This window comes from Heteronotia binoei, chromosome 15 (assembly GCF_032191835.1).
Source record: "Heteronotia binoei isolate CCM8104 ecotype False Entrance Well chromosome 15, APGP_CSIRO_Hbin_v1, whole genome shotgun sequence".
Classification (NCBI taxonomy): Eukaryota; Metazoa; Chordata; class Lepidosauria; order Squamata; family Gekkonidae; genus Heteronotia; species Heteronotia binoei.
Window position 1 is genome coordinate 6,628,063 of NC_083237.1, and position 60,948 is coordinate 6,689,010.

The 60,948-nt window shown below is 50.3% G+C and overlaps 2 protein-coding genes across 2 annotated transcripts in view; both read left to right on the forward strand.

The window, feature by feature from the left end:
• The window catches only part of LOC132583743 (dehydrogenase/reductase SDR family member 4-like), a 206,255-nt gene extending 181,521 nt beyond the window's left edge, over positions 1–24,734 (forward strand). Inside the window, exons 4-9 of the mRNA XM_060255394.1 lie at positions 3,233–3,334; positions 4,355–4,425; positions 6,796–6,847; positions 14,666–14,800; positions 14,880–14,935; positions 24,019–24,734. Of these exons, the coding sequence (XP_060111377.1) occupies positions 3,233–3,334; positions 4,355–4,425; positions 6,796–6,847; positions 14,666–14,800; positions 14,880–14,935; positions 24,019–24,133 (531 nt within the window). The 3' untranslated portion in view covers positions 24,134–24,734. The remainder of the gene's footprint in view (positions 1–3,232; positions 3,335–4,354; positions 4,426–6,795; positions 6,848–14,665; positions 14,801–14,879; positions 14,936–24,018) is intronic.
• A 3,069-nt stretch (positions 24,735–27,803) lies between these two features.
• Positions 27,804–57,874, forward strand: JPH4 (junctophilin 4). Its single transcript, XM_060255356.1, has 5 exons — positions 27,804–28,684; positions 31,192–31,978; positions 41,148–41,266; positions 50,280–50,893; positions 57,749–57,874. Exons 1-5 carry the CDS (start codon positions 28,306–28,308, stop codon positions 57,827–57,829), a joined length of 1,980 nt encoding a protein of 659 aa, XP_060111339.1. The 5' UTR covers positions 27,804–28,305; the 3' UTR covers positions 57,830–57,874.
• Positions 57,875–60,948: the final 3,074 nt, after the last annotated feature.

Below are 60,948 nucleotides of genomic sequence, written 5' to 3' on the forward strand. Positions count from 1 at the left end.
CTAAGCTCTGCTCACGACCTGCGTTCGATCTCCGGCGTAAGCTGGGTTTTCAGGTAGCTGGCTCGAGGTTGACTCAGCCTTCCATCCTTTTGAGGTCGGTCAAATGAGTACCCAGCTTGCTGGGGGGAAAGTGTAGATGACTGGGGAAGGCAATGACAAACCACCCCTTAAAAGGTCTGCTGTGAAAACGTGAAAGCAACGTCACCCTAGAGTTGGAAACGACTGGTGCTTGCACAGGGGACCTTTCCTTTCCTTTTCCCACCCTTCCAATTGTAACCCCAGCAGATACATCCTACAAAAAAGGAAACGCCAGGTTAAAGGAGGGTCTCAGTGGTAGATCACCTTCTTGACATGCGGAAGGTTCTGGGTTCAATCTGGGTTCAACCTCCCGATAAAAAGAGGACCAGGCTGTAGGTGATGGGAAAGACCTCTGCCCGAGACCCTGGAGAACACCTGCCAGTCTCAGTAGACAATACGGACGTTGATGGACCAAAGGTCCGATGCAGAAGTGTTCTGGAGAAGGGCCGTAGCTCAGTGGTAGAGCCCCTGCTCAGCGTGCAGAAGGTCCCAGGTTCAATCCCCGGCATCTCCAGATAAAAAAAAGGATTAGGCAATAGGGGATGGGAAAGATTTCTACCTGAGACCCCCGAGAGCCGCTGCCAGTGTGAGTAGATAGTACTGAACCCCAGAGGTGTAAGACATGCATCCTGGATGCAAATCAGGCTCCCGGAAGGCTCCTATCAGACCCTTGAGGAACTGGCTGCTTCCTTCTCCCTCTCTTGGTTCCTTCTGCATAACAGCTTGCTTGGCCAGGCTTGCTCAATCACACAGGAGCTACAGAGCAAAGCCTCTATTTTTCTCCTGAGGAAGGGAGCGGGGGAGCCTGCTTTGCCAGGCTCTCTCAATCACACAGCAGAGCTACTGAGCCAAGCCTCTCTTCCTTCTATTGACTGAGGTTCCAGGTCCCCTGGGAAAGGAAGGAACGAGTTTCTTTTGCCTAGTTTCCTGGATCCCATGGGAGAGCTACAAAGAAAGCACCTTTAAGACCGACTAGTGCTAACGTTTTAAGCATGCTTTATTTGGATTAAAAAAAAAAAAAACTTTAATTGTGTTTGTCCATGTCCTTTATAAAGTTTATATCTCTGCAACCTGCCTTTACCGTATATGCCCCAGCGAGCATTTCGGTCCGGGTCTCAAAACCTGTTGACAGTCCCCAGCGTCAAGGAAGTTAAGCTTCAGTCAACTAGAGCCGGGGCCTTTTCCGCGGCTGCCCCCAGCTGGTGGAATGAGTTGCAAGAGGATGTTAGAGCCCTGCGAGAGCTCTCACAGTTCCGCAGGGCCTGTAAAATGGCACTCTTCCACCTTGCTTTTCCACAAGGTCAACTTACAGCAATGGACTAGGCCTATAAACTGGAATTTAACATCATTCTGGACTTCCTACCACGCTATGGCAATTTGGGGTCTCCTGGAACATCTAACATTGACTATCCAGGCTTACTGCTACCATCGAAACTCAATTGCATCATGAATTATTGTCATATTGTTTTAACTGATACTTTAATGTTGTTTTTATGTTTTATGTATTATCAGTGTTTTTATCTCGTTTGGTCGTTTTTGACCCTAACCTGTGAGCCACCCTGAGCCTGCCTTCGGTGGGGAGGATGGGATATAACTATTTATTTATTTATTTATTGATTGATTGATTGATTGATTGATTGATATCCCGCCCTTCCCACCAAGTGGCTCAGGGCAGCTTACAGCATAAAATCCAACATAAAATTAAGTTTAGGCATTTAATATGGTTAAAACATTTAAAACATTAAAAGCAACAGAAGTCTAATAGAACCACATTTAGTTTCTTGTGCCGGTAAGTTATAAGCCAGCCGGAAGAGGGTTGTCTTACAGGCCCTGTGAAACTGAGCAAGGTCCCGCAGGGCCCTCACCTCTTCCGGCTGCTGGTTCCACCAGGAAGGGGCCATAAAAGAGAAGGCCCTGTCCCTGGTAGATTTTAAGCGGGCTTCCTTTGGCCCGGGGATAACGAGGAGGTTTTGAGTTCCGATCTCAGTACTCTCTGGGGAACATGTGGGGAGAGACGGTCCTTCAGGTAGGCAGGTCCTAGGCTATATAGGGCTTTAAAGGTAATAACCAGCACCTTGTACCGGACTCGGTATGTTATTGGCAGCCGGTGCAGATCCCGGAGCCCCGGCCGGATGTGCTCCCTTCTTGGGAGCCCCAATAGCAGCTGGGCCGCGGCATTCTGCACTAGCTGCAACTTCCAAGTTTGGCACAAAGGCAGCCCCATGTAGAGAGCATTGCAGTAGTCCAACCTCGAGGTGACCGTAGCATGGATCACTGTTGCTAGATCGTCGCGCTCCAGGAAGGGGGCAAGTTGCCTTGCCCGCCTGAGATGAAAAAAGCACTAAAATAACATAAATAAATAACATTTTTATTACACACGTGGCCCAGCCCAAAAGGCCTCATTTATGTCAGATCCATTCTTCATAACAAAGGAGTTTGACACCCCTGTGATAGACCGATAGTATGATTCACTATATAGCAAATTTATATTATTCACATCCTATTCTATGCATGCCATATGCTGGTCTACTCTTTGTCATTCCCCTGTTTGGTGTAGTGGTGAAGTGTGCGGACTCTTATCTGGGAGAACCGGGTTTGATTCCCCACTCCTCCACTCGCGGCTGCTGGAATGGCCTTGGGTCAGCCAGAACTATCGCAGGAGTTGTCCTTGAAAGGGCAGCTGCTGTGAGAGCCCTCTCAGCCCCAGCCTCCTCACAGGGTGTCTGTTGTGGGGGGAGGAAGATAGAGGAGATTGTAAGCCGCTCTGAGTCTCTGATTCAGAGAAAAGGGCGGGGTATAAATCTGCAGTCGTCTTCTTCTTTTGTTCAGGAATTCCTGTCGCCTTACGTATCCTCTCATCCCCCTGAAGAGTCTTTGGTTTCATAACTGGGAGTGTGTGAGGAAAGGTGGCATTTAGCAGGTGGAGCTCAATTTCCCCAAAGGCCTCAATCCAAGGAGCTTCCACCAAACCCATTTCTAGCTTTCACCTGGGATGTTTCCAGGATGTGAGATTTATCTCCTGGCAGGGGTGGAGCAGCTCTGCTCCAAAATTAAAACGAGACTAATACGGGCAGGTGTATTCTGTGTCAGGCTGGCTTTTTCCACAGAAATGTATATGGCTGCATCATTGTAAAGTTCTGCTCTCCCAATTTAGGCCCTCGAGCGCCACGGAGGCATCGACATATTGGTTTCCAACGCGGCCGTGAATCCGTTTTTTGGCAGCACCCTCGATGCCACCGAAGATGTGTGGGACAAGGTGTGAGAATTTGGCGGGAAATCAGGAAGAGCCCCTGTTTGTGTCAGGATGAATTCTGTGAGGGCAGAGAGGGGAAGGTTAAGAGTTGCCCGCTGACCAGGACAAAAGCCCTGGCCTGTTTTTCTGTCTTTTACAGCAAGGTGACGCACCACAATAGGCAAGGGAAGCTTTTCATAGCCCAGAGAGAAGCCTTCACTTTGTCTGTTCGAGGCTCAGGGGCTAATAAAGAAGTAGGCAACTACAGGGAAGGAAGCTTAAAAGCTGAGTTGCAGGAGAGAGGGCTTGAGGGGTGTTGTGGAAACACCCATCACTGCTTCCTGGCACTGCTCTGCTTGTGAAGCCCAGACAAAGCGGACAGGTTAGCGCGCAGCAAAGCCTTGTGGGAAATATCGCCCACCTCAGGATGGTTGCCATGGCTGCCGACAGAAAGTGGGTCATGATGACCAGTGTTCCCTCTAAGCTGGGTTAGTGTGAGCTAGCTCACAGCTTTTTAGCCTCTGGCTCACATATTTTTGTCTTCGTTCAGGAAAAACGGCCCCGAAGCAAACTGATTTATGCAGGAGCTCACAACTTTTATGCCAGTAACTCACAAAATAGAATTTTTGTTCACCACACTCCACAGCTGAGAGGTCATGACTAGGGGGCTGGAGAAAGTGTCTCAGCACCCCCCGTAATTCCTACCTCACATTATCTGTTTCTGTCATTCTGGGCATTAGCTACCGTCATTTCAGTTTTGGCGGGACTTCAAGGGGTTCCAGGCCTACTCTCTCAGTGGCCTTCTCTGTAAGGTTACCACCTTTAGGTTGAAAAATTCCTGGAGATTTTGAGGATGGAACCCGGGTAGGGTGTGGTTTGGAGAGGGGAAGGAACTTCGCAGAATATAATGCCAGAGAGTTCACGATCCATAGCCATTTTCTTCAGGAAAACTGGCCTCTGAAGACTGGAGATCAGTTGTCATTCCAGAAGATTCCCTGGAGGCTGACAATCCTACTTCTTTGCCTTCTTTTTTTTCTTTCTCAGATCCTGGATATCAACGTCAAGGCCACCGCTCTCCTGGTCAAGTTGGTTGTGCCTCACATGGAGAAGAGGGGGTGAGGCCCAGCAGGCAGGCCCGAAAGAGACAGCCAGGGCAAGGGAAGCCAGACTCTGGCCTGCCTACCAAATCCTCTGGCCCCTGGGCAACCTTGCATCCCACCTGACAGATCTGTTCTGACACAGGAACCGTTGAGGCAGCCTCTTCTACCCCCCCTCCCCAGCCTTCTTTCCCTTTCGCTGCTGCCATACTTGCCCATCCAAGTTTCTAGCCCTCAGCACTGACCCTTGCAGGGTCTGGGACCTTGCCATGCAATCATAAATGGAGTGGCCCCCTACTAAGTCAGTTTGCTTCAGCGGGTGTAGGACTCCACTTGTTCGTGTTGTTCTGTTTGTGTTCTCCTGCGAGCCCCCTTTTTTTCACACTCTCTGCTCCACACAAACTTAGCCCTCAAATGTAAGAACATAAGAGAAGCCATGTTGGATCAGGCCAGTGGCCCATCCAGTCCAACACTCTGTGTCACATAAGAGAAGCCATGTTGGATCAGGCCAATGGGCCATCCAATCCAACACTCTGTGTCACCTAAGAACATAAGAGAAGCCCTGTTAGATCAGGCCAGTGGCCGCTTCAGTCCAACACTCTGTGTCACATAAGAACATAAGAGAAGCCATATTGGATCAGGCCAATGGCCCATCCAGTCCAACACTCTGTATCACATAAGTACATAAGAGAAGCCAGGTTGGATCAGGCAAGTGGTCCATCCAGTCCAACACTCTGTGTCACTTAAGAACATAAGAGAAGCCCTGTTGGATCAGGCCAATGGCCCATCCAGTCCAACACTCTGTGTCACCTAAGAACATAAGAGAAGCCATATTGGATCAGGCCAATGGCCCATCCTGTCCAACACTCTGTATCACATAAGTACATAAGAGAAGCCAGGTTGGATCAGGCAAATGGCCCATCCAGTCCAACATTCTGTGTCACATAAGAACATAAGAGAAGCCATGTTGGATCAGGCCAGTGGCCCATCCAGTCCAACACTCTGTGTCACATAAGAACATAAGAGAAGCTTCCAAAGCTTTAGTTGTTTAAAAATGTCCAAGAAGGTTAGGATCCTGACGAGCTTATGTCAAATCAATGACTCTGAAAAGTCTTGCAGACGATGACTATGCAAACTTCCCGAGACTCCTCAAAGCCTCAAAGAAACCCCCTTCAGGGCTTCTTTTCGGCCAAGGTAAATCTTTTTTCAAAGTTTCTGCGCAAGTCTTGGACCTTTCTCTCACTGAGAAAGGTAGGCAGTGGGCTTTGATTTGCCCTCCACTACCCCGAACAAAACTTTCAGCCTGCTCCCGTTCCGAGAGACAGCTCAACTCGGCATTTTCCTTCCTCTTGTGTTCTTATGTGACTCAGAGTGTTGGACTGGAGAGGCCATTGGCCTAATCCAACATGGCTTCTCTTATGTTCTTCTTGCTTTGGGGCTACTTCCTATTCCCATCGTGACAAGTTGATCCAACATGGCTTCTCTTATGTTCTTATGTGACACAGAGTGTTGGACTGGATGGGCCATTGGCCTGATCCAACATGGCTTCTTTGATGTTCTTATGTGACACAGAGTGTTGGACTGGAAGGGCCATTGGCCTGATCCAACATGGCTCCTCTTATGTTCTTATGTGACTCAGAGTGTTGGACTGGAGGGGCCACTGGCCTGATCCAACATGGCTTCTCTTATGTTCTTATGATCAGTTGCAATCCCAGGAGATCTCCGACTAGATTGTCATCCCTTAACTACAAACGATCTCTTGTTTACAGAAAACGGTTCCCTTGGAGAAAATTTGGAGGGTGGACTCTATGGTATTTTGCCCTGCGGAACTCCCTCACCTCCCGAAACCCTGTCACCCCCAAGTTCTGTACCCCAAACAGGCAGGATTTCCCAACTTGGCTGTTGTTCGCAGTTGTCACAGTTAAATATCCTAGCTAGCTTCTTCTCGAAGATGCTGTCTTCTTGGCCTGCTGTGAATGTGGGAGGCAGTCACAGCCCTTCATCTTCCGAGGTGGACTCGGAGGCTCCCCAGATCAGACTCGGAATTGATCCCTTTCCTTCGTCTCTCTTTGGTAGAGTTTCCCCCCCCCTCTGATCTGCCTTCACTTTGCCTTGCCTGTTCCCCAACTCCTGAGTGGCTCCACCTCACATCTACCCCTGTTAAATCCTCCGTTCTTTCTACCTGTCTCCAACCTTCTGCGTGTCTTCCACCTGAGAAAACTCCAGGGGACAGAGACTGGGTGGTTTCTGTAGCTGGCTCACTGGGACCAAAAATAAAATGGTAGTCGTGGGGAAAGAGGGGGATGAGAGGAAGGATGGTGAAAATAAAGGGTAAAGGAAGAGAGTGCCAAGAGCAGACCCTTTCTCCTTTCCTCCCTTCCCTTTCAGGGGTGGCTCCATCGTCATCGTCTCCTCGATCGCTGCATATTCTCCATTCCCGGTGAGTCAGCCGTAGTCTTGCGCTGCTGGGCTGTTCTTTGGGGCCTAGAATTTCTTCTGCTCTTCTGTTGCAACCAGGGGTCGTTTTGTAGAAAAAATAGGTGGTGGAGCTCATTAGCAGAACTCGCTAGTATATGCTGCCCCCCCCCCCCCTCCAGCCATAAGCAACCCAATGCAAGAAAGGCGAGCCCGGGCCAGCTAAGCCTGCTTGGGCTAACTAGAGATCCAACCAGCCCAGCAGGCCTCACTCTTCTGAGCTCCCCCCCTCCCACAGTCAAAAGGCCAGCAAGACCCCTGCCACCCAAAATCACGTCAGAAGTGGAGAAAGGGTGGGGCGGGCTTCTCCAGGGGTTAATGAGGGCTATTGGGGGTGTGGCAAAGTTCCTGGTGGTTGGCTGGCTGCCCACTCTCCTAATCCAGGGATTGTTATGCAGCTGCACCTACTGTTCAGTGGACAAGGTAGGTGGGGAGGAGAAGGGGGGCTGTCAGAAAGGTTCAGGAGCTATGCTCCTGCTGAATCTGAGACCTGGTTGCAACTGAGCATCAAAAGATGAGCCCTGACACAGGTTTCAGGCTCTAAGAAGGCTGAAGATACCTGAGCTGCTTCTTCAATTTAACGAGTTTATTAAATCTGTGTACAATGGGAAGGGAGCGGGGGCGAAATGGGAGGCCAAAACACCCCCGGAAGCAGCCTTCCCCCAGGGGTCAGTCACCAGAGGTCACCATGACATCCATGTGCACACACACACTCACACATGCACATATAAGTACAAAAAGAAAAAAAGAAAGAAACAGCCTTCCTCCTGAAATAAACCGGGGTTTGAAGGCTGCCAATACTGTTGTGGTTGCCTAACAATCCCTACAATGGCCACTGAGATCTCAGAGGGCTTTCATTTCTTAAAGGTACAGGAGCCATTGGCATTGTTTGGGGGGATTTTAGCCCCTGACAGTGTTTTGTTTGTTTTTCAGATTTTTCTGAAAACCTGGAACTTTTCTCAAGTTTGGAGAAAGTTCTGTTGTGTCTGGTCATGTCTGCAATCTCCTGATTTAAATATCCACAGATGAGGCCATGTGGATAATTAGACATATTAATATGGCATGCATTTGGATATATAGACCCCACTCTTCTTCCCCCTAGTAACTCACAGTGGCTTACAATATTATTGTCCCCTCCTCCATTTTATCCTTACAACCAGGGCTTTTTCTGTAGCAGAAGCTTCTTTGCATATTAGGCCACACACCCCTGATGTAGCCAATCCTCCTGGAGCTTGGAATTCTAGCAGGGGCTCCTTTGCATATTAGGCCACGCCCCCCTGATGTAGCCAATCCTCCTGGAGCTTACAGCAGGCCGTGTAAGTAAGAGCCCTGTAAGCTCTTGGAGGATTGGCTACATCGGGGCAGGGGGTGGCCTAATACGCAAAGGAGTTCCTGCTACAAAAAAACCCCTACCTGCAGGGTAGGTTAGGATAAGCGTGTGTCATTGGCCAAAGGTCTCCCAGAGACACTCCATGGCAGAGCAGAAACTCAAAACTTAAGTCTCCTGGATTTTAACCTGACATCAACCAATCCAGAGAAGGGAAACCAAAGGACCCCATTGGTGGGAATCTAAAAGCAGTGTAGGGGAGCAAAGGATACCAGGGCAGATATAATCAATATTTTAATAATAAAAAAACCAGTGTAATCCCATATGTAAAAAAGTCATAGTCCCAACACTATAGCTTCTTCAGGGTTATTTATAATACATCACAGTAAGCTGTCAATTTTGTCCTAGAATCATAGAGTTGGAAGGGACCTCTAGGGTCAGGGAGAGCCAGTTTGGTGTAGTGGTTAAGTGTGCGGACTCTGATCTGGGAGAACCAGGCTTGATTCCCCACTCCTCCACTTGCACCCGCTAGCATGGCCTTGGGTCAGCCAGAGCTCTGGCAGAGGTTGTCCTTGAAAAGGGCAGCTGCTGTGAGAGCCCTCTCCAGCCCCACCCACCTCACAGGGTGTCTTTTGTGGGGGAGGGAGGTAAAGGAGATTGTGAGCCGCTCTGAGACTCTTCGGAGTGGAGGGCGGAATATAAATCCAATATCTTCATCTACCTCACAGGGTGTCTGTTGTGGGGGAGGAAGGGAAAGAAGATTGTGAGCCGCTCTGAGGCTCTTTGGAGTGGAGGGCGGGATATAAATCCAATATCTTCATCTACCTCACAGGGTGTCTGTTGTGGGGGAGGAAGGGAAAGGAGATTGTGAGCCGCTCTGAAACTCTTCGGAGTGGAGGGCGGGATATAAATCCGATATCATCTTCATCATCATCTAGTCCAACCCCCTGCACAATGCAGGAAACTCGCAAACACCTCCCCCTAAATTCACAGGATGGGCCTGGCTAGCCAAAACTTGTCAGATCTCAAAAGCAAAGCTGAGTCACCTTGGTTTACTGTTTGGATGGGAGACCTCCAAAGAAGTCCAGGGCAGCTGTGCAGAGGCAGGCAACGGCAAGCTATCTCTGCTCATCTCTTGCCTTGAAAACCTCATGTTTGGTTGCCATGCGTTAGCTGTGACTTACAGTACTTCCCACCACCTAGCTCAGGGGTGTCAAACACGTGGACCGGGGGCCGAATCAGGCCCCCAGAGGGCTGCTATCAGGCCCTCCAGCAACCGGCTCTTGTCTTCTTCCTTCTCCCTCTCTTGCTTCCTTCTGCATCTCAACTTGCTTTGCAAGGCTTGCTCAATCACACAGAAGCTACAGAGCAAAACCTTGATTTTCTCTATTGGCTGAGGCTCCTCCCCCTCTTGGTCCCCTGGGGAAGGAGGGAAAGAGCCAGAGCTTCCTTTGCCCAGTTCCCTGGATCACACAGGAGACATACAAAGAGAGCACCTTTAAGACCAACAAGCGCTAATGTTTTAAGCAAGTTTTATTTTAAGTTTTTTTAAAAAAATCTTTAGTGGTGTGTGTCTGTGTCCTTTATAAAGCTTATACCTCTGCTACCTAATCTTAAATAGGTACACATACGGCCCGGCTCCACAAGGTCTCATTTATGTCAGAGCTGGTTCAACACCCGTGACCTAGCTAGTATTAATAAAAAACTAACTCCAAAGATTAAAGAGAAACCGAAAATAAAAATAGACAAGTTGTAAAGTCGTAATAACAGACTTAAAACAGTGAGGCAAAAGGGCATCAAATCCTACTCTCAAATAGGTCTCCTGGGAAGCTGTGTAAAAATATCTTTGAAAGAACACACACATCGTTTTACCGACTATACACAAGAACTGGTCTTCCAGGGAAAAAGGCGACACGTCCTACGTATTATCAGAATAGAGGCAACCCAACTGCTACTTGGTTGTTGCTAAGACCTGGATAAAAAAAAAAAATGAGTTTTTCTAGTGAAAGAAGCCAAATGAACCTGCAGTCATATCTAGAGCAGCTGTAGGAATTCCAGATCTTCATTTAACTCCTTGGGAACCAGCGTGTGCCTTGTGAAAACCCATTTAACCTCTTTTTTTTTCCCCCAGCAGTGTTTTGTCATTTGGACAGTCAATCTTATGGAGCAATAACTGTGTTCCATCAGATGTTCTTAGGCCATGTTCTTGACCAGAGGAATTCCTGTTTTTGTTTCCAAACGAATGTTGCTCTCATACTCAGCAACGCCTGTCTTTAAATTCCAGTTTGTCATTTTCCCGCCTTCAGTTTATCACAAGGATGTTTGATGCTCTAAACCACTCAGTTGGAACTACATGTCCAACCATTCTTGATCCTCTCTCTTTTTTTTAATCCACAGGATTAAAAAAAATGGTTTCAGATTACACATGAATTTACAATAGGTGAAGTTCCCGCAAGGAAAATGTCGCTGCGGAAGTGGGGCGCCTGGCAAAAATGTGTGTTGAGTTCTAACTGGTTGATAGATAGTGCTGTGTGCCAACCAATCTCTGAAACAGTCTTATAAACAGTCTTCATAAACACAATCACTGGTAGCTTATCACACACAGAGATGCCCTCTGGTTCCTTTAAATACTTCTTAAAAAGTCCAACAGTCACATTATTCAAAGTAAAAACTACACAAAAGCTGACCGCTTACTTTTACTCATTCTATACTCAGCTTCTCCTATTGAAGAATAGTGTGCCCAGAGTTTTTTTTATTTTTGACAGGAATGCAGTTCCGTCTGGCTTGGTGTCATGGGGTGTGGCCTAATATGCAAATGAGTTCCTGCTGGGCTTTCCATGCAAAACCCTGCATGTAGCAATGGTTGTGCCAGGGGGTGTGGCCTAATATGCAAATGAGTTCATGCTGGGCTTTTCCTGCAAAACCCTGCATGTGGCAATGGTCGTGCCAGGGGGTGTGGCCTAATATGCAAATGAGTTCATGTTGGGCTTTTCCTGCAAAACCCTGCATGTGGCAATGGTTGTGCCAGGGGATGTGGCCTAATATGCAAATGAGTTCATGCTGGGCTTCTCCTGCAAAACCCTGCATGTAGCAATGGTTGTGCCAGGGGGTGTGGCCTAATATGCAAATGAGTTCGTGCTGGGCTTTTCCCGCAAAACCCCACATGTAACGATGGTTGTGCCAGGGGGTGTGGCCTAATATGCAAATGAGTTCCTGCTGGGCTCTCCCTGCAAAACCCTCCATGTAGCAATGGTGCCAGGGGGTGTGGCCTAATATGCATATGAGTTTTTGCTGGGATCTCTCTACAAAAAAGCCCTGTGTGAAACAATGGTGATGCCAGGGGGTGTGACCTAATATACAAATTAGTTCCTTCTGAGATTTTTCCTACCAAAAAAGCCCTGAGCGTTCCCAAGCTCCAGATAGGGCTGGGAGATCTCCCGACTTTACAATCAATCTCTGAGCAGAGATCAGTTTTTCTGGAGCAAATGACTGCTTTGGAGAATGAACTCTGTGGCCTTATATCCCCGCTGAGGTCCTTCCCTCCTCAGACCCTCCCATCTCTCCTCAAACTCTCCCAGGCTCCACCCACAAACATCCAAGTATTTCCTGAACTGAAATTGGTAACCCTACTGGAGACTGAAGTCTAACAGGCTAATTGCTGTATCTGCTGCAGATATCCTCGTAAAAGCCAGAATTTTTTTTAATTAGGTTTATATCATGCCCTTCTCTCTGAATCAGTCTCAGAGCAGCTTACAATCTCCTTTATCTCCTTCCCGCACAACAGACACCCTGTGAGGTGGGCAGGGCTGAGAGAGCTCTGACAAGCTGTCCTTTCAAGGGCAGCTCTACGAGAGCTATGGCTGACCCAAGGCCATTCCAGCAGCTGTAAGTGGAGGAGTGGGGAATCAAACCCGGTTCTCCCAGATAAGAGTCCGCACACTTCACCACTACACCAAACTGGAGAAACGTCGACTGCGGGGTGACATGATAGAGGTTTACAAGATGATGCATGGGATGGAGAAAGTAGAGAAAGAAGTCCTTTTCTCCCTTTCTCACAATACAAGAACTCATGGGCATTCGATGAAATTGCTGAGCAGTCGGGTTAAAACGGATAAAAGGAAGTCCTTCTTCACCCAAGAGGTGATTAACATGTGGAATTCACTGCCACAGGAGGTGGTGGCAGCTACAAGCATAGCCAGCTTTAAGAGGAGATTGTATAAAAACATGGAGCACAGGTCCATCTGTGGCTATTAGCCACAGTATGTGTGTGTGTATATATATATATATATGTGTGTGTGTGTGTGTGTATGTGTGTGTGTGTATATATATGTGTGTGTGTATATATATACACACACACACACATATATTGGCCACTGTGTGACCCAGAGTGTTGAGCTGGATGGGCCATTGGCCTGATCCAACATGGCTTCTCTTACGTTCTTATACTGAGTAGCTAATTGTGTTGTATCATAAATCCCCCAAAGAATACAGCAAAATGTTTTCCTATATAGCATCACAACATTTTTATTACTATATTTCTTGTGCCTTTCTCTTTGTTGCAGCGTTAGCTTTTTACTTCCTTCCTCTCTTGATTTCGTTGTACGTGTTACACCAGGGGTCTTCTTGAGCGCCTCTGGCACTGGGGGGCGGGGGGTGGGGTGGGCCCGGGAGTGGGCCCAGCAACAAAATGGCCATTGCAGGAAGCGGAGCCAACCACACCATTTCAGGGATTGAGGCTCCTCCAGCTCAGTCTCCTTCCCGGCTCCTTGCTGGCTGTCTCCTTTAGGGGCCTTGCTTCAGAGAGAAGCTCTGATTGACAGGGTGCCTTGGAATCTACACAGCCAATCAGAAGCCCAGCTGGGCACAAGCCCCACCTGGGCCTGTCCAATTTCTAATAACACTTGGCGGATGCCACCCCTGCAGTACACCATCAAAAGATTAATCTAATTGATTAAGCATTGCAGCCCAGAAAGCAGACTTGGGAAACTGATGGGAAGTTTCCAAGACTCAGGGGTCCTTAAAAACAAGGCATCAAACTCTGCTGCTTCTCTAAGCTTGGGGTGTCGAACTCATGGGGCTGCCCTTGTCCCAAATCCGGCGACTCCAGCTAGTGCAGGATGCTGCAGCCAGGCTGTTAATGGGAGTTCCTCTACGGGAGCACGTTCGGCCTGTGCTGAAAGCACTGCACTGGCTACCGATAATGTACCGGATTTGTTTCAAGGTGCTGGTTATTACCTATAAAGCCCTCTATGGCCAAGGTCCTGCATAGCTTAGGGACCACCTTTCCCTGCATATGCCCCAGCGAGCACTTCAGTCAGGGTCTCAAAACCCGTTGACAGTCCCCAGCTTCTGAGAAGCGAGGCTCAAATCCAACAAGAGCCGGGGCCTTTTCCGTTGCTGCCCCTAGCTGGTGGAATGAGCTGTCGGAAGAGATCAGGGCCCTGCGAGAGCTTTCACAGTTCCGCAGGGCCTGCAAAACGGCACTCTTCCGCCAGGCATTTTTATGATGATAACATCTGCAGCAGCAGGATTGGCTCATAGAAACATCACCGACGGTCTACCTCTTTACGTTATCGCGATCCTAGGAGCTCTTAGAATGGCTAAGCGCCACTCAGATGGCTAAGCGCCACTCTGAAACCTTGAGACCAACATAGGTAGATGTTTTTAGAAATTGTTTTTATTGTGGTTTCATTTTATTTGGTCACACAATGTAACTGTGTGACCTCAAATTTGTGAGCCTCCCCGAGCCTGCCTAAATAAATAAATAAAATTTTTTATGAGGGCCAGATATGACATAAGTGAGATCTTGTTAAACGTAATGCCAGGTGGCAGAGATATAAACTTTATAAAACACACAGACAAACACAAAGATATTTTTTAAAAACCTTAAAATATGCTTAAAACATTAGCACTTGTTGATCTTAAAGGAGCTTTCATTGCATCCCTCATGTGCGATCTAGGGAACTGGGCAGAGGAAGCTCTGGCTCTTTCCTTCCCCAGGGGATCAGGAGAGAGGGAGCCTCAGCCAACAGAAGGAAAAGACACACGGTAGCTCTGGCACAGTAGCTCTGCTGTGCGATTGAGAGAGCCTGGCAAAGCAAGCTATTCCTCCCTCTCTCTTCCCCAAGCGAGGAGCCTCAGCCAAAATGGAGAAAATAGAGGCTTTGCTCTGTAGCTCCTGTGCGATTGAGCAAGCCTGGCGAAGCAAACTGTGATGCAGAAGGAAGCAAGAGAGAGGGAGAAGGAAGCAGATGACAGCCAGTTGGCCAGGGGCTTGATAGGAGCTCCCCAGGGACCTGATTTGGCCCCCGTGCTGCATGGTTGACACCCCTGCTCTAAGCAGCAATCACAGCCACCTGTCCCCAAACCAGCTTTGCCCATCGATCGTTCCTACAGCCAGTTGTCCTTCCAGCTCAGCCTCCCCACCTCCAATTCTTTGCTTGTTGTCTCCTTTAGGGTTTGGGCCCATATAACGTCAGCAAGACGGCTCTCCTGGGCCTCACCCGCACTCTGGCCCCCGAGCTGGCCCCCAGCAACATCCGCATCAACGCCCTGGCTCCCGGGCTGATCCGGACCAAGTTCAGCTCAGCCGTAAGTACCGGAGGGTGGAGAGGGGAACCGGGCCAGCCTGGGAAAGAACAGGCCAAACTTATGAGCATTTCCCCTTCAGCTTTGGCAGGACAAAGCCATGGAAAGCAAGCTGATGGAGACCATGCGGATCCGGAGGTAAGGACCCCGCTTTCGTCCCAGAGTACCGGTGGGGAGCTGCTGGTCGTCTGGTGGCGCCCACCAACACCTTTTCTGGCATCCACCAAGTATTTTTAGACCATGGGTGGGATCAGGTAGGGCTTTTGCCCAGCAGGACTTCCGATTGGCTACTGAAGATCCGATTGGCAGTGCAGATGAAGCAGCCTCCTTTTGAATAGAGCGCCCGCCTGCTGCTTCTCTAAGCCGGGGGGGGGGGGGGGAGGTGTCGAAACTGGTGCAAAACCAGTGTTTTTAGACTGTGGGCGGGATCAGTCAGGGCTTTTGCCCAGCAGGACTTCCGATTGGCTGCTGAAGATCCGATTGGCTGTGGAGATGGAGCGGCCTCCTGTTGAACGGAGCATCCGCCTGAAACGTTGGAGGAGTTACTACTGCAGTGATGTGGCATAACCTCACTCCTTGACATGCTGCAGTTGTCTCTGCCTCCCCTGGCAGCCATCTTGTATTTCTGCCCACCACCCTGACTCTGAATTCCAAAGGTGCTCACAAGCTCCAGAAGACGGGGAATCCCTGCCTATATGTTACTGCTGACGGGGCTGTACCACATCAGAAATGGCCTGCTTGAATTAGGTGCCACCGGGGCTTTTTTTGTGTCAGGAACTCCTTTGCCTGTTAGGCCACACACCCCTGCTGTAGCCAATCCTCCTGGAGTGTACAGCAGACCCTCTACTAAAAGCCCTATAAGCTCTTAGAGGATTGGCAACATCGGGATGTGTGGCCTAATATGCAAAGAAGCTCCTGCTAGAATTCCAAGCTCTTGGAGGATTGGCTACATCAGGGGGTGTGTGGCCTAATATGCAAAGAAGCTCCTGCTAGAATTCCAAGCTCTTGGAGGATTGGCTACATCAGGGGGGCATGGCCTAATATGCAAAGAAGCTCCTGCTAGAATTCCAAGCTCTTGGAGGATTGGCTACATCAGGGGGGCATGGCCTAATATGCAAAGAAGCTCCTGCTAGAATTCCAAGATCTTGGAGGATTGGCTACATCAGGGGCATGTGGCCTAATATGCAAAGGAGGCCCTGCAAGAATTCCAAGCTCTTGGAGGATTGGCTACATCAGGGGTGTGTGGCCTAATATGCAAAGGAGCTCCTGCTAGAATTCCAAGCTCTTGGAGGATTGGCTACATCAGGGGTGTGTGGCCTAATATGCAAAGGAGCTCCTGCTAGAATTCCAAGCTCTTGGAGAATTGACTACATCAGGGGTGTGTGGCCTAATAGGCAAAGGAGCCCCTGCTAGAATTCCAAGCTCTTGGAGGATTGACTACATCAGGGGTGTGTGGCCTAATATGCAAAGGAGCTCCTGCTAGAATTCCAAGCTCTTGGAGGATTGGCTACATCAGGGGTGTGTGGCCTAATATGCAAAGGAGCCCCTGCTAGAATTCCAAGCTCTTGGAGGATTGGCTACATCGGGGGGGTGTGGCCTAATATGCAGAGATCCTGCTACCCCCCCCCCCAAAAAAAAAGCCCTAGCTGCCACACACTGTGTATATTTATGTGTGTGTGTTTAAAGCCTCTGTTAAAGCTGCAGTACTGCAGTCCTAAGCTCTGCTCCAACATGGCTTCTCTGCTCACGACCTGAGTTTGATCCCTGGTGGAAGCTGGGCTTTCAGGTAGCCGGCTCGAGGTTGACTCAGCCTTCCATCCTTCCGAGGTCGGTCAAATGAGCACCCAGCTTGCCGGGGGGAAAGCGTAGATGACTGGGGAAGGCAATGGCATACCACCCCGCAAAAAGTCTGCCGTGAAAACGTTGTGAAAGCAACGTCACCTCAGAATCGGAAACGACTGGTGCTTGCACAGGGGACCTTTCCTTTCCTTGCTCTTCAGGATCCAGCTGCCTAGAGTCCATCACCCCCACAGCAGCCTACAAGGCCTCCCTCTGCTTTCTTTCCAGTAAAACAAAGGCCAGCACCATGATGCAAATTATTAGGAAGGGAATTGAAAACAAATGAGCCAGTATCGTAATGTCCCTGTATAAATCGATGCTGCAGCCTCATTTGGTCACTGCATCTCAAAAAAAGATACTATAGCATTCGGAAAAGTGCAGAAAAGGGCAACTAGAATGATTCAAGGGTTGGAACACTTTCCCTATGAAGAAAGGTTAAAACGCTTGGGGCTTGAAGAAAGTAGCACTTTTCCCCCTTTCTCACAATATGAGAACTTGTGGACTTTCAATGAAATTGCTGAGCAGTCAGGCTAGAATTGATAAAAGGAAGTGCTTCTTCACCCAAAGGGTGATGAACACACGGAATTCACTGCCACAGGAGGTGGTGGCGGCCTCAAGCATAGACAGCTTCAAGAGGGGATTGGATAAGCATATGGAGCAGAGGTCCGTCAGTGGCTATCAGCCACAGGGTATAGATAGAACTCTGTCTGGGGCAGGAATGCTCTGTATTCTTGGTGCTTGGGGGGGCAACATTGGGAAGGCTTCTAGTGTCCTGGCCCCACTGGTGGACTGCCTGATGGCGCCTGGTTTTTTGGCCACTGTGTGACACAGAGTGTTGGACTGGATGGGCCATTGGCCTGATCCAACAGGGCTTCTCTTATGTTCTTATGTGACACAGAGTGTTGGACTGGATGGGCCACTGGCCTGATCCAACATGGCTTTTCTTGTGTTCTTATGTGACACAGAGTGTTGGACTGGATGGGCCTTTGGCCTGATCCAACATGGCTTCTCTTACGTTCTTATTTTTGTGCCCAGCCACTTTTGTGGCTCAGTCATGGTTTCCCAGAGAGGCCTTTTGATACTGTGTAAATTGCTGTGACCTGGATGGCCCAGGCTTGCCTGATCTCAGAAGCTAAGCAGAGTCAGCCCTGGTTAATAGTTCAATGCGAGACCACCAAGGAAGTCCAGGGTCGCTACAGGGAGGCAGGCAGCGGCAGAATCCTTTGCCTTGAAAATCCTGCAGGGTTGTCATAAGTAAGCTGCAAGATGGAAGCCTTTTCCTCCACCACCAGATGGATCATAGAATCAGAGAGTTGGAAGGGACCTCCAGGGTCATCTAGCCCAACCCCCTGCACAATGCAGGAAACCCACAAATACCTACCCCAAATCCACAGGATCTTCATTGCTGTCAGATGGCCATCTAGCCTCTGTTTGAAAACCTCCAAGGAAGGAGAGCCCATCACCTCCCAAGGAAGCCTGTTCCACTAAGGAATCGCTCTAACTGTCAGGAAGTTCTTCCTAATGTTGAGCCGGAAACTCTTTTGATTTAATTTCAACCCATTGATTCTGGTCCTACCTTCCAAGGCCACAGAAAACAATTCCACACCATCTTCTACAGGAAAGCCCTTCAAGTATTTGAAGATGGCGATCCTATCACCTCTCAGCCGCCTCCTCTCCAGGCTAAACATCCCCAGCTCTTTCAACCTTTCCTCATAGGACTTGGTCTCCAGACCCCTCCCCATCTTCGTCGCCCTCCTCTGGACCCGTTCCAGCTTGTCTATATCCTTACACAATACTCCAGGTGAGGTCTTACCAGAGCAGAATAAAGCGATACCATCACATCACGTGATCTGGACGCTATGCTTCTGTTGATACAGATTGCTGCAGACCTCTGAGAACAGAGCAGTTCGGGGCAGTCAGTGAGAAAAGAAGCACTGTTTCCGAACTCTAAAGTCCCTCCCGTGTCCTCTCGGGCACTTCCACATCTGCTTTCTTGCCCTCCTGAGCAGGCTGCCTCTGTTCAGTGGTTTTGGAATTTGAGTTAGGAACCTCTTGGTTGGAGGGTGGGAACTTGGAAGAAGCTTATAAAATCCTGAGCAACTTGAGGCATGTTTAGCCTGGAGTTTGGTCCCATCGTTTTCTGGGTTTGGCATCGCCCTTTGCAGATGCTGCTACCTGGGCGTGGTTTGCCTTCTGCATCTCTTTCCGTAACCCTTGCAGGGGATTGGTACACAAACGCAAACACACAGAGCTGCCGTATTCTGAATCAGAACCCTGGTCCATCAGAATCAATATTGTCTACTGAGGCTGAGGTCTTTCCCGTCACCTCCTGCCTGATCCTTTTAACTGGAGATGCTGGGGATTGAACCTATGACCTTCTGCATGCCAAGCAGAGGCTCTGCCACCGAGCCACAGCCCTTCTCTGTTAGTCTCCAGGGTCTCAGGCAGAGGTCTTTCCCATCACCTCCTGCCTGGTCCTTTTAACTGGAGATGCTGGGGATTGAACCTGGGACCTTCTGCATGCCAAGCAGAGGCTCTGCCACCGAGCCACAGCCCTTCTCTGTTAGTCTCCAGGGTCTCAGGCAGAGGTCTTTCCCATCACCTCCTGCCTGGTCCTTTTAACTGGAGATGCCGGGGATTGAACCTGGGACCTTCTGCATGCCAAGCAGAGGCTCTGCCACCGAGCCACAGCCCTTCTCTGTTAGTCTCCAGGGTCTCAGGCAGAGGTCTTTCCCATCACCTCCTGCCTGGTCCTTTTAACTGGAGATGGCCGGGGATTGAACCTGGGACCTTCTGCATGCCAAGCAGAGGCTCTGCCACCGAACCACAGCCCTTCTCTGTTAGTCTCCAGGGTCTCAGGCAGAGGTCTTTCCCATCACCTCCTGCCTGGTCCTTTTAACTGGAGATGCCGGGGATTGAACCTGGGACCTTCTGCATGCCAAGCAGAGGCTCTGCCACCGAGCCACAGTCCTTCTCTGTTAGTCTCCAGGGTCTCAGGCAGAGGTCTTTCCCATCACCTCCTGCCTGGTCCTTTTAACTGGAGATGGCCGGGGATTGAACCTGGGACCTTCTGCATGCCAAGCAGAGGCTCTGCCACCGAGCCACAGCCCTTCTCTGTTAGTCTCCAGGGTCTCAGGCAGAGGTCTTTCCCATCACCTCCTGCCTGGTCCTTTTAACTGGACATGCTGGGGATTGAACCCTTGACCTTCTGCATGCCAAGCAGAGGCTCTGCCACCGAGCCACAGCCCTTCTCTGTTAGTCTCCAGGGTCTCAGGCAGAGGTCTTTCCCATCACTTCCTGCCTGGTCCTTTTAACTGGAGATGCCGGGGATTGAACCTGGGACCTTCTGCATGCCAAGCAGAGGCTCTGCCACCGAGCCACAGCCCTTCTCTGTTAGTCTCCAAGGTCTTAGGCAGAGGTCTTTTCCATCATCTCCTGCCTGGTCCTTTTAACTGGAGATGCCGGGGATTGAACCTGGGACCTTCTGCATGCTGAGCAGATGCTCTGCCACTGAGCTACGGCCCCTCCCATTAATGTGCGTTGATGAAAATGCTGTGCCACGAGAAATCTAGATGAAATTGCATGATTGCTCTGGGATTCTTCCTTTTGCTGGTATCTAATCAATGTCAGGAGGGGCGGTGGCATGGTAGGGTCTGATCTCACCAGATGTGAGAAGCTGAGCAGGCTCGGTCCTTGGATGGAAGACCACCAAGGAAGAGCTGGCAGAGCTTTGCGTCTCACCCGCCCTTGCTTCTCACCTGCCTTGAACCACCTTTGCTTCTCACCTGCCTTGAAAGCCCCTTGTTGTGGCCACTGTCAGTCAGCTGTGACTTGGCGGCACTGGCACACATATTTAATCCATGGGCATGTGTCCCGATGTGCATTGGTGACCTGCAAAGGCAGAGAAGGGGGTGAGAGGAGACTTGTGAAATGCCAGGTGTGGGAAACTCCTCATGTACCAGTTCCAAAATGAACTTCAGAAATTCCTCCAGAAGGCAGGTGGGGTGAAGTGCAAGGCAGGGACGGCCCATAGAACCATAATGAGATGGCAGTGGGGTTGGGGGAACAATCAGGTCCCTCGATCTAGCCTGGTGAATCTGGGGCTTCAGCAACCAGCCTCCAAGACCCTGAATTGAATAAATCGTAGCCTAGATCTCCGCTTGGGTTTGGGTCCATCCATAGCCGTTTCTGCAAAACCCAATTGCTAGATAGTCCATTTGCTTCCCTTCTTCTGACTCCAACCAGTGCATAGCACCACCTCCTTCCACTTTGTCCTACCTCTGACCTCCTTCCTGTCTAGCTTCTCCCCTGCCTTCTGCTCCTGTGTTTCTTGTTCTGCCTTCCTCTGTCTCCCTCCCTCCCTCCCTTCCTTCAGAAGGGAGCCAGTTTGGTGTAGTGGTTAAGTGTGCGGACTCTTATCTGGGAGAACCAGGTTGGATTCCCCACTCTTCCATTTGCAGCTGCTGGAATGGCCTTGGGTCAGCCATAGCTCTTGCTAAGTGGTTGTGTGCAGGTTCTTCTCTGGGAGAACCGGGTTTGATTTCCCCCTCCTCCACTTGCAGCTGCTGGAATGGCCTTGGGTCAGCCGTAGCTCTTGCTAAGTGGTTAAGTGCACAGATTCTTATGGGTTTGATTCCCCACTCCTCCACTTGCACCTGCTAGCACGGCCTTGGGTCAGCCATAGCTCTGGCAGAGGTTGTCCTTGAAAGCGCAGCTGCTGGAAGAGCCCTCTCCAGCCCCACCCACCTCACAGGGTGTCTGTTGTGGGGGAGGCAGATAAAGGAGATTGTGTAGTGGTTAAGTGTGCAGACTCTTATCTGGGAGAACCGGGCTTGATTCCCCACTCCTCCACTTGCACCTGCTGGCATGGCCTTGGGTCAGCCATAGCTCTGGCAGAGGTTATCCTTGAAAGGGCAGCTGCTGGGAGAGCCCTCTCCAGCCGCACCCACCTCACAGGGTGTCTGTTGTGGGGGAGGAAGGTAAAGGAGATGGTGAGCCGCTCTGAGACTCTTCAGAGTGGAGGGCGGGATATAAATCCAATATCTTCATCTACCTCACAGGGTGTCTGTTGTGGGGGAGGAAGGGAAAGGAGATTGTGAGCCGCTCTGAGACTCTCCGGAGTGGAGGGCGGGATATAAATCCAATATCTTCATCTACCTCACAGGATGTCTGTTTCGGGGGAGGAAGGTAAAGGAGATTGTGAGCCGCTCTGAGACTCTTCGGAGTGGAGGGCGGGATTTAAATCCAATATCTTCATCTACCTCACAGGGTGTCTGTTGCGGGGGAGGAAGGGAAAGGAGATTGTGAGCCGCTCTGAGACTCTTCGGAGTGGAGGGCGGGATATAAATCCAATATCTTCATCTACCTCACAGGGTGTCTGTTGCGGGGGAGGAAGGGAAAGGAGATTGTGAGCCGCTCTGAGACTCTTCGGAGTGGAGGGCGGGATATAAATCCAATATCTTCATCTATCTCACAGGGTGTCTGTTGTGGGGGGAAGGGAAAGGAGATTGTGAGCCGCTCTGAGACTCTTTGGAGTGGAGGGCGGGATATAAATCCAATATCATCATCATCTTCTTCTTCCTTCCTTCGTTCCGAAGAATCCTGCTGCATCAGACCAGTGAGGATCCATCTAGCCCAAAATCCTGTCGCACTCAGTGGCCAACATGCTGCTCCGGTGGCCCAACAAGAAGGCACAGAGGCCGAGGCCTTCCCCTGGTGCTGCCTACTGGCCCTGGGCTGAGAAACTGATGGCCTCTGAACATGGAGGATCTCTTTAGTCACCATGGCTAGTAGGCATTAATAGACCTCTCCTCCATGAATCTGCCCAGCCTGTGGCCATCACACCATCCTCTGGCAGCGAAGTCCACATTTTAGTCAGTTGATCAAGTCAAAGAAGTATTTCTCTCTGTCTGCCCTGAATCTGCTGCCCATCGGTTTCATTGGGTGCCCTCAAGTTCTAGTATTTTGAGAGAGGGAGAAAAAGTTCCTTCCTTCCTTCCTTCCTTCCTTCCTTCCTTCCTTCCTTCCTTCCTTCCTTCCTTCCTTCCTTCCTTCCTTCCTTCCTCCCTCCCTCCCTCCCTCCCTCCCTCCCTCCCTCCCTCCCCCCTTCCTTCCTTCCTCCCTCCCTTCCTCCCTCCCTCCCTCCCCCCTTCCTTCCTTCCTTCCTTCCTTCCTTCCTTCCTTCCTTCCTTCCTTCCTTCCTTCCTTCCTTCCTTCCTTCCTTCCTTCCTTCCTCCCTCCCTCCCTCCCTCCCTCCCTCCCTCCTCCCTCCCTCCCTCCCCCCTTCCTTCCTTCCTTCCTTCCTTCCTCCCTCCCTCCCTCCCTCCCTCCCTCCTTCCTTCCTTCCTTCCTTCCTTCCTTCCTTCCTTCCTTCCTTCCTTCCTTCCTTCCTTCCTCCCTCCCTCCCTCCCTCCTCTCTCTTCCACCATGAACCTCATTGAAGCAATTCTCTTTCCTCCGCCCCCTAATCGGGCTTTGAAATGTTAAAACACTTGGGGCTCTTTAGCTTGGAGAAACGTCGACCGCGGGGTGACATGATCGAAGTTTATAAGATTATGCATGGGATGGAGAAAGAACTCGTGGACATTCTCACAATACAAGAACTCGTGGACATTCAATGAAATTGCTGAGCAGTCGGGTTAGAATGGATAAAAGGAAGTACTTCTTCACCCAATGGGTGATTAACATGTGGGATTGAGGTGGCGGCAGCTACAAACATAACCAGCTTCAAGAGGGGATTGGATAAAAATGTGGAGCAGAGGTCCCTCAGTGGCTATTAGCCACAGCATATTATTGGAACTGTCTGGGGCAAATGATGCTCTGTATTCTTGGTGCTTGGGGGTGGGGCAAAGTGGAAGGGCTTCTAGCCCCACTTGTGAACCTCCTGATGGCACTTGGGGGGTTTTTTGGTCACTGTTTGACACAGAGTGTTGGACTGGATGGGCCATTGGCCTGATCCAACATGGCTTCTCTAATGTTCTTATGTGACACAGAGTGTCGGACTGGATGGGCCACTGGCCTGATCGAACATGGCTTCTCTTATGTGACACAGAGTGTTGGACTGGATGGGCCATTGGCCTGATCCAACATGGCTTCTCTTCTGTTCTTATGTGACACAGAGTGTTGGACTGGATGGGCCACTGGCCTGATCCAACATGGCTTCTCTTATGTTCTTATGTGACACAGAGTGTTGGACTGGATGGGCCACTGGCCTGATCCAACATGGCTTCTCTTATGTTCTTATGTGACACAGAGTGTTGGACTGGATGGGCCATCGCCTGATCCAACATGGCTTCTCTTATGTTCTTATGTGACACAGAGTGTTGGACTGGATGGGCCATTGGCCTGATCCAACATGGCTTCTCTTATGTTTTTTCTTTCAGGCTTGGAGTCCCATCGGACTGTTCCGGCATGGTTTCCTTCCTTTGCTCCCCGGACTCTGACTACATCACAGGGGAGACCATGGTGGTTGGCGGGGGTGCCCCGTCTCGGCTCTGATGGGGCCCCAGCCTTCAGCGGACTGATGGATGGACGAACTTCCTCGGCTCCGTGGCAGGGACATTGGGGTGGGGGGTGATGTAGTGTCCAATCCGATGGGACTTGTAGGTAGCTTTACAGGAGAGGTACTTGGTTAGCGGAGGTGGCCTGGTTCCCATGATTGGCAGCAGAGTGAGTTGGCATGGGAAACAAATCCCTTCTTAGGGGACTTAAGTGGGAGATTGGGAGAGGAAGGCAATGGATCTCAGGGTCTTGTTTGGGGTTGGGGAAGGTAGAGGGGGGGATTCCCTGTACACAAACCAAGGACGGGGTGTGTGTTCTACGCAGGAGGGATAGCTTCATGGCAATCAGCAGAGTAAAGCTATCCAAATAATGGGGTTCCCTTGGAAGGGGGAGTTATCTCCACCCATAAAACGGGAGAGGGCCTCTTTGTGGGTTTTTAGGGGAAGCCTTTGGGAAGAACATTAAGAAGAGGGGAATTGAGCTGGGGGTGGGGACCGCCCTAGATCTCTTTTGCCCACAACATTTGGAAGGGTTCTAAGTGCCTTGTGTGATTTTTTTTTTAACCTGTCGAAAATAAAGCACACGTCTCTGACTCCGTTGTTGGGTGTCTTTTTCGTTTTGTGGGGGAACCCCGCTTTCACCAAGGGACGCATCGAGGGTGGCGTCTGCCCGTAGTACCGTCTCTTTCCCCCTCCTTACCAACTTACCGATGCTGCTCCTCGTGTCGAACCGTGCTGAGGGGGTGACTTTGGGTGCAAGGCTTCTGAGCGCAGGGACTCCCCCCTTTAATAACCCCGCACCCCCTTCACCACGCCTCCTACCCCATGATCTAATACCCCCTCACCCTGTGGCCCATCTGTCTTCCAGCACCGACGAACCTTTCGTGGGCCCTCTGCGAACATTCGCTTGCGAGAATCTCTCCACCTGAATATTCGTTTCCCTTCTTTTCGTCTCCGACGTGGCTCGATTTGTGATAAATTCACCTCCCCTTGGGAAATTCCCCCCCATTGGTTTCCTTTAAATCGGAGCCCTGCCTTCCCCTCCTTCCCCCACCCGCATGAGTGTTTTGTAATAAATATTACAATTTCTCCCCCCCTCCCTCTTATTCCTCCCCTCCCCCGTGAGCTCCACAGGCTATTATCCTGTCTTTTCCCCTCCAGTTTGGGTGAGGGTTTCCTTCTCACTGCCCACGCATCTCTTCGCCTTGCATCAGTGGCATTTCCCTGCTGATTTCTGCCCAGGCGCCTTACCACCTGAGGTCTGCCGTCTTCTGCCATTCCTGCGTTCCTTCTTCCTCCAGCTGCTGGCTCATTTTCCATCTCCTCTTCCACCGACATCTTCGGCGCCTCTGTTTTTTTGGATTTCCACTGGCTTTTGATTCCCCCCCCTTTCTCCTCCCCCCTCCACTATGTTTCGTACTATTCCCACCTGATCCCTCCATTTGGAATCTACCTCTCGCTGTGTTTTTGTGCCTCTTCTCTCCCGCCCCCCCCCCCAATGCTGGTACATTTCAGCATCCCTTCTTCTTCATCTTTCGCCTTCATCTTCCGGCTCCCATTTCGAGCTGCTTCTCCCCTTCCCCTCCGATCCAGACTGGCTCCTTCCACTGGGTTCTCTTGCCTCTAGAGCATGACCCGTGGTATTCCCAGCTGAGATTTGTCTCAGTCTATGCGCTGGCTCCGGGCTTGGGTGTGTCTGTTACCTTATCTTGCTTTCCTCCAAGCGTGTGCCTTTTCGTTTTCCTCCGCTGCCTCTGGAACAAACACATGGTAAGTGTGGAAATAATTTTTAGATGGTCTGCTGTATTGACAAGCCGATCTCATTCCCCCCCCCCCCCGCATGCAGCTGTCGTGATTCTTTTTTTAAAAAAGAAAAACACCTATTTGTTTCCTTCCGTAGACTGTTTGTAGCCCAGATGTATCCCTTTTCTTCCCATCTGCAGAGCTTCCTCTTTATTTGTTATGTATCTGGGACATTTTTATAGCTGTGGAAACAGAAAACGCATGCATTTGCGCATATGTGTAGATGTTTCTGCTCTGTGCTGTTTGTACAAGCAGAATTGTTTGTGTGTGTGTGTGTGTGTGTATCTGCAAGTTACTAAACATTTGTGTAAAACGCTGCTTGGGACTGCAGGGGTGTGTATATGCTAAGACCTTGCCCATCTTTGCTGAACCCATGCGTTGTGGGTCCATGCTGCTACATGTGTGTGGGGTGAGTGTGTATATGTGTTTGTGGTGCTGACTTAGCATTCCTTAGTGGTTCCTTCAGTGTTTTGCAGGCTTCTGGGCAGGTTAGAGTGTCCTGCTTTTTGCCATGATCTGAAGTACGCATTTGAGCGCCTCTCTCCCCCTGTGTGTGTGTGTGTGCGTGCCTGATTGTTCTAGAGTACAGTCCACCTGCTCTTGAGATATTTTGAGACATGAGCATGCTTTGTAATAGATTTGTTTACAGAAATATGCATACATTGTAGAGATGATTTGGAGAGTTTGTTGCATGTGCATTTATTTGTCTCTGAACCCTTCTGGAGTGGAAGCGTGTGTGTGTGTGTGCTGGGTACCAGAAGATTGACAGAATTTAGCATTTGTCTTTGTGGGCTAGAAGATTAATCCTTAAGACACCTTCTCCTGCCTACCTGTCTCTCTCCCTGCTTGTAAAGTTCAGTTGTGCTTCCCTAAACCATGTGTCTTTTGGTGCAGGTTGTTTCCTTCCCCCCCTGTGCCATGCGGCCTCCTTTGGGAGTCCTGCCATCTCTTCTGCACCCTTGGAGGAAGTTCTCCAGTTCCTGTGAACACCTAGAGTTCCTCTGAACCGCACCTGAATGAGCCCAGGTGGGCACTAGTGTGGGGAAACAAGACGAGGGCCTATCCTTTTTGCCTGTCGCTGCCGACCCCCGTAGCCAGAGAATTCCAGTTCCTCCGTTTGTCAGTGGCCTGAAAACACTTAGACCAGCCAGAAAACTGAAGCTGAGGAGCTCTCGGAAATCCACCAACCAATGCCACCACCACTGCCCGGTTCTTGTCCAGTTGTAGCTGGAGGACAACGACGCACAGCCACTGGGGTGCGCCCCGGCTGTCTTTTCTCTGTAAGACACCGAGGAGTTGTATTCTGATCACACCGTGATTCTGAGACCACCATATGCCTGTAAACACAAAGCCTCTTGGGCCTTCTCATGCCTATAACCACCGGAAGACTTCTGCAACTTTCAGTCTAACCAGCAACACCAACTGCAGAACACCGTATCAACCTGAAAACGAGACGAATGAATGCTCGACTCCGGAGAACCACACCTGTTGCCCTAGAACTTGAGAAGCGCTCTAGTCTGTTACCAAGAGGCCTCGAGGAACCTGAGAATGTTTGGTGCTAGCCAGAAAAAACCAACTGTCCCCCTTCGTCTAGCACCATCCCGTGACTCCGGTCGAAAAACAAATGATTTCTTCAACTTGAAATGCCTGTAGCTCCATCGCGGTATCTGTATGCTCAATGGACATCCAGGCAGGCCTTTCTGTATACCTCTAGCCCCTCAGCCCCCCACCAAGTACTGTGGACCACTAACTAGAGCTCTTTGAGTTCTGGATATACAGTTGTAACAGAACTTGCAGCCAGAGACTTCCGACAGACATAGTAGAGCTCTGAACTCCAGTGCAGCTATAGTGAACCCCTTCCCACCCCAACCAAAACCCGTACACAGAAATGTTGAGACCTCTCCTCTCCCAATAGCTGCAAATGACCTAGAGCGTTGTCCACAAATAACCAGAGATTTCCGAGCATCTGTATATGTATAGCATGAAGACTGTAAACTTTAGGTGTAGTTCTCATGCATGCCGATAAGCGCAAAGTGTTGGCCTTGCTCAACTTATAGGTTCGCTCTGTTCCAGGAAACCAGAGAAGCACGTTGAACCTGCACTCGAGAAGTTGGCGAGTCTTGATCTGCCTGTAGTTCCATACATGCCCCAGGCGTTGTAGCTATACACAAGTAGCTAGAACTCCATAGGTCCAGGAGAAGACAGAAGGGAGCCGGATGCTTCAGCTGCCGGGAAGGTGTTGTGAAGGGCGGCTGTTCCTCTGTGCGTGACAGTGCCATGTAGAGGCAACCTAGGGGGGGAACGGAGATGCGTTCAGGGACTCGTGGGTAACTGGAGCCCGACTGACCGGGGAGAAACGTTACATGAATGTCCAACGGAGGCAGGTTCGAGTTTGACGATGGTGGCTGCTATGTGGGCGACTGGGAGGAGGGCCGGGCACACGGCTACGGGGTATGTACAGGCCCCGGAGCCCAGGGGGAGTACAGCGGGCGTTGGAGCCGTGGCTTTGAGTCGCTGGGCGTCTACACCTGGCCCAGTGGCAACACCTACCAAGGCCACTGGAGTCAAGGCAAGCGCAGCGGACTGGGCGTGGAGCGGAAGAGCAAGTGGGGCTACAAGGGAGAGTGGAGCCACGGGCTAAAAGGGCGCTTGGGCGTCTGGGAGAGCCACTCGGGAGTGATCTACGAAGGCATGTGGCGCGAGGGCCTGCAGGATGGTTACGGCATGGAGACTTACGCCGACGGAGGTGAGAGGGGCAAGAACCTGGCGAGGAAAAAATGTGGGGAGGGAGTTCCCTGTCTGGTTGCTGACATGCTAATAACACCCTTGCTTCACTGCCATCTGTCCAGTTGATGCCCGATGTCTCTATGTCTCTGCCTGCTCCCTTGCATGACTGCCACTTTTCTTGTTTCCCATGCTGGGTCTCTCCGTCCTTCCCTCTCCACTACCCTTCTTTGCCCAGTTGGCTCTGTGCTGCTTCTGCCCATCTGGCACTGAACGGCTGGGCAGCACATCTGGGTTCGAATCCCTGCTCAGGCGCTGAGGCGCTCTTGATGTCTTGAACCCTGCTGTTATGAGCTCCTCCAAGTAAGCGTAGGATACACGAAACTGGCTCATTGCTTTTCATCCCAATTGCTGCCTTTTGCAAAATCTTTCCGGTTCCACCCTGCCACGGATCACCACATTGCTGAGCAGACAGGTTAAAACGGATAAAAGGAAGTCCTTCTTCACCCAAAGGGTGATTAACATGTGGAATTCACTGCCACAGGAGGTGGTGGCGGCCACAAGTATAGCCACCTTCAAGAGGGGTTTAGATAAAAATATGGAGCACAGGTCCATCAGTGGCTATTAGCCACAGTGTATATGTGTATATAACATTTTTTTGCCACTGTGTGACACAGAGGGTTGGACTTGATGGGCCGTTGGCCTGATCCAACATGGCTTCTCTTATGTTCTTATGTTCACATTGTCTTTGGCCCGACAAAAGGTTGAGATCCCTAGAAGAAGAAGAATTGCAGATTTGTACCCTGCCCTTCTCTCTAAATCAGAGACTCAGAGATGCTTACAATCGCCTATATCTTCCCCACCCCCGCAAAACAGACACCCTGTGAGATAGGTGAGGCTGAGAGAGCTCTGACAAAAACTGCCCTTTCAAGGACAGCCCTGTGAGAGCTGTGGCTGACCAAAGGCCATTCCAGCAGCTGCAGGTCAGCCATAGCTCTGGAAGAGGTTGTCCTTGAAAGGGCAGCTGCTGTGAGAGCCCTCTCAGCCCCTAGGTGCTACCCACAGCTCCTTATTCCTTCCCTTCCCTTTTGTGTTGTCCTGACCCTAGCACCCAACAGTGAATTACAATTCCATTGGTCTAAGAGCCTGGATGGCCAGAAAATGGTTACTGGTGGGAGTGCGAGAAGCAATTCTTCTTCTGGGCCTGGTGGTAGAAAGTGTGGTCAAGTCACAGCCGACGAATGGCGTGACCTTGTGGGGGCAGGGGTGTCAAACATGCAGTTTGGGGACTGAATCAGGCCCCCAGAGGGCTCCTATCAGGCTCCCAAGCAACTGGCTGTCATCTGCTTCCTTCTCCCTCTCCCTTGTTTCCTTCTGCATATCAGCTTGCTTTGCAAGGCTTGCTCAATCGGACAGGAGCCACAGAGCAAAACTTCCGTTCTCTCCATTGGCTTAGGCTCCTCCCTTGGGGGAGGGAAGGAAGAGCGTGCTTTGCCAGGCTCAATCGCACAGCAGCGCTACTGTGCCAAGCCTCTCTTCTATTGGCTGAGGCTCCTTCTCCCCAAGTCCCCTGGGGAAGGAAGGAAAGAGCCAGAGCTTCCTTTGCCCAGTTCCCTGGTTCCCATGGGAGAAATACAAAGAAAGCATCTTTAAGACCGATGAGCGCTAATGTTTTAAGCAGGGCTTTCTTTGAGCAGGAGTGCACAAAAACGCAGTTTGGCTTAGTGTCAGGGGGTGTGGCCTAATATGCAATTTAGTCCCTGCTGGGCTTTTTCTACAAAAAAGCCCTATGTAAAACAATGGTGATATCAGGGAGTGTGCCTGATATGCAAATAAGTTCCTGCCGGGCTTGTTCTACAAACAAAGCCCTGGTTTCAAGCATGTTTTAAGTCTTTTTTAAATTATATATCAGGGGTGGCCAACGGTCGCTCTCCAGATGTTTTTTGCTAACAACTCCCATCAGCCCCATCCATTGGCCATGCTGGCTGGGGCTGATGGGAGTTGTAGGCAATAAAAATATCTGGAGAGCGACCATTGGCAACCCCTTTTATATATATATATATATATATATATATATATATATATATATATATATATATATATATATATATATATATATATATATATTTGTGTTTGTCTGTGTTCTTTATAAAATCGATCTCTCTGCTACCAAATCTGAACCCTGACGTGGCTCGGCCCAACCCGTCAGGGCCCGGCCCAGCGAGGTCTCCTTTGTGTCAGACCCGACCCTCATAACCAATGAGTTTCGAAACCCCTAATAGGGTCGTCAAGTCAAGAGCAGAGCAGAGGCGGCCTGAGCATTGCCTGCCTCTGCCTTGGTGGTCTCCTATCCAAGCACTCCCCGGGGCCGACCCTTCTTAGCTTCTAAGATCTGATGAGATCTGGCTAGCGTGGGCTACCCGAGTCAGGGTCTCTTGCCACAATTTTGTTCGTCTCCCGATCTGGCCTCTTCCCGTATGCCTCCTTCTCCAGCCCTCTCGGTCAACTCCTCGTTGCCTTCCCTTGCAGGTACCTACCAGGGCCAGTGGCAGTCTGGGAAGCGTCACGGATACGGAGTGCGCCAGAGCGTCCCCTATCATCAAGCGGCCCTGGTCCGTTCCCCGCGCCGCACTTCTTTGGAATCGCTCCACAGTGAAACTGATCCCAATGCTCCTCCGCCGCCTCTCCCACCACCTCCTCTTCCTCCTCTGCCGCTCCCAGGGGACAGTCCGGCTTCAGGATCCAGGGGTGGTTTTGTCTTGGCCTTCCCTGGAGACCCAGACTTCCCTAAGGGAGCCAAGAAGAAAACAGGGGGCTTTTTCCGGCGTTCGCTGCTCCTGAGCGGGCTAAGGGTCCGGAGGGCTGAGTCCAAGGCCTCCTTGGGGAGCAAGCGGGGGTCCCTCAAGAGCGAGGCGGGGGTAAGTTCAGCCGGGAGCGAGGCTACCACGCTCAGCTATGCCGAGACAGAACCTGAGCTGCCTTCAACCTTGACCATTGAGGGCTCTTCTACCGAAGTGTATGCTGGAGAGTGGCGAGCCGACCGGCGCAGCGGCTACGGGGTGAGCCGGCGCTCCAACGGGCTGCGGTATGAGGGGGAATGGTTAGGCAACCGCCGGCACGGGTACGGGCGCACCACCTACCCGGATGGCTCCAAGGAAGAGGGCAAATACAAGCTCAATCGTTTGGTGAGCGGCAAGATGAAGAACTTGATCCCGCTTCGTCGAAGCAAAGTTAAAGAGAAGGTTGACCGGGCTGTGGAGGTGGCCAGGAGAGCTGTCAGCATGGCGCGGCAGAAGCAGGAGGTGGCCATTGCCAGGTGAGGGCAGCAAACAGGTTTGAGCATTTGGGGATATGGCAAAAGCTGCCGTGGAGAAACAGGTTCAGGGATTCTCCTCACATTTACTCTCATGGACAAGGTAGGAGTTGAGTGCACCTTTTAAGACCGACAAAGTTTTATTCAGAACGTAAGCTTGCAGCGCACGAGAGCTGAATAAAACTTTGTTAATCTTAAAGGTGCACCTTGGCTCCTGCTTGGTTCTACTGCTTCAGACCAACACGTCTGCCCACCTGGATCTATTTCCTCTTATGGCAAGGGGTCCCGGAGGCAAGAGGGTGTGGTGATGGCCACAAGCATGGATAGCTTTAAAAGGGGATTAGACGATTCATGGAGGAGAGGTCTATCGGTATCTACCGGCCTGTGACTAAAGCGAGCCTCCACATTCAAAGGCAACTAACCTCTGAATCACAGTGCCAGGATGTGTGAGGCAGGAGGCTGGACTAGATGGACCACTGGTCTGATCCAGCAGGGCTCTTCTGATGCTCTTATGAAGGCCTCATCCTCTGTGCCCTCTTGTCGGCCCTCCAGAGGAACTGGCTGACCACTGTGTGGGACAGGATGCCGGACTGGATGGACTATTGGTCTGATCCAGCAGGCCTCTTCTTATGTTCTCACCAAACTAGAATAAGTTTTACCTATTGAAACTCCATTTTCAGAGGCAGTCACCCTCTGAACCTCCGTGCCAGCAGACAACATCAGGGGAAGGCCTCGGCCTCTCTTCCCTGATGTTGGCCCTCCAGAGGAACTGGTTGGCCACTGTGTGAGACAGGAGGCTGGACTAGATGGACCCTCACTGGTCTGATCCAGCAGGGCTCTTCTGATATTCTTATGAAGGCCTCGGCCTCTCTGCCCTGTTGTTGGCCCTCCAGAGGAACTGGTTGGCTGCTGTGTGAGACAGGAGGCTGGACTGGATGGACCCTCACTGGTCTGATCCAGCAGGGCTCTTCTGATGTTTTTATGAAGGCCTCGGCCTCTCTGCCCTGTTGTTGGCCCTCCAGAGGAACTGGTTGGCCACTGTGTGAGACAGGAGGCTGGACTAGATGGACCCTCACTGGTCTGGTCCAGCAGGACTCTTCTGATGTTTTTATGAAGGCCTCGGCCTCTCTGCCCTGTTGTTGGCCCTCCAGAGGAACTGGTTGGCTGCTGTGTGAGACAGGAGGCTGGACTGGATGGACCCTCACTGGTCTGATCCAGCAGGGCTCTTCTGATGTTTTTATGAAGGCCTCGGCCTCTCTGCCCTGTTGTTGGCCCTCCAGAGGAACTGGTTGGCCACTGTGTGAGACAGGAGGCTGGACTAGATGGACCCTCACTGGTCTGGTCCAGCAGGACTCTTCTGATGTTTTTATGAAGGCCTCGGCCTCTCTGCCCTTTCGTTGGCCCTCCAGAGGAACTGGTTGGCCACTGTGTGAGGATGCCGGATTAGATGGACCTTCGTGGGTCTGATCCAGCAGGATTCTTATTTTCTTATAAGAACATAAGAGAAGCCATGTTGGATCAGGCCAATGGCCCATCTAGTCCAGCACTCTGTGTCACACAGTGGCCAAAAAAACCCTGTCTGCTCAGCAATTTCATCGAATGCCCACAAGTTCTTGTATTGTGAGAAAGGGAGAAAAGTACCTCTTTCTCTACTTTCTCCATCCCATGCATTATCTTGTAAACCTCTATCATGTCACCCCGCAGTCGACGTTTCTCCAAGCTAAAGAGAAACGTCGGCTGCGGGGTGACATGATAGAAGTTTACAAGATAAAACTAGGAACAAGCAGGTTTCTCCGAAGGGACAACTTGGTGAACTCAAAGAGTTGCAATGGAAGAAGATGACTTGGGGCGATGCACGGAAAAAAAGTGGAGGGACATGTGGGAATGAAGTTGTCAGTAATCAGGAAAAGAGGTGGAGGGGGGGTAGCCGTACTTGGTTGCTTGTGCTGATGTGTGCTGATTTAAAAGGACTCATTGCTTAGTGATTAATTTACAGTAAGAGTGAGTTTTGGGAGAATGATATGAAAAAAGAGGACAATTGTTTAGGTTCGTCTCTGCCATGCGGGACTACAGTAGGGTCACCGGATCTGGTTTGGGAAATTCCTGGAGATTTAGGGACGGAGCCTAAGAAGGACAGTGTCCTCACCAGGTTATAATGCCACAAAGTCTACCCTCCAAAGTAGCCATTTTATCCAGGAGAACTGGTCTCTTTAGTGTGGAGATCCATTGTGATTCCTGGAAATGTCAGGCCCCACCTGTAGACCAGCAACCCTAGGCGTTTAAGCTAAGCCTCAGGGGACTTCCCCTCAGATTTCAAAGCAAATGAAATCCTGTCTTCCAAGGTTGTTTGCTTTGCTTCATAGGTGTGGGCCTTCAAAAGGCTTCAATCCTTCTACTCGCTTCCGAGGTGCGAAATTATAATTGTATGCCCTGGTGGGAAATATTGTCTTTGGTAGCCGTGTCGCAAGTCAGGTTATCTCACAATCATCTCTCTCCCTCCCCCCTTTCAAGTGCAGGCAGCCATTTTGCAACTGACTGAAAGCTCTGTTCCAAATAGATTGGGACGGCTCCCTTTAACTGCACCTTGGCATGCTTCAAAATGGAGGAAACTGTTTAAAAAATAATTAACTGCAGGTGGGAAAGGACTCAGACGTCCAGATCTGGCTCTTCTCCTCCCCTAGTGAGGCTTGGAAGGCAGCTCTTGGGCGGCTGCCCACATGGATCGAAAATCAGACTGTGCTGGTTCCAGCCACCACGGCGAGGACGTGAGGCCTCTGTGTGCCTGTGAGAGCTGGCGTCATTTCTGCACTGCCGTGCCTTCCCTTTTCTCTTGTCCAGTCTTTTCTTGGGCTTCCATTTTTCCCTTCCTTCCCTGATTTGTCTTTTTTCTGTATCACCCAGCTGTACTTCTGAATTTTCGCTCCACTTTTCGCCCTGTACGCTCTGGCAGTCTCATATTTACCTGAGACTGCCTCTCTTCTGACACTCATCCCGGGTAAAATGCTACCTTTTATTTTGCCTTATGGGCAGAATTGATGAGTGGACGCAGCTAACTCCCACCCCGTCTTCCCTCGTCTCTGTAGAAGTTAAATGTCTGAGATAGAAAAGATAGTCAACGCACCCCCTATAGGTTTACATACAAAAATGACTGCAGCAGACGCTGTTTAACTGCTAAGGTAATGAACGGAGTGAAAAGCAGTGTAGCGGGAAGGTGGAGAGTAGATGCGGGGTCAAAGTATGGTTGCCAACCTCCAGTAGAGCCTAGCAATCTCTCAGAATCACAACTGGACTACAGAGATCAGTTCTCCGTGCAAAAATGGCTGCCTTGGAGGGTGGAGTCTTCGGCATTATACCCTAGCTTTCCCAGGCTCCCCTTCGAAATCTCCTGGAACTTCCCACCCCAGAGTTGGCAACCCTAAGTCTCGGGTAGTGATTCTTACACCAGAGAAAGGGTATGTTTCAAGCCCTTATAAACACCCCTGTTTCCATCTGCAAAACGTTGGAAGACATGCTCTTGTCTTGTTTCACTTCCATCTTTGCTCCCTTCCCTGCTTTTTGCTCCCGGTTGCATTTTTGTGTGTGAGAGAGGAGCCTGGTGTGTGTGTGTGTTTGTGTGTGTTGGCAGGCAGGCAGGGGAACGGGGAAGCAGTTTCCGCCAAGGCCTAGCTGCCTGGAGTAGGCTGCCTGGTCTCCTAGGCAACTGGGTAATGGCAAGGCGATTGGCTAGCGGCTGCTATGGCAACAGCGGAGCAGCAGCATCTGCTGGGCATGGACCAGCAGGGATGGGATGGAGAGGGGTGGGGGTGGGGGAGCAGGGTAAGAATGCCTAGACTGGCCCCTGTGCTGAGGATGCCCATGGCGTGGGGGGGTGGGGAGATATATGGCCTGCTCTCCCCACTCCAGGAGGTGGGGCAGCTGAGGAAGGAGGCAAACCTTCTGGGAGGCAAGGAGCGTAGAGGACGAGATGATATCATCAGTGGGGAGAAGGAAGGGTGATAATGGTTGTGTTGTACACAAACAGGCTGAGGTGTGTAGGTGGTTTGCAGGTGGCTGCGTGGGTGTGCTCCATAACAGTGTTGGGAGGGTGCGTACAAAGAGAGCAGGGCGGGGTATGCAAGGAGCAAAACACCCTGGAGGTGAAGGGAGGCTGCAGCCGTAGGACGCCATTTCGAAATACAACAGCAGTCTCCTCCTCCCCCCCCCTCCTCCCCCCGTTTTTAACAAAGGTCTCAAGTTGCACCTGAGACAAAAGGGAATATTAAAAAGCTGGGCTTAAACACCTAAGGCTACAGGCCTGGAGATAAATCAGGAAAACGAAGGCTCCCTGATTTATCTCCAGGTCTGTCTCGTTAGCTGTAGGCCGCTGCCATTCTTGTCCTCTGGTTTCTTAATTATTATTATATTATTAGTTATTTTATTTATACCCTGCCCTTTTCCCCATAGGGGACCCAAGATGGCTCACATTATTTGTCTCTCCTCTCTCTCTGTCGGGGGCGGCGATGTTCTGTATTCTTTGTGCTTGGGGGGCAGGGCAACAGTGGGAGGGCTTCTAGTGTCCTGGCCCCACTGATGGACCTCCTGATGGCACCTGAGTTTTTTGGCCACTGTGTGACACAGAGTGTTGGACTGAATGGGCCATTGGCCTGATCCAACATGGCTTATGTTCTTATAGATGGAACTCTCTGTGTGTGGCAGAGATGCTCTGTATTCTGGGTGCTTGGAGGGGGCAACAGTGGGGGGGGGGCTTCTAGTGTTCCAGTCCCACTGATGGACCTCCTGATGGCACCTGGGGGTTTTGGCCCCTGTGTGACACAGAGTGTTGAACTGGATGGGCCTTTGGCTTGATCCAGCATGGCTTCTCTTATGTTCTTTTGTTCAACCACAATCTTGTCAGATAGGTTAGGCTGAGAGTGTGTGACTGGCTGTAGGACACCCAGTAAGCTTCTATGGCAGAAGTGAGGATTTGAACTTGGGTCTCACAGAGCCTACTTCAACACTCCAACCACTATGCCACATGGCTCTCAAGTCAGACGGCAGAAAGGGGGGTGGGTTAAGAACATAAGAGAAGCCATGTTGGATCAGGCCAATGGTCCATCCAGTCCAACACTCTGTGTCACACAGTGGCCAAAAAACCCAGGTGCCATCAGGAGGTCCATCAGTGGGGCCAGGACACTACAAGCCCTCCCACTGTTGACTCCCCCCCCCCCCAAGCACCAAGAATACAGAGCATCACTGCCCGAGACATAAGAACATAAGAAGCCATGTTGGATCAGGCCAATGGCCCATCCAATCCAACACTCTGTGTCACACAGTGGCCAAAAAACCCAGGTGCCATCAGGAGGTCCATCAGTGGGGCCAGGACACTATAAGCCCTCCCACTGTTGACCCCCCCGCCCCAAGCACCAAGAAAACAAAGCATCACTTGCCCCAGACATAAGAACATAAGAGAAGCCATGTTGGATCAGGCCAATGGCCCATCCAGTCCAACACTCTGTGTTACACAGCGGCCAAAAAAACCAGGTGCCATCAGGAGGTCCATCAGTGGGGCCAGGACACTAGAAGCCCTTCCGCTGTTGCCTGCCCCCCAAACACCAAGAATACAGAGCATCACCACCCCAGACAGAGAGTTCCAACAATACACTGTGGCTAATAGCCACTGATGGATCTCTGCTCCATATGTTTATCTCCCATTCTCTGTCAGCCCCGGTATATTTAAAACAAGCTCTTTTCGGTGTGAGTTTTTTCCCCCTCATTGACAGACAGCCGTCAAAGGGAATGTAAAACTTTCTATAAAAAACAAAATGAAACTGTACTTTGAAGAAAGCTGTAGGCGTTTCCTTGGGACGGGCGTTGTTTCTGGGAAAACCAGATTACACAGGGCTGCTTCACTCATGACCCATTTCCCACACAGAGATCATATCCATCATGGCAATTGCGTGGACCACACATGGACACACACACCCGGTCACATGCGATGAATCCGCCTCTGTTTTGCCATGTACATATGCAACAGGGATCCCAACTGTGGTATGAATCCATCCCATAATGGGATTTGTAGTAAATATTCTGGGGGCCAGACTTCACAAGAGTGCAGGGATTTGTCCAGAAAATATCTATGTCGCCTCTCCAGAGAATTTTCTCAGGGCAAGTTGCGCGATTGAATTTACGGACAAGTAATTTGTCCCTAAAAAATAGTCATGGGGAGATGCAGTAGTGTGGTACTTCTTGCCCTGTTCCCTAGTTGGAAATGTCATCCAAGTTAGGAAAAAAGGAAAGGAAAGGTCCCCTGTGCACACACCAGTCATTTCCGACTCTGGGGTGACGTTGCTTTCACAACGTTTTCATGGCAGACTTTTGACGGGGTGGTTTGCCATTGCCTCTCCCAGTCATCTACGCTTCCCCCCCAGCAAGCTGGGTACTCATTTTACCGACCTCGGAAGGATGGAAGGCTGAGTCAACCTCGAGCCGGCTACCTGAAAACCCAGCTTCCGCCGGGGATCGAACTCAGGTCATGAGCAGAGCTTAGGACTGCAGTACTGCAGCTTTAACACTCTGCGCCACGGGGGTCTTCAAGGAAAAAAGATAGACACCCTGTTGCACTAGGGTTGCCAGGTCTGTGTGGGAAAACACCTGGAGATTTTGGGGGTGGATCCAGGAGAAGGTGGGGTTTGAGGAGGGGAGGGGCCTCAGCAGAGGAGGGGAGGGGCCTCAGCTTTAAAGAAGCCCTTTTCTCCAGAGGGAAGAATGAAAAACAATGGCAACACTGTATAGGTAAGCAACCAAAAAGCAACTGTGCCAAAGAATCAAACACTTAATTAAATTCAGAAAAATATTTCATTCTATAGGTGCTCAAACATCAGTAAATTCATACAATGATATCAAAAAAGTTCAAAAGGAAAGCCCCACTGATAATATGTCCATTCCACTGGGCGACTCTTAACTCCGGATTCTTCTTATAATACAGAGTCCAACCTCAGATAACAGCTACAAAGGACAAATTCACCTTCGCGTGATCGCCAGCTTTTTATCACGTTTCACTGTTTCCAGCTTTTTCATAAGCCAATCAAAAAACTTGGTAACAGCATTCTGGCTCTCTCTCCTACATGCCCATTCCCAAAATTCTTAACGGGCGGCTGAATTGGGGGTTTAATTTGGGGAAATATGTGTTTTTAAGAACAGTCTTCCCTATTGGCTGAACTTAGATTCACATGGAGGTCCTTTGCGGCTGATTTTGACAGCCAAATCTGTGTGTGTGTAACGTGCTGTCAAGTTATAGGCAACTCCAGCAAGGGACTTTTGAGATGAGTAAGAAACAGGCGGGTTTGCCATTACCTTCCTCTGCAGAGTCTTCCTTGGTGGTCTCCCTTCCAAGTACTCCCCTGCTTAGCTTTCAAGATCTGAAGAGATGGGGGGGCCCCCCCATGCTGCAATCTCTCTGGGGCCAAATTTAACGCCTCTCAAATCGTGATCCCACATTGCATGACCTGAGAAGTTGTGCATCTAGTAAAAACTGGACAAATTGTTTCAGGAGTCTGAAAGGGTGTGTTACTTAACGTGCGACGTTTCCATGCCGCTCTTTCCTCTCCTTCCCCTTTTCCCACGTCACAATAGCTTGGTGAGGTATCTCAAACTTTGGCAAGTTGCTGAGTTGCAGGTCACTTGAGGGCTTTGTGGGGGGTTTGAAATTTTGGCCTTGTTTTTCGAGGATTGCCATATCCCCCCTGTCCCAAATGTGTCGGCTGTGGACATTAGAGTTCATTTTCCATGCCCCACACACAAAAACACCCTTCACAGAAAAGCAGTGAGGGCAACGTTCAGATTGGAGATCGAAGGCATGTGGAAGGGGAAGGTAGAAATATGCAGGATGGGTGATCAACACTAGATGGGATCTTTTAAGGAAGCTGGAAATGGCAAGGGGTGTTTTTTTGGAAGCAGAAGTCAAAGAGCCCATGTCACCAGGGCTGGGGAGGGGGAGACAGGGCAGTCACACAGGGCTCGGGAGCCACGTGTGACTCTTTCACACATATTGCATGGCTCTTGAGCCCCCACTGTCTAGCTTGGAGAAGGCATTTCTCTCTTTAAATCACTTCTCCCAGCCAAGCCAGCTAGCAGTTTGGAGAATGCATTTAAAGTTAAAGTTGCTTTCTTTTCACCTCTCCCTCCTCCCCCATCTGTTTGCCTGCTTCCCTCCCGCCCTTATGGCTCTCAGGCATCTGACGTATGTGTCTTGCAGCTCTCAAACATCTGACATTTATTTTATATGGCTCTTACTTTAAGCAAGTTTGGCCACCCCTGGACTACGCTAACTCCTAAACACTCCCTTTCTCTCAGAGAGCCAGTTTGGTGTAGTGGTTAAGTGCATGGACTCTTATCTGGGAGAACCGGGTTTGATTCCCCACTCCTCCTCTTGCACCTGCTGGAATGGCCTTGGGTTAGCCATAGCTCTGGCAGAGGTTGCCCTTGAAAGGGCAGCTGCTGGAAGAGCCCTCTCAGCCCCACCCACCTCACAGGGTGTCTGTTGTGGGTGGGGAGAAGATATAGGAGATTGTAAGCTGCTCTGAGTCTCTGTCCTTGAAAGGGCAGCTGCTGTGAGAGCCCTCTCAGCCCCACCCACCTCACAGGGTGTTTGTTGTGGGTGGGGAGAAGATATAGGAGATTGTAAGCTGCTCTGAGTCTCTGTCCTTGAAAGGGCAGCTGCTGTGAGAGCCCTCTCAGCCCCACCCACCTCACAGGGTGTTTGTTGTGAGTGGGGAGAAGATATAGGAGATTGTAAGCTGCTCTGAGTCTCTGTCCTTGAAAGGGCAGCTGCTGTGAGAGCCCTCTCAGCCCCACCCACCTCACAGGGTGTTTGTTGTGGGTGGGGAGAAGATATAGGAGATTGTAAGCTGCTCTGAGTCTTTGTCCTTGAAAGGGCAGCTGCTGTGAGAACCCTCTCAGCTCCACCCACTTCACAGGGTGTCTGTTGTGGGGGGAGAAGATCTAGGAGATTGTAAGCTGCTCTGAGTCTCTGTCCTTGAAAGGGCAGCTGCTGTGAGAGCCCTCTCAGCCCCCCCCACCTCACAGGGTGTCTGTTGTTGAGGGGAGAAGATCTAGGAGATTGTAAGCTGCTCTGAGTCTCTGATTCAGGGAGAAGGGTGGTGTATAAATCTGCAATTCTTCTTCTTCTTCACAGGGCTGCCGATGCTCGCCTGAAGGCAACTGCTGCGCTCGGTGCAGCTGAGAAGGCCCTGGAAGCTGCCCGTCTGGCCAAAATTCTGGCTCAAGAACTGCAGCCCATCCTAACCGAGCCAGGTGAGACGTGTTCCTCACAGGGTTGCCGATTCCAGACTGGGAATTTCCTACGGATTTGGGGGGGGGGGGTGGAACCTGAAGAGGGGCAGGGTTTGGGGAGAGGAGGGACCTCAGAGAGATGTAAAGCCATGGGCTCCACCTTCCAAAGCAGCCGTTGTCTTCAGGGGAACTGATCTCTTGTTGTCTGGACATCAGTTGTAATTCGGGGAGATTTCCAGGCCCCACCTGGAGGCTGGCATTCCAACCTTCCTGAGAAGTTTGCCCAGTGGAGAGTTTGGGGATCCAAACTATACCTGCCTTCCCCATTTCACGGGGAGCATTTTATATATGTGTGTGTGTGTGTGTACACACAGGCCTTTTTTGGGTTGCAGGATCTCCTTTGCATATTAGGCCACACCTCCCTCATGTAGCCAATCCTCCAGGAGCTTAAAGGACTCTTCGTACAGGGCCTACTGTAAGCTCCAGGAGGATTGGCTATATCAGGGGGTGTGGCCCAGGGGTGGAATTCTAGCAGGAGCTCCTTTGCATATTAGGCCACACCTCCTTGATATAGCCAATCCTCCAAGAGCTTACAGGGCTCTTCGTACAGGGCCTACTGTAAGCTCCAGGAGGATTGGCTACATCAGGGGGTGTGGCCCAGGGGTGGAATTCTAGCAGGAGTTCCTTTGCATATTAGGCCACACCTCCCTGATGTAGCCAATCCTCCAAGAGCTTACAGGGCTCTTCGTACAGGGCCTACTGTAAGAACATAAGAACATAAGAGAAGCCATGTTAGATCAGGCCAATGGCCCATCCAGTCCAACACTCTGTGTCACACAGTGGCCAAAAAACAATGTGTGTATATATATATATATACACACACACACACACACACACACACTGAGGCTAATAGCCACTGATGGACCTCTGCTCCATATTTTTATCCAAACCCCTCTTGAAGGTGGCTATACTTGTGTCCGCCACCACCTCCTGTGGCAGTGAATTCCACATGTTAATCACCCTTTGGGTGAAGAAGTACTTCCTTTTCTCCGTTTTAACCTGTCTGCTCAGCAATTTCATCGAATGCCCACGAGTTCTTGTATTCTGAGAAAGGGAGAAAAGTACTTCTTTCTCTACTTTCTCCATCCCATGCATCATCTTGTAAACCTCTATCATGTCACCCCGCAGTCGACGTTTCTCCAAGCTAAAGAGTCCCAAGCGTTTCAACCTTTCTTCATAGGGAAAGTATTCCAGCCCTTTAATCATGAATCTCCTGGAAAATTGGCTACATCCAGGGTCAGGCCTTCCACTAGGCAAACTAGGCCATTGCCTAAGAATTGGAGCCAAGAATCCCAGCTACAAATACAAGTTGATGGGTTGTGAACTGGCAGAGACTGATCAAGAGAGAGATCTAGGAGTCGTGGTAGATAACGCACTGAAAATGTCAAGACAGTGTGCGATTGCGATAAAAAAGGCCAACGCCATGCAGGGAATTATTAGGAAGGGAATTGAAAACAAATAAGCCAGTATCATAATGCCCCTGTATAAATCGATGGTGCGGTCTCATTTGGAATTCTGTGTACAATTCTGGTCACCGCACCTCAAAAAGGATATTATAGCATTGGAAAAAGTCCAGAAAAGGGCAACTAGAATGATTAAAGGTTTGGAACACTTTCCCAATGAAGAAAGGTTAAAAGGCTTGGGGATCTTTAGCTGGGAGAAACGTTGACTGCGGGGTGACATGATAGAGGTTTACAAGATTATAACTGGGATGGAGAAAGTAGAGAAAGAAGTACTTTTCTCTCTTTCTCACAATACAAGAACTCGTGGACACTTAATGAAATTGCTGAGCAGTTGGGTTAAAACGGATAAAAGGAAGTCCTTCTTCACCCAAAGGGTGATTAACATGTGGAACTCACTGCCACAGGAGGTGGCGGCGGTTAGAAGCATAGGCAGTTTAAGAGGGGGTTAGATAAAAATATGGAGCAGAGGTCCATCAGTGGCTATTAGCCACAGTGTATATATATGTGTTTGTGTGTGTGTGTGTGTGTGTGTATACACACACACACATATTGGCCCCTGTGTGACACAGAGTGTTGGACTGGATAGGCCATTGGCCTGATCCAACATGGCTCCTCTCATGTTCTTATGTGACACAGAGTGTTGGACTGGATGGGCCATTGGCCTGATCCAACATGGCTTCTCTTGTGTTCTTATGTGACACAGAGTGTTGGACTGGATGGGCCATTGGCCTGATGCAACAGGGCTTCTCTTATGTTCTTATGTGACACAGAGTGTTGGACTGGATGGCCCATTGGTTTGATTCAACATGGCTTCTCTTATGTTCTTATGTGACACAGAGTGTTGGACTGGATGGCCCATTGGCTTGATTCAACATGGCTTCTCTTATGTTCTTATGTGACACAGAGTGTTGGACTGGATGGGCCATTGGCCTGATCCAACAGGGCTTCTCTTATGTTCTTATGTGACACAGAGTGTTGGACTGGATGGGCCATTGGCCTGATCCAACATGGCTCCTCTTATGTTCTTGTGTGACACAGAGTGTTGGACTGGATGGCCATTGGCCTGATCCAACATGGCTTCTCTTATGTTCTTATGTGACACAGAGTGTTGGACTGGATGGGCCATTGGCCTGATCCAACAGGGCTTCTCTTATGTTCTTATGTGACACAGAGTGTTGGACTGGAGGAGCCATTGGCCTGATCCAACATGGCTCGTCTTATGTTCTTTTGTGACACAGAGTGTTGGACTGAATGGGCCGTTGGCCTGATCCAACATGGCTTCTCTCATGTTCTTATGTAACACAGAGTGTTGGACTGGATGGGCCACTGGCCTGATCCAACATGGCTTCTCTTATGTTCTTATGTGACACAGTGTTGGACTGGGTGGGCCATTGGCCTGATCCAACATGGCTCCTCTCATGTTCTTATGTGACACAGAGTGTTGGACTGGATGGGCCATTGGCCTGATCCAACATGGCTTCTCTTATGTTCTTATGTGACACAGTGTTGGACTGGATGGGCCACTGGCCTGATCCAACATGGCTTCTCTTATGTTCTTATGTGACACAGTGTTGGACTGGGTGGGCCATTGGCCTGATCCAACATGGCTCCTCTCATGTTCTTATGTGGCATAGAGTGTTGGACTGGATGGGCCATTGGCCTGATCCAACATGGCTCCTCTCATGTTCTTATGTGACACAGAGTGTTGGACTGGATGGGCCGTTGGCCTGATCCAACATGGCTTCTCTTATGTTCTTATGTGACACAGTGTTGGACTGGATGGGCCATTGGCCTGATCCAACATGGCACCTCTCATGTTCTTATGTGACACAGAGTGTTGGACTGGATGGACCGTTGGCCTGATCCAACATGGCTTCTCTTATGTTCTTATGTGATACAGTGTTGGACTGGATAGGCCACTGGCCTGATCCAACATGGCTTCTAAGGCACTGGCCTTCTGGGGGCACTGAATTGGGCGCCCCCTGTGACTCGGTGACATCATCAGTTTGGGGGGGGCAGAAGTTATCCTTGCCTAGGGTGCCATACAGTCTAGGGCTGGCCCTGGCTACATCAGGGGTGTGTGGCCTAATATGCAAAGGAGTTCCTGCTACAAAAGAAGCAGTGTGTGTTTTGTGTGTGTTTGTGTGTGTTACTCTGCACCTTCCAATGAACTCTGGGAGGTTTATGTTACAGAGGGTATTTCAGGGGTCGTATTGTAGAAAAATAGGTGGTGGAGCTCATGCAGGTATTGTTATGCAGCTGCACCTGCTATTCGATGGACAAGGTGGGGAGGAGGAGGAGAAAGTATCAGAAAGGCTCAGGAGCTGCGCTTCTGTGAGCTCCTGCCGAATTCAAGGCCTGTCTGAACCGATTGTCATCCTACCGCAACAAACTTGTTTTAGCAGTTAGGCAGAGTGGTAAAGCTGCAGTACTGCAGTCCTAATCTCTGCTCACGACCTGAGTTCAGTCCCAATGGAAGCTGGTTTCAGGTGGCCTGCTCAGGGTTGACTCAGCCTTCCATCCTTCCGAGGTCGGTAAAACGAGTACCCGGGTTGCCGGGGGGGGGGGAGTGTAAATGACTGGGGAAGGCAATGGCAGACCACCTCGTAAAAAAAGTCTGCCATGAAAATGTTGTGAAAGCAACGTCACCCCAGAGTTGGATACAACTGGTGCTTGCACCTTTACCTTTTTAAGATTTCTTCTCATAATGCACAATGGACTTCTGGAATTCACCTTCTCGAGATATGGTGATGGCTGCCGGCTTGGGGGCTCTAATGGGGGGCGGGGGGTTAGACAAATTCTGAAAGGATAGATCTAACTCTTTGTCTGAAAGGATAGCTCTAACTGTTTGTCTGTGCAGCTGGCTAGATAAGGTTACCAAGCCCAATTCAAGAAATACCTGGGAACTTTGGGTGTGGAGCCCAGGTGCAAGGTTGCGACAAGCAAAACTGAACTCCAAAGGGAGCTCTGGGCATCACATTTAAAGAGACCGCGCGCCTTTTAAATGCTTTCCCTCCGTTGGAAATAATGAAGGATAGGGACACCTTCTTTGGGGGCTCATAGAATTGAACCCCCTGGCCCAATCTTTTTGAAACGTGGAGGGTATTTTGGGGAGAGGCACTGGATGCTATCCTGCAAATTTGGTGCCTCTACCTCAAAAAACAGCCCCTTCCAGAGCCCCAGATACCCGTGGATCAATTCTCCATTATACCCTATGGGAATCGGTCTCCATATGGAGTGCCCAGCAGACTTTTCACTCCTCCCCCCCTCCGCTTTTTGATGACCCTGAAGGAGGGGGAGGGCCTCCAAACCGGGGGATCCCCTGCCCCCCACCTGGGGATTGGCAACCCTATGGCTAGAGCACCCATGCTCAGAGGCCATTTACCTACCAGTCAGGAGGACTTGGGCCAAGCCAAACAGGAGGAAAAACCAAGACAGTTTTCTGAGGTGCCAGATTTTGAGGAGTGCCAAAAAGGCGAGGGAACCACCTCAGCAAGCTTCGGAAATCTCTGTTATCTGATGATGCTAATCTTTATAGATGCCTTTAGGGTTGCCAACTCTGGGTTGGGAAATTCCTGGAGATTTGGGGGTGGGACGTGAGGAGTTTGGGGAGAGGAGGGACCTCTGGGGGCTCACGTTGCCATGGGATCCACCTTCCAAAGCAGCCATTTTCTCCTGGGGAACTGATTTCTGTAGTCCAAAGATCCGTTGTAATTCTGGGGGGGTCTCCAGGTGTCACCTGGAGGCTGGCAACCCAATCGTGATGGGCTTTCAAAGTGTTTGTTTATTCCAGGGCTATTTTTCAGGGGGGGGGGGGACGGGGACATGGCAGAACAGAGTTCCAGAACTTCTTTGTGGAAACAAAATCCTCAAAAAATGTTTAAAATTTCATGAGGGGCACCCATGCGTTTCCCTCTTGAGCAGGGGTGTCGAACTCATTCGTTATGAGGGCCGGATCTGACAAATGAGACTTTGTTGGGCCAGGCCAGGGGTTGGACTGGGCCACATCAGGCTGGGCCATGTGTGTACCTATTTAAGATTAGGTAGCAGAGATAAAAAAAACTTTAGAAAGGACATAGACAAACGCAAATGTATTTTTAAAAAAAAACTTAAAACATGCTTAAAACGTTAGCACTTGTTGGTCTTAAAGGGATTCCTTTGTATTTCTCCCACGGGATCCAGGGAACGGAGCAAAGGAAACTGGGGCTCTTTCCTTCCTTCCCCAGGAGACTGGGGGGGAGCCTCAGCCAATAGAAGGAAGAGAGGCTTGGCTCAGTAGCTCTGCTGTGTGGTTGAGAGCCTGGAAAAACAATCACTGCCTCCCCCCCCCTTCCTCCCCAAGGGAGGAGCCTCAGCCAATGGAGAAAATAGAGGTTTTACTCCGTAGTTCCTGTGCAGCTGAGCAAGCCTGGCAAAGCAAGCAGTTATGCAGAAGGAAGCAAGATATAGGCAGAAAGAAACAGATGACAGCCATTTGCTCGGGGGCCTGATAGGAGCCCTCTGGGGGCCTGACTCGGCCCCCGGGCTGCATGTTTGACACCCCTGCTCTTGAGAGTTCCGGCATCTCTTTTTCCAGGAATAAAGCCCTGGTTTATTCATTCATGTTTTTACATGGTTCATTCTAATGCCCGGGAAGTAAAACGTTCAACGCTTCTCCCTTTTCCCTCAATGGAATGGGTGCGCTGAAATCCCGCTTGGCCCCTAACGCACTGAAGGATGGCGGACAGCAGGGCAGTTTTCTTTCTGGCCTTGCTTGTGGTTGGCAGCTGCTGGAATGGAAACAGGATACTGGGTCTGAGATCACAGGGCTCCTCTTACGCCTTCATCCAAAGGTCCTCACACCCGCAGGTTGGTCTTTGCTGTGCCCGATATGCCCTTCCTGTAACAAACCCTCCAGTCTCCCACTCTCCAATTTCTGTTCCCCTCCAAAAGGACATCAGAAGACCTGGATTTCACCTAGGGATGCCATTCCCCAGGTGGGGCAGGGAAAAAGGTTATAAGAACCTCTGCGAAAACCAGCCTCCAATAATATACACAATTATTTACTACAAATGTATATAAAAACACACTTCTAATACTAAACAGTGAATTATTACAGAAATACGAAAGGAAGAAGACGACGACTGCAGCTTTATACCCCGCCCTTCTCTCTGAACCAGAGACTCAGAGCGGCTTACAATCTCCTGTATCTTCTCCCCCCCCCCCCACAACAGACACTCTGTGAGGTGGGTGGGGCTGAGAGAGCTCTTCCAGAAGCTGCCCTTTCAAGGACAACTCTGCAAGAGCTATGACTGACCAAAGGCCATTCTAGCAGCTGCAAGTGCAGGAGTGGGGAATCAAACCTGGTTCCCCCAGATAAGAGCCTGCGCGCTTAACCGCTGCACCCAACTGGCTCTCAACAGGAACATTCAAACCTTCACCCAAAGTCATTCAACAACAAATCAGTGTCCAAATCCTATATCAGATGGGTGCAGGTAGAAATTCCAATGATGAAGTTCTCCACGGAGACCAGTGCTCCAAATGATTTCTTCTGCACGGCAAGGCGCAAGAAGCGCCACGCGACGCGGTTGTGCTTAACCCACGTTTCACATTTGCTTCGACGAGCTTCCCAGAAATATTTCACAATTCAAACGCTGATGCTTATGGGCGACGGCGCTGCGGAGGGAGGGTGGGAGGCGGCAGCGGGGTACTGTGCAGGGAATCTGCCCGGGGCACCATGCGCCCTTCGGCCGGCACTGCTCTCCAGACATCTCTGGCTGAGGCCTTTCACATCACCTACGGCTTGGTCCGTTTAAGCGGAGATGCCAGGAATCGAACCTGCGAGTCTGCGACCGTCTACATGCCAAGCAGAGGTTCTTCTTTTGAGCCATATATCCAGCCCTCCTTATTTCTTGAACCCGGAACAGGAGACCTCACTCTTCTGCCCAAGGCTTTTTTCGTAGCAGGAACTCCTTTGCCTATTAGACCACACACACCCCCGGAAGTAGCCAATCCTCCTGGAGCTTACATGGCTCTTAGTACAAGGCCTATTGTAAGCTCCAGGAGGACTGGCTACATCAGGGGTGTGTGGCTTAATATGCAAAGGAGCTTCTGTTAGAATTCCACCCCTGGGCCACACACCCCTGATGTGGCCAATCCTCCAAGAGCTTACAGGGCTCTTAGTACAGGGCCTGCTGTAAGCTCCAGGAGGACTGGCTACATCAGGGGTGTGTGGCCTAATATTGCAAAGGAGTTCCTGCTACAAAAAAAAGCCCTTCGTTTATCTTCATCGGCTCATTGGCACTTCCCTCACTGTATTGTTTTGGAACCGAAAGACGGTGATGCTTCAGTTGATATTTAGCTGGCCCTCCAGATAAAAATACCTGCATGAGTCCTTTCCCCGATGTGCCCAGCAGAGGGCTCTCCCAATGGTCTGCCCATCTGGACCGCAGCCATCAAGAGACAATATCCAGAGGCCTAGGGTTCCATTTTTCTTCTCTCGTAACTCCCTTTGGCTTTCTTTCAACCCAGGACTCGTAGCTCCCCAGTTCTTTTCCTTTCTCTTTTGTATATTTTATTGAATGTTGAAAAATATTTTATTGAAAATATACAAGTTAATATCAGTATAAATACTCATATACAATTAATCTTAATGGAATCAGGTTATAAACAAGCGTAAATACTTACATACATTCAAATGTCAAGCATATATATTTTGCAATAAGCTTTTGTTCTTTAATCAAAAGTTGCTTTATTGTAAAACTCCATAGCTTAGTCAAGGACAGAATCCTTGGAAGTAATGACGTATACAGAACTGAATAGTTACATAGAGGAAAACTTCAAAAGGATAACATACAGATGCAATTTGAGTCACGGGTTCAAAGGTTACTAGCTTAGTATCTCTTTTATGGCTAAGGAATGCAAGCTAATAAAAACATCTCCCTTTCTCACACTTTCTCTGAGAGTTGATAAGACCTGGCTGTGTGAATCTGGGGGAGAGGCACTTTACATAGTTACTGCATGGCTAACCGAAACGTCCTAGGTCCAGATGGATTTATTATGCACCCTTTTGTTGTAAAGGAGGGGGGGAGAGGAACAGGCCACAGTGGTGTTCTGCTGTATGTCTGGTATGCTTACCTGGCACATAGAAATATGCACACTTGACAACAATAAAACATCTAGTAAGAATTTTAAGTTATATAGATGTGTCTAGATATGTAGACCGTTTTCTATCTAAGGAGAGAGATCGAAATGAAAACAAGATTAAAGTTAAGGCAACCGCTCCTGCATCGAAATACAATCAATCTAATCGAACCCATATTATCTTTAAGCTATTAAGTAAGCATTGCTAAGAATGCCTAAATAATTTTTATGCAAACTATTGCAGATTATTCCAAAAATTACTATCGAGTAATTACTATTTTAGGTGTGACTAACACGACTAACACAGTAAAAGAAAAGGAAGGTAGAAAAAGAGAGAAATAATTAAAAAAAAATTCTGCTTTAACCGCTGGCCTCCTCTCCTTCCCCAGAGCCGCGGGCCCGGTTGGATTCAGAAGGCACCGACACGGACTTCCAGGAGTACGACAGCCCCCAGGTCTACGAGAACGGCATCACCCCCTCCGACGTGACCCCTGACCCGAGCCTACCACCCAGTTACCCTCCAACCCCTCTGCGGCTCTGGCGGGGGGACCCCCGGCGGACTTGGCCCCCCTTGGAGAACGGGGGCCCTCGCCAGCACCTCCCGGAGGCCTCCGACCCCGAGGACGAGTGGGGCTGCCGCGGCAGCTTCCCGTCTCAAACACCGGGATTTGCCCCCGAGGGGCTTTGGGAGGGGGAGGAGGAGCAGGAGCAGCTGAGCAGCTACGAGGCGGAAGACGGGGGTTACGCGGGGGGCCCCCGGCACCCTCCGATGGGCAGCCCGGCCAGCGGCAGCTCTGGCAGCCTCCGAGAAGAGGAGGAGGAAGAGGAGGAGGAGGAAGCTGTGACCGCCAGGCCTTATCCTGGGGAGACCCCGGAGGAACCAGCACCGGCGGGAGTTCCTGGGGACCCAGAACCAGAGAGTGAAGAACCGCTCGGGGGTGCCGGGGCTTCCACGGTGGACAAAGGAGAGGCCCTAGGAGCTGTGTGGAGAAGGGAGAGACAGGTAAGGATACGGAAGGGGCACAAAGGAGGATCATATCGCACTAGGCTGTGTAGAATTTGGAACAGAACCCAGGGGTCCTGAGTTATCTCCCTCCCCCCGCCGCATTTTTCTTCTTAGCGCCTTAGATCCAACTCTCCTTCTAGACCAGGGGATCCCCACATTTTTGATCCCGTGGGCACCTTTGGAATTCCGACATCATGTGATGGGCTCAGGGGCAAAATGGCTGCCACAGGAGGGGGAGCCAGCCGCAGGGAGCCACAGCATCCCACAGGGACGGCCTTTGCACGGCGGCGGCAGCTGCCGCCAAAGCCATATCCTTAGACTCCTGCACAGCCAAACCAATCTCCAGTGACCAATCGGAAGCCTTGTTGGGCAATAGCCCCCACCCACTTTCTAAAAATCTTTGGCAGGGGTCAGGAGAGGTGTCGGCGGGCATCATGTTGGGAATCCATTTTCTAGACCAGGGGTGGCCAAACTGCGACTCGGGAGTCGCATGTGGGTCTTTCATACATATTGTGTGGCTCTCAAAGCCCCCACCGCACCATTGGCCGACTCGGAGAAGGCATTTCTCTCTTTAAATCACCTCTCCAAGCCAAGTTAGCTTGGCGGCTTGGAGGATACCTTTAAAGTTAAAGTTGTTTTCTTTCCACCTCTTCCTCCCCCTTCTATTTTCCTTCCTTCCTTCCTTCCTTCCTTCCTTCCTTCCTTCCTTCCTTCCTTCCTTCCTTCCTTCCTTCCTTCCTTCCTTCCTTCCTTCCTTCCTTCCTTCCTTCCTTCCTTCCTTCCTTCCTTCGGCTTATATTCCGCCCTTTCTCATAACAGACTCGGATCACAACATAAATTGAACAATAAAAACCTACTCTTCAAATTTAAATACAATACAATAACAGCCAAAACAATAGACAATTCCTTCCTTCCTTCCTCCCTCCCTCAAACATCTGATGCTTATTCTCTGCGGCTCTTACGTTAAGCGAGTTTGGCCACCCCTGTTTTAGACAGAGCCAAGTAGCATCTTGTATATTAGAACGGGAAACTCCTGGAAGGCTCCTCTGGAGTTTTGTACTCAGGGGAGAGAGATCTAGGGAGCCACTTGGGAGCGATCGTCAAGCCGACCCTTGTCCTGAGCAAAACCAGCCCTGCAGTGTCCACCCCTGTGAGTGACCAAACCGGTTGAATTTCTGCCTGTCGCGGCTGCTCTTAGAAGCGCGTGGGCTTTGTCCATTCAAGGGGGGGTGGGGTGAGCCAATTTCTGTAGGCTCACCATATACACGTTTGCAGCGACAAAGACAACACGTTTCCAACCGACAAACACAACTCAGCAAAACTGGGGTAGTAGAGCTCCCTTCAGGATCTCCGAAGCAAAAGCGACTCTGGAGGGCACCAAGCCCTGCAGGAGTTAAAAGATGCACACTATCGTTTTGAAGGCGGAGCGGTAAGGGAAGAGCGCTTACTGAGATGGGAACCGCAAACGGAAATATTCATACTCCCTTCCACATTAGCAGATCCTGTCCCATCTCCTGACCCATTTTTAAAATCTAAACTGGACTAAACAGCATCCCCTGTTTTTCGCCCACCACAGCAAGGGAAGGAATAGGACCCTGGATTCCTGATTCCCAGAATGCCTCACTTCAGCCCTTTCCAAAAGAGTCCTGTTTTTCTACCTCAGACCCGTAAGATCCCAGCTCCCTCCCACAACTGGGGATAACCCTATCTTCTAGGCCCATCTGCTCTCCTGGGGAACCAAAATCTAGGTTTCTTGTACTGACCCCTTTCTTCCTTCCCCTTCCCTATTCATTGAGAAACATGTCCCCCCCCCCCCAACCTTCCTCTAAAAGTGTTGCAGGAAAACAGATGTGGGTGGGACAGTGGGGTGGAGCCCAGCCGCCGAGCCCTGAATCGGATTGGCCGGCATTTTTTCTCATCTCCTAGCAACCAGCATCCCTCTGCCGGAGCAGCATCCTTTTGGCCCCGCCTCCCCCACTGCAGCATGGTGGCCCCGCCCCTCCGGAGAGCCGCAGTGGGGGATGCTGGGAGATGCTGGAAGACAGGACCGCAGGTCATAAATAATCCAGAGGGTCTGGGGAGGAACAGGCAGACAGGCAGCCGAGCGCCACGTCTCTCTCCTGGGTCTGATCCTTTTTCTCTGGGCTTTCCAGGGAGGGGGAGGGTGTGGTGGTGCGGAGGATGACGACGTGGTGCCCCACAGGCAATGGTGGAGCTCTTCCCATGTGCTTGGGTTGATTTCCAGCCCCCCCCCCCCCCAGTGGGGCTTGGGGTAAGCCCTGCTCATGAATGCCAGCTTATAAGTAATTCTCCCACCGTTTGTAGGGAAGGAAGAGCCCGGCGGCCCCTCCTTCCCTGCGCTGCCCTGCCTCAGAAAGGAGACCAGCAGTCCCCATCAGCCTTCCTCGTCTCCAGTAGGGCTGTGTGGGTGAGGAGCCGATGAGGAGTGCAGCTTTTTGGAAGAAGGGCATAGAAATGTTGCCTTAGACGAGGTTCTGTCTGGTTCAGTTCCGGGGCCCTCCCGTGTGAAGGCAGCCCACTTCTAGGGTTGCCAAGTGCAATTCAAGAAATATCTGGGGACTTTGGGGGTGGAGCCAGGAGACTTTGCGGGGTGGAGCCAAGAGCAAGGGTGTGACAAGCATCGTTGAACTCCAAAGGGAGTTCTGGCCATCACACTGAAAGGGACTATCCTCCTTTAGAAATAGTGTAGGATAGGGGCACCTTCTTTTGGGGCTCATAGAATTGGACCCCCTGGTCCAATCCTTTGAAAATCGGGGGGTTATTTGGGGGAGAGGCGCTGGATGCTATGCTGAAAATTTGGTGCCTCTAGCTCAAAAAACAGCCCCCCTAGAGCCCCAGATACCCGCAGATCAATTCTCCATTATTTCCTATGGGAATAAGTCTCCATAGGGAATAATGGAGTTCCCAGCAGACATTTCCCTCCCCTCCCCCGCTTTCTGAAGCGGGGGGAGGGCTTCCAAACCAGGGGATCCTCTGCCCCCACCTGGGGATTGGCAACCCTAGCCATTTTCCTTTGGGGGGGCAGATATACTGCCTCTGGATATGGAGGTTCTTGGCCTGTTCTCAATGGATCTGGGTAGTTCTTAGGCTGGGGGTGGCCAAATTGTTTTAATCTAATGTTAAATTGAACTGTTTTTTATTGTTATTCTGTGATGTATTGTGAGCTGCCCTGAGCCTACTTCGGTGGGGAGGGTGGGATATAAATCAAACATCACATAACATAAATATAAGAGCCACATAGAATAAATGTCAGATGCTTGAGAGGAAGGAAGGACGGAAGGAAGATAAGGGGGGGGAGAGGAAGAGGTGGAAAGAAAGCCACTTTAAATGCATTATCCAAACCACTGGCTGGCTTGGCTTGGAGAAGAAGCGGAAGAAAACATTGGATTTATATTCTGCCCTCCACCCTGAATCAGAGTCTCAGAGCAGCTCACCATCTCCTTTATCTTCCTCCCCCTCAACAAACACCCTGTGAGGTGGGAGGGGCTGAGAGAGCTTTCTCAGATGCTGCCCTTTCAAGGACAAGCTCTCTGATAACTATGGCTGACCCCAGGCCATTCCAGCAGGTGCCAGTGGAGGAGTGGGGCCTGACTAGGTCTCATAACAAATGAGTTTGACACCCCAGATCTAGCCTGTTTGAAAACCTCCAAAGAAAGATGGATCAGTGGTTCAAGAGCAGATTGTTGCCTTGGAGGGTAGGCTCCATGGCGTTATACCAGGGGTGGCCAACGGTAGCTCTCCAGATGTTTTTTTTTGCCTACGACTCCCATCAGCCCCAGCCATTGGCCATGCTGGCTGAGGCTGATGGGAGTTGTAGGCAAAAAAAAATCTGGAGAGCTACTGCTGGTCACCCCTGCCTTAGATGTAAATACGATAAGACTCCCATCAGCACAATTCATGATTTAAAGGGCAATATAGTTGGTTTTTAAATAAGAGAAGGGGAGAGTGTAAGGATATGTCGAAAGGAACTCATGTGCATGCAATCCTGATTAAAGGAACTTGGTGAAGCCGCTGCAGATAAAGACATGATTTCTCCTGTATCACGGGCAGCCAACGGTAGCTCTCCAGATGTTTTTTGCCTACAACTCCCATCAGCCCCAGCCATTGGCCATGCTGGCTGGGGCTGATGGGAGTTGTAGGCAAAAAACATCTGGAGAGCTACCGTTGGCCACCCCTGTGTTATGCAGCACCAAGGTCCTTCTCCCCAAACTAGGCTTGCCAATCCCCAGGTCCCAGCGGGGGCTCTCCCACTTTCCCAGGCTCCTTCCCGCCCCCATTCAGCTGGCCGGTGGGAGGGGGGGAAGCCCCGCCCCCACAGCCATCATGTGCCTTTCCCCCTCTGGAGGCTTCAGTCTCCACCTGAGAAAGCCTTCCTCTTGGGATGGTGTGTCTGCGCCTTTAAGGCTGAAGGGGAGCGGGGGGGCGGGGAGGCAGAACAACATGGTTGTGAAAGGAGCCCAGGCCCTCCTTTTGTTGCACAATCTTTGTAGAGGTCGTCTGCATAGTGCGAAGGTAAATTTGAACCTTTGGTTGCCCTGTGTTACTGTGAAAAACGTGAAAGTTCAGTAACTCGTGAGTAGAGGTGCCAATCCCCTCTACTGGGGAGGTAGGGGAGCCCCTCCCCTCTACCAAGAGGGTGCCAATCCCCTCTACCAAGGTGGGGGTAGGGGAGCCCCTCTTTGGAGGCCCTCCGGAATTCAGGGTCATCAGAAATGAGGGGTGGGGGTGGAGAGGGAGGGAAATGTCTGCTGGACCATAGGGTATAATGGAGAATTAATCCCAGGGTATCTGGGGCTCTGGAGGGGCGGTTTTTTGAGGTAGAGGTATCAAATTTTCAGCGTAGCATCTGATGAGTCTCCTCAAAAATGCTTTCCAAGTTTAAAAAAGATTGGACAAGGGGGTCTAATTTTATGAGCCCCAAAAGGAGGTGCCCCTATCCTTCATTATTTCTAATATAGGGAAAGCATTAAAAAGGTATGTGGCCCCCTTAAATGTGATGGCCAGAACTCTCTTGGAGTTCAATTATGCTTGTCACACCCTTGTTCCTGGCTCCGCCCCAATGTCTCCTGGCTCCACCCCCAAAGTCCCCAGATATTTCTTGAATTGGACTTGGCAACCCTACCCCAAACTCCAGCCTTCCCATGTTACACCCGCCAAATCTCCAGAAAGTTCCTGTTCCGGACCCTAGAAGACTAATCACACAAACCAGGGATGTCAAACAAGCAGCCCAGGGGCCAAATCAGGCCCCCGGAGGGCTCCTATCAAGCTAGGGTTGCCAAGTCTAATTCAGAAAATATCTGGGGACTTTGGGGGTGGAGCCAGGAGACTTTGGGGAGGAGCCAGACTTTTCCATATTCATAATAAATGCATAAAAATACAGTAGTGCAGTTCACCTGAATAGTCATCCCCCAATAGCTGCAATTCTAGTAAATGAAAGTGTAAACACCCCAAAAGCAGCCAAAATGCACAGAGTTTGCAAGCTCACATTTTTTGTGATCTCCCTGGGGCTTTACTCACAGGAACTGCTGTTCTTCAGGCTAACACGGGGCAAATAAAAAGAGAGAGAGGTGGAGTTTTCCTCCATCCCATAAACAGGCTCCTATACAAAGACTCTGAAAACAATGCAAAACAAGCACAGAGACAGACACACACTATTACTGCCTCCCTTAGAAAGACTTCTGAAAAGTACACACTCGCTGACTCTCACTGGGTCTGATTCCTTCACAACGACATCTGAAAATTACAGGAGCTACGCTGCTTGCTCTCTCTCTCTCTCTCTCTCTCACACACACACACACTCTTACTTGCTCTGAAACTAAAGCAAAACAAATGGAGTGACTGTGTTCCCAGAGGCTGCTGCTGACCCTTCCCCATGAAGTACTTCCTACTTCCTGCTCAACTTTAAAGGCGCGCATTTTAAACTTTAAAGGCACACGCACATTTTAAAACTGGACTTGCTTCTAAACCTGCAGGAGATCTAGAGGTACTGGTGGCTGTGGGGGCGGGGCTTCCCACCACTGGCCAGCTGGCTGGGGGCGGAGGGAAGCCTGTAAAACCAAGGAATCCCCCACTGGGACCTGGGGATTGGGAAGCCTATATCAGACCCCCGAACAGCTGGTTGTCATCTGCTTTCTTCTCCCTCTCTCTTGCTTCCTTCTGTGTCACAGCTTGCTTTGCCAGGCTTGCTCAATGGCACAGGAGCTACAGAGCAAAGCCTCTATTTTCTCCATTGGCTGAGGCTCCTCCCTTGGGGAGGAAGGGGGGAGGGATAGCTTGCTTTAGAGGAATCTTTGGCTCTTTCCTTCCTTCCCCAGGGAACCAGGAGGGGGAGGAGCCTCAGCCAATAGAAGGAAGAGAGGCTTGCCTCGGTAGCTCTGCTGTGCAAATGAGAGAGCCTGGATTGCTTGGGAGAAATACAAAGAAAACACCTTTTAGCCCAACAAGTGCTAACGTTTTAAGCATGCTTTATTTTAAGATATTTTAAAAAATCTGTTTGCCTGTGTCCTTTATAAAGTTTGTATCTCTGTTACCTGGCATTAGATTTTATGACACACACGGCCCAACCCTGTAAGGTCTCTTTTATGTCTGATCTGGCCCTCGTAACAATCGAGTTTGACGCCCCTCATTCAAATAGCGGCTTCCAAATCTATCCAGAACTTATCCCCACTGAAATAACCTCAAAAAAAGGGATGCAAAAATCGTCGTTAGAATCTCCGGAAGTGGAAATCCTAAAATTCGGCTGAATTTTGTGAAATTGTGAAAATTGTGATTTTGACAGGCCGGAAGGAGGGTTCGTTGCTCTTCCTGACCCATCCTCCTTTTCTTTTGCAGGGAGCTAACCCGTTGGTCGTCGCTGCCATCCTGTTGATTGACGTGAGTCTGGCGTACCTGTTCTCTCTTCTCCTCACTTGAGACGGGGGGAGGGCAAGGGGGGTCACTTTAGACCCCGTTTCGCTCCTCGCTGCCCCCCCAGCCCCACGACAGTGGTGGGTCACAGACTCTGCTCTTCTCCATCCTCTGCCTTCCTCCACACACACACCCTTCTCTTTTTTCACGTCTTTAAACTCTCCCCACCACCACCACCCCCAGGCTCTTACCTTTAACCTTTCTAGATTGTTTACATACGAAGGGCTCTCTTTCTACCAGAGATTTCTCTGTTTTTCTTGCTATTTCTCCGATACAAGGATGACCTCCCGTCCCTGCCTCACATTTTTCCGGTCTTTTCATCCATCTTTGTGAACTAGACTGTTTGATCTTTACAACCCTGGGGGGAGTTTTTTTGGTGGTGGGGGGGGAGAGACATAGAAATGGAGTACTGTTATCAGGACGAGCTTTATTTCACCTTTCAGGGTTTTTAAATTCTGTCAGGGCCGCTGACGGGGGGGGATTCCTGATCCGTCAGCCTGCCATGGCGTTGCCCCCCCCCAACCCATTGTCCTTAAGGGGAAGGGGTGAGTTCAACCCACCCCCATTCTCTTTTACTCTGAGGTTTCTTTACTTCCTAAGGGAGAGAACACTTAGAGTTACCAGCCTCCAAGTAGGACCCGGAGAACTCTAGGAGTTACAACTGATCCCCAGACGACAAGAGATCAGTTCCCCGGGTCATCATGGCTGCTTTGGAACGGTGTCCTCTGTGGCGCTGGACTTTGCAAGGGTCCTACCCCTCCCCAAACCCCATCCTCCTAAGCTCTGCCCCCTCCCCCAATTTCCAGGAGTTTATAAACCAGGAGATGGCAACCTCTTCCGGGACCATTCCAGTACATGTGAGCATACCAACCCCACCCCCCAGCTGTTCCCCCAAATTTCTGAAGTAGGGAGGATTTACTTTTAGAAAGAGGGGGTATCATGAATCCCTATGTTTCCTTTCCCCTTTTCTAACAGTAGGCAGCCCTGGGGCTGAAAGGGAAGTGAAGTCTGCCCCGAAAGGGGCGCCCTGTTAAGTCTGCAGAATGGGGGGAATATTTGAGGGAGGGAGAGGATTCTGGGGTGCTCTCCTTTTCCACATTCCCCCTCCCATCTCTCTCTCTCTCTCTCTCCCACTCCCTTTCCCGAGAGGGAACCCGGAACTTTCTTTTCAAACGAAACAAGAAACGGGGAGGGGGGGGGAGTTGACTTTTAGTTACGCTTTTATAAACCTTTTTCTCGCAGCATTGAAATAATAAAACAAACCTCTATAAATTAACGAGAGGGTGAAAGGGAGATTCCCGCCGCTTGGGGTTCGCGGAGAGGACTGTGCCGTTCCCGCAAACGGGAGTCCAGACACGGAAAAACGGGCGTTGCTGGGCCAAACTGGGGGCTCTTCCTCATCTGGAAGGAGAGCGATATATCTGCAAAACGTAGAATGTCCTATATATATATATAGGACATATATATATATGAGTTGGTAGAGTACCTTTGGGGGGCAGGGGTGGGGAAGAGGGTCCCTGCGGTGTGGGTTGAAATGCCTGAATGGTGTCACAGGACAAAAAAAAAGAAGGCCCGTTTTGGAGAAAGCAAGACCTGACCGCAGAAAAAGGAGCTATCGAGCCTTCTAGTCTGAGGGTAAAAGAGTTGACCCCCTATGGGGGAAAAAAAAACAAAAAGCAAGAAGTTGTGCCTTTGGAAAGGAGAAGTGCAATAGGAGAGACCCTGCACGGGGTGGGCGAGAGAGGTAAGTCCCACCTTTCGACAGGGCGCTCAGAGTGCAATACAGAAGTCCTGCCTTCCCGAGGCAAGGAAAGGCGTCATAAGGGCAAAAGAAGTTACAAGAGGGCTGCGAGGGGGAGGAAGGGGATCTCCACGGCCTCCGAGATGCCCCCTCTTTTTGTGGTGACTGGGAACCAGAGAGGAGAATCGATAGATTGACAGGATGATGGCGGAGGCCCTCGAGCATAACGGACGGGGGCGTCTTCCGCCGGGAATCTCCCGCTCAGCCCCTCCCTGGATTCTGCATGAGGAAGCGACTGATCCTTTGCTGTGTGCTGTGTATACTGGGAATGTCTGTATAGCCGACGAAAACAGAAAAGAAAAAAAAGATTTAACCTTTCCCTACAGTTTTCTACCGCCTGCCCCCCTCTCCTCCGATGCTTTGCTCCGGCCTTGATCCGAAAGAACACCCTTCCCGTCCCCTAACCCTACTTCCCGGTTTGCCTTTTTGACTGGATATTTCTTATTTCGTGTCTTTGGGATTGGAAAAAACAAACAAACATTAAATAAGTCTTGCAGAAAAAAAGCATAATTTAATAAAAATATATTAATAAAAACCATTTCTGAAGGTGGACGTTTTCTTTTGGGAGGAACTGGGAATGTCAGACCTGGAGCTGCAAAGTAAACGGACCATAGTTTGTAGCAGCTTAATCCATTTTATTTGAGAACTAGTTGTCTGCAGCAAGGGCGAATTGGAATTGATACATTTCAAAGCGTTACATGCCATTTTAACTTCTAACATCAAAAGTAAACAATAAAGTCATTCTCACACGTTTGGGAGGCAATGGATGGTTCTCATGCTCCCTTATCTCTTTCCCAAGGAAAGGCCCCTGCTGGTTACCTTGAGGCGTATAGCTATCGTCAAAGCCCGTCTGCATTTGTTAGGGCTATGTGAGGAATTTCCCATGGGAGTTGTTTATTGTTGCAACAGTGTTTGAAATGCAAGCTTCTAAGCAAAAGGGTTAGTAGAGCCATTCAAGATGGAGTTAGTTAGGGCAAGGGAACATGAACAGTTCAGAGCATTTTAAACTAGTAAGTTACAAGGTCTGACAGAAATGTTCTCTTTCCTCGTAAGTAAGCAAGTTAAATTCACAGGACCAAAGGATGCGAAGTCCTAAAGCGTGTTTCTAAGAGCATAGTTCAGGGGCGGTCGAACTTGCTTAACATAAGATTAGGGTTGCCAAGACTCCCGCAGCCTCTGGCAAGGGACTGTTTTCGCAAGCGCGACGTCGCAAGCATGATGATGTCAAGTGATGTCATCGCGCGCCAGCCGCTCTAGGAACATCCGGGGAAATTCTGGTTTTCCCGGACGCTCTAGCAATATGGGAGGGGAAACTCTATGGTAC

Excerpts from the sequence above, each read along its gene's own strand:
- JPH4 (XM_060255356.1), top strand. The coding sequence starts at position 28,306 with ATGTCCAACGGAGGCAGGTTCGAGTTTGACGATGGTGGCTGCTATGTG. Across the intron at positions 41,267-50,279 it reads GCCCATCCTAACCGAGCCAG|AGCCGCGGGCCCGGTTGGAT; the intron begins GTGAGACGTGTT and ends CTCCTTCCCCAG. Across the intron at positions 50,894-57,748 it reads TGTGGAGAAGGGAGAGACAG|GGAGCTAACCCGTTGGTCGT; the intron begins GTAAGGATACGG and ends TTTCTTTTGCAG.